Raw genomic sequence first — 72,089 nt, 5'->3', positions numbered from 1 at the left:
CTTCGGAATTGTCTCATTAAATGACTCCTCCTTGAAGTGTTCCACAAAGAGGTGATATTGCTCATCGGTTAACCCTGGTATAGGACTAGGACCCATCTCCATGCAAGCTACCTTCGGCTTAGATTTATCCTTCTTCCCGGGCCACCAGTCCGGATACCCTATCTTCTTGAAACACCCATCCTTATTATGACCTTCTTTCCCACAAAAGGTGCATTTTTCTGCCTTGTCATTACTTTGCTTGAATGTCTTTGGAATGGGCTTGCTAGCTGATTGAGTTCCTTGCCCTCGTGCGTTTTTCTTCCCCATTAAATTCACTTGAAAAGCCGCTGCTTCACCACCAACTCTTCTTGATCCTCCAGAAATTGCTCGTTGTTGCTCATCTTCAGCCACTAGATGGTATATTGCCCCCAAGGATGGAGCTGGCTTCATGGCAAGTATTTGTGTACGGATGATAGAAAAATCATCATCGAGTCCCATGAGAAACTCATAAATCTTCTCCCTTTCTTTAAGTTCACTCAATCTTTTTCCCAATTCACAGTCACATTTGTCACACGTGCAACGGGGCATAGGAAGAACAAGTTGCAGTTCATCCCACACAGCCTTTAGTTTCGTGTAATAAGAAGAGACAGAAGATCCATCTTGTCTAGTGGCATTTAATGACTGTTTCAGCTCATAGGCACGTGGTGCTCCCTCCTTCTCGAATCTTTCTTCAAGGTCCTTCCAGATTTCGGCTGAAGTATTTGCATATCTAACACTGGTTCGAATGTCTTTCTCCATGGCTGTTGTCATCCATCCCTTCACCAGGGCATCGGCTCGCATCCAAGCCATGTATGTAGGTGTTGTTGATTCCGGCTTCTTGACTGATCCATCGACCAGTCCTATCTTATTCTTTGCAAACAGAAAATTAGTCATCTCCTGCTTCCATTCACTGAAATTATTGTCGTTCAATATGTCGTTAACCTGCATCTGTTTCGGGTAGTCAGACGGGTGGATATAGAAGGGTGAATTGGCATCAATGACATCTTCGTCCTTCTTGCTTCCGTTTCCTTTCCCCCCTGTCATGATCTTCGTTAACCTATGACCTAACAGATCACATGCTCTGATACCATAAAAGATCTAATTGAGAATTTGTGCTCTGCACTTTTTATTCATTACGTAACTTGTTGTCAAACAAAAGCCAACAGGATATATATATCCTGAGATCCTAAAATTCAGTAAAAGATAATGAAAAACAAAACAGATAAACGTGAAACATCTATGATTATCTATTCATTGGAATAATCTAGATTCCTTTAGTAAGTAAGACTTCCCTTAAACGGTATATAATAAAATAGAATGACGCAAAAAAGATAAGATTTTAGGTCTTAAAATTAATCAATATAGTGTGTCCTTGATATGTGACCCTTGAAGTGCTCCACATGGTTTGTCGAATTATATATTGTCGGTCTGACTCATTCGTTAGGCCAATAATATTGACTAATAATAAAATGAACAATTGTGTTTGAATTGTTTGGACATTCACATTCTTTTAACAATTATATTTTCAGATGACAAAATCAATAGTTTCACATACAAACAGTTTCATTGCTTAAAATATCATATTTAGAATAATCCATGTCATAAAAAGTGTGCAAGACAATATTTGTACACACCAAAGGCATAATAAGTAACCATCACATACTAATGGCATTCCAAATATCCTTACGAGTTAGGTCCCGTTTGATACGCATCTTTCCAGTTCCAAACAGATCTTTCTAGCTGAATGGACCGGAAAGACTGTTTGATTTGCACAAAAGAGGGGTCTTTCCCGGTAAGATATGTCTTTCCCAGAAAGCCACAAAATCATATCTTTCTGGCTGAATGGGCTGGAAAGACAATTATACATCAAACCCCGCATCTTTCTTTCTTTATTGGATTATTAATTTTTTTAAATAACTTTTTTAAAATTTATTTTTTATTGAATTAATACTTTTTTTCATCATTCAGCACAGTTAATCAGATGTACAATCAAACAACATGGTTTCTTTTCCAGTCAGAAAACTTTTCCAGACAACACTTTACCGGACAGCACTTTCCCAGACAGAAACTATCAAACGGGACCTTACGCTTTAATCCCTCGTAAATGCTCGTAAGTTGTAATCTTAATACACATCCAAATAGTCCATTAAGACTGAAAAGTCGGTGAGTTAAATCAAAAGTCAACCCTTTTAAGACTATGGACTTTAGCTCCGATCCAAGTCTAAGGTCAAGCTCCCGAAAACAGTTGAAAATCTTTGAAATGTTGGTTCGTGACAAATCTAGCTCTTATTAATGCCCCAAATTGAAGGCAAAACTTGAGCAAATAAAGCTTAGTCCATCTGATTTGGTATTATTTGGGATTTTTATGTAAGCTTAAGTCTACAATCGACCTCACATTGTGAACATCACCGATATGCTTGGTCATTATTAATAAAACCTTATATTAAACAATTGAAAATCTTCTGAGAAGTTGTTACGTTACGTACAAATAAAAAAAATACATTGCGCATGCTCACTTATAGAAGACCAAAACTTCTTAAGGTTGTGGGATATTTTAGACTCAAACTTTTGCTAAATGCGAGAATGACTAACTTTGGGGTATATATTCATGTTTTAGGTGGACTTATATATCTTAAACGAGTCATAATGAAGAGCTTAGACCACAAGGTATACCCTCCTTTAACCTTTTATTTTTTCTATGCTATCTCATTTGTCCCTTACTGTCCCTTCACTCTTCAAAACTTGTCATCTTTTACTTGCTCTTATTTTTTATTATATATATATATATATATATATATATATTCTTTTTTGTAAATAATTAAAAATCATAAACTTAATTTTTAGTATATATATATATATATATATATATATATATATATATATATATATATATATATATATATATTAAAAAAACTGAAAAAAAAAGAAAGGAAAAAATGAAAAAAGTTGTTTGTTAGTTAAAGAATGAGAGAAAGTGAGGGGAAGCTACCCCGTGCGGGAAACCCTTCACATACACTGCACCGAGGGTATGATGTTCTTAGGTGTGGTTCCTTGTTGAGTTATTTATCCATACTATGTAGTGAGATATATCTTGGGGCCTTACCACTACCTCGATTATGATGGTCAAACATGCGACATGCTCATGTTCTATGTCATCTTATGTTGATTTCAAAACTTAATAAATGGACTCATAATTATTGACAACATTTCAAGGTTACTAAAGCTTTACTATGATAATAATGATGTTGTTAGATTCATTACAATAATAACTCCATTGTGGTGGATTATATCTCGACACTAAGCATCTACTATTTCGAGAAAGAGCGGAATTTCTTTTTTTGTTTTTTTGTTTTGTTTTTTGTTTTTTTTTATAACCATGGAGTACATTAATACATGTGACAAGTTGGCATACTTACTTATGAAAAGATCACTACCTAATTGAGCATGTATCTGAAGTCTAAACGGAAATCCCGCATAACTCTACAATACAACAAAATTAAGCTCTTAGATATATTTTTTAACAACTTAATGATTTATACCCAAAACTAGCACATAGCTTAGAAAATTACACAACGTTCAAAGGGTTTTGGAGCCAATAAACCTAATACATAAATTTCTTATGATATCTATTTGAAAACCAAAAAGACAAATCAACTAGGGGTGAGCAAAAACCACACCGCAATTAAAATTAACCGCAAAAACCGCATAAACCGCAACCGATAAACCGCAACCGCAATTAAAACCGATGGTGAGGTTTTCTGTTTTTCAAAAACCGCAAATTTGCGGTGCGGTGCGGTTATTAGTTTTCAAAAACCGAAATAAAAAACCGCACCGCACCGCATATGTAAAAAGTATATACAATTTTTTAATTAATTATTAATATATTAAATACTAAAAATAACACAAGTTTCATGGATGAAAGATGAATAAAATACAAGAAGACCAAAGTATTGGTGTTTTGTTATGTTTAACTTTGAAAAATTGTGAAATTCGACAATTTTATGATATTTCTTGTAAATTACTATTGATTTGACGTTTTTAAGATATTAGTTGTTTGTAATATGTTTGAAATTCGACAACTTTATGGTTTTCTTTATTATTACAAGTAATATGTTTGAACTCTTAAAATCGTTTGAGCTCTAAACTGTTGTTAAAAACCACACAAAATAACCGCACCAAATCCATGCGGTTAATAACCGCAACATAGAAAAAACAAAACCGCACCGCAAAAATAACCGCCTAACCGCACCGCAAAAATAACCGCACCATGCGGTTTTCAAAATGGATTAACCGCATTTGCGGTTAGTGGTGAGGTTTAGCTAATAACCGCATCGAACCGCACCGCGCTCACCCCTAAAATCAACATTCGAATAAAAAAATAGGACCTCTTATCTGCATAGAATCTGTAAACACGACCTCATTTATGTTTTTCCAGATCACCCAAGTATTTCTTTATTTGGGAGACTTGCAACGAATCAACCCGCATAATTAAATCCACAATTCCTAATTCCCACGATTATCCATATTTAACCAACGAGCCAAATTCGTCCACGTCTTCAAAGCAATCTAACAATCAGTAAAAACATGAGACACAGATTGTGGATGCATGTTACAAAATATTAGGAATACTGACACCTCTTGTTAACGTATCCCACCAAGAATACGTCAAAAATAACGGAACCGTCAGACTAATTGAGAAAAGACCGGTGTACGCCTAACGCCGGGCCCTCGCTTTCAGCTTCCTCTCGCGATCCCAAACTCATTCCTTGGCACCCAAGCGTCAAAGCCAGTGTCAAGACAAAATAGTATTAGCTGCCTTCCAGAGCGACATATGTACCTATTAGAACGTTGCTCCTGGCAACCCTGCACCAATGGTAAGCAACTACGCATGGAGCACGATCTACCAATCAAGGACCATTTTCCCTTTCCACTCCTGAAAAGGTAAAATATTCTATCAGGAATTTGTTCCCCTGGTCACAGGTATAAAAAGGTTCATTCTCCTCCAAGCGAAGGGACCGTGGAAAAAATCTCCTAACTCTTCCCTTATATCTTCACCTTCTCTCTAAGAAACCAACTGACTTTATCGTCGGAGCTGCGTTCCCGGACTGCCACCCGGGCGAAGACTGACGAGCTTGTTTCCTTTGTTGTGATTCTCAGGCCCTCCATCTTATTCTTCAAAGAGACGGAGTTGAGTCAGAGACTTGTCACAACAGTTGGCGTCATCCGGACGTGGACCCAGTATGACACAACCCGATAAACAACAATATGTGTCTATGACGAAAAACACAAAGCTTGCAGCAACACAAAACAATAGCACCGGTTCTGCCAAGAAAATGCCATCAGCCGACAGACTTTGCTGTCTTGCGCTAAGCGTTAGGCCGACCAACGCCGTCATAGAATTTGCGACGAGTATAAGGTACCCGCCGACTACCTTTATAGTCAACAAAAAGCCGACATCGGAAAAACAGCATCGCCAGCACAGAGTGTTTACGATTAACAAACCATACAAGAAACGCGAGCAACACAAGGCAAACCACAGCGTTAAAGCGCTGACCTGACAGGTCAACGACATCAAATTCTCCACCGAAGACCCAAGACCTCAAGGTTGGAACCCCATGGACCCGCTCCTCATAACCGCGTGCATACGCCATAAACAAATCCATCGAGTCTACATAGATAATGGAAGTAGCACGGATATCCTGTACGAATTTTGGAAATTACCAGAGTCCTGGAAAGCGGAATTGAAGTCCCCAACAGGTGGACCTCTGGTCAGCTTCACGGGACGCAGCCTATGGCCCATCGGAACAATAAACTTCCCACTAACTTTAGTCAGCCATGACGGAAGAGAGAGCAGGACACAATCAATTGAATTATCCATAATACGCCACCCAGCAGAATAAAACATATTGTTAGGGCATCCGACACTCTTCAAGCTGCAAGTTGTGCCGTCAAAAATTTACGATACAGTAAAATTTGGCACACAACTCGGCTCAGCTACCATTGTCGCCGACACCTTGCACAGGCGGACGTGTTACCAAATCATGGCGGCATCAGACCTGATCAACGCCCTTAAGAAATCTAAAGTAGACCACACACTATAAAATCATGTAATACATGGCGAATACCCTGAACAGGCAATAAACATCGGAGCTGACCTATTGGTGGAAACCAAAGTCCAATTAATCGCACTGCTAACACGCTTTGTCGGGGTATTCGCGTGGCAACCTGTAGATATGACTGGAGTAGACTGAAAAATCATCGAACACAGCCTAAATATCATACTGGATAGCGCTCCGATAAAGCAAACAAGCAAGTGATAGAAACAAGGCAATCAATGACGAGGTCTTGAAGCTCGTGAACGTAGGCATCCTTCGGGAAGCAATGTTCCCTACATGGATTACAAACCCGGTAATGGTAAAAAAAACACGAAGGCTCGTGACGAATGTGCATCGATTATTCCGACCTGAATAATGTATGTCCAAAAGACCATTACCCCTTCCCGAAAATAGACCAGAAGGTAGAATCTCTGGAAGGCTTCCAACTCCAATGTTTTCTTGACGCCTACAAAGGCTATTAAAGATGAGGAAAAGACGTCCTTTCACACCGATCGAGGCACGTTCTACTACCAGAAAATACCATTCGACCTTAAAAACGTCGGTGCGACATACCAGCCCCCGATGGATAAAGTCTTTGTAAAGCAGATCGGAAAGAATGTGGAAGTATATGCTGATGACATCGTCATTAAAAGTCACAACGAAAAAACGTTGCTCCAAGACGTCGAGGAGAACCTCCGTACCCCAGCGCGAGCACAAATGAAACTCAACCCGGGAAAATGCACTTTCGGCGTAGAAGAAGGCCAGGTCTTAGGATACCGAATAACTAAAGAATGGATCAAACCAAACCAAGTCAAGATTCAAGAATTTATCGATTCCAAAATCCCACACAACGTAAAAGGGGTCTAGGAAATCAACGGGAGGCTAACCGCGCTAGGCAGGTTCATCACCAAATCGACAGAAAAAATTCTATCACTCTTCCACACCCTGAAAGGGTGTGTCGACAAGAGTCACTTTAAATGGACGAAAGAGGCGGATGCAACTTTCCAATGCCTAAAGGAGGCCATTCTCCAGCTACCAACAATGGAGAGCCCCATCCCAGGAGAAACCTTATAGATATGCCTCACAACAGTCGATGAAGCCATTTCAACGGTACTAACGGTAGAAAGAAACAAGAAGTAGTTACCAATACATTTCGTAACTAGCTCATTGCAAGTCCCCAAAATCAACTACCTAGTCCTGGAAAAACTCGTATTGGCCCTAATTTACACGGCCAGATACCTGCCGCGCTATTTTCAAGCACACAAAATCAAAGTGCTGACCAGCTTCCCAATAAAACAGGTCCTGCTAAGACCCGAAAAGTTTGGACGATTATAGAAATGGGCGATAGAGCTGGGGGGAGCACGACATAGATTACCACCCCCGGACCAGTATCAAGGCGCAAGCACTAGCAAACTTTTTGGTAGTAATACCAGATGCACTCATAAGAACACCAAAGTTCTTACCAGCAGGACCCGCTAGAACCCGAAGCAAGCAAAGAAATATGGGAACTACACACTGACTGTGCAGCAAGTAAGGAGGGCTCAGGCGCAGGCCTAATCCTCAAAAACTCCAAGGGAGATGAAATAACATATGCCTTGAGATTCGACTTTCAAGTTTCGAACAATGAGGCGGAGTACAAAGCACGTCTCGCAGGCCTCTGATGGCCCAAGAAGTCGGCGCGAAACATCTCTGGGCTTTCAGTGATTCGCTGCTGATAACCAACCAGGTCAATGGCACCTATGAAGCCAAAGATCGAAGAATGCAAAAATACCTGGAAAAGACGCGACAGTTGGCGCATTCGTTTAATAGCTTCGAAATCAAACAAATACCCAGGGGGGACAATACAAGAGTTGACGCTCTTAGCAAGCTGGCCTCGAAGTCCTTTGACCACCTAACTAAGAAGGTACTAGTAGAGGTCCTGGGAGAAAGGAGCATCGACAACAAGCAAGTCAATGCCATCGTAGAATCACCGGACTGGACCAGGCCATACCTAGACTATCTGCATCATGGGGTCCTTTTGAACGACCTGGAAGAGGCTAAGTAGATAAAAATCAAGGCCCCCCAATTTGTCGTAAAAGGTATGCAACTGTACAAGAGAGGCTACCTAGCGCCTTCGATTAGATGTATCTCGCACGAGGAAGGCCAAGTCCTTTTAGAGGAGAGCCATTTAGGCGAAGTCAGAGCACATGAGGGGGAACGGGCATTCACGGCCAAGATACTACGTCTAGGGGTATATTGGCCCAACGCATACAAAGGCGTGGCGAGGGTCACAAGGAAATGCCTGGAATGTTAGTCATTCGCTCCATTACAGAATTAGCCTGCAACAACCTTAACCAACATCAGCAGCCCATGGCCTTTCCACCAATAGGGCATCGACATCTTAGGACCATTCCCAATGGCCCTAGGGGGATTGAAGTTTCTACTGGTCACAGTTGACTACTTCACAAAGTGGATCGAAGTAGAACCCCTAACCACGGTCACGGGCAGGCAGATGATCCGATTCATGTGGAAAAACATCCTAATTCGGTTCGGCACCCCCAAGGTCCTAATAAGCGACAATGACACACAGTTCGAGGGAAGCCCCTTCAAGGAATGGTGCGAGGAAAAGCGGATCCATCATCGCTTTACTTCGGTCGCACACCCCCAGACAAACGGCCAGACAGAAGTGTAAAATAGGACCATCATGAACGGGCTTAAGAAACGTCTGATGAAAACAAAAGGGCCCTGGACGGAAGAGCTGCCAACAGTACTATGGTCATACCGCACTACCACAAGGCCAGGGACAAGAGAGACGCCCTTCTGCCTAACATACGATAGAGAACCAATTATCCCACTAGAGATTATGAGTAAATTATTACAGGTAACCAGCTTCAATGAAGGCTTGAATGAGGTAGAGCGACGACAAGACCTGGACATGATATACGAGAAGCGCCATGCTACTCGACTGCGACAAGCAGCCTACAAAGCTCGTACGAAAAACTTTTACAACAAACGGGTGCGGGTAAAGAACTTCAAGGTAGGAGAATGAGTGATGAGGACGAACGAGGCTAGCCACTCGGAGCCACTGGGGAAGATAAGTGTAACATGGGAAGGACCCTACAAAATAGTGGGGGCGCATCGGGATGGAGCATACACGCTGGAAGCACAAGACGGGAGACCGATACCCCGAACATCGAATGCATGCAACCTGCGCCACTTTTATTTGTGAAAACAACCGAAAAATGGCATAACCAAAGGAGGGGGTAGTGACTCTCGGATCTTCGGCCTAAAAGCCACACTTTGGTCAAACTATTGACATGAAGATGCTTAAGTTGTCTTTAGAACTTTCTAATTAATATAGTTTCACAAGATAGTAGACTAACTTTACTAGTCAATATATGCACACACATGTATAAAGCATGAATACAAACGCAAAGAACAAAAGGGGGGGGGGGTGTACGGATTTTCTAGACGACGACACGGGTTGATCACCCACATTGTCTGAGCAAAACGACCCACCAACATGCAACCACAAATCTCAAAAAGAGATGACCCCCTATGTACACGTCGGTTTAAACAAGCAATAAAGCCTCCAGGCTTTCAAACCAAACGTGCCCAAAGGGTTCGAAGGATCATAACCTTCCCATGACAATTTAGCACATATGAGTCCATGAAGCCTCGAGGTGATGATCTCAGCTCACCTTAAGTGACCACAAAAGAGAGGCAATTGGCCACTCATTTAAGAGCCAAAAGCAAGTCCCACAAAATACTCTCTGGGGAGACCTCTCCCCAAACATATAAAAAAAGCTCGCAAGAACGGTAAAACATTAATGATGAAGACCCCGCAAGGTTGAATGCAACAACATTCTACAAAGTACATACAAAAAATGAGAAATAAAACAACAAACATACGATGGAAATTAACCCTGGTGAGGTTGAGTCGAGACAGCGCCCCCAACGCCACCATCTGGCACGTGTTCCTCCTCTTTATAGCACAATTGGCAAAGATCAGCAAGGCCGAGCTCACCCAAACGAAGATAGGATGCGAAATCCGTCTCAGAAAAATCCCTGATGGCAGCATGCATTGCACCAACAGATTGTGCCATAGCATCCGGATCAGATGAGCCAGGGCTATTGCTAGCCGACCATGCTCATGCCACCTGTTTTCCCTTCTCTATACTAGCAGCTACACACGCGGCCTTCATATGACGAATCCCAAGTGCAAACTCACTACTATCAACAACACGGTCCAACACACCGCCACTCCCTTCTGGAGAACCCACGCTAAATCAGCCTCCAATATTTTCCTCCTCGATACCTCAACGATGAACTGATCGTCTCGCAGTGTCAAACGCTCCGCCAATGCTTCTTTCTCCGACACCAAATTTAGGACCTTCTGGTATAAGAGATTAACCTCCCCATCCAGATTCACCACCTGAGCTTCCATAACAGTCTTCTCCCCATACAGCACGAGGTAGCGCTCATTAAACTTGCGTCGCTCCTCTTCAAGAAGACAAACCTTCTCTGTGAGCTCATCACACTTGTATTTAACAGCAGCCAACTCCGCTAAATCAGCCCATATGTAACGAAGACGACCAGCAGTCACCACCAAGTAAGGGGCAACCTGAGCAGCGGCACACTGAAGATCGTTCGCCATGTGAGAATATGAAAGAGCATCGAGAGCCTCCAGGGTAACCAGAGGAAACGCATTTCGACACCACTCATGGGCAGGTCCCTATTCCGACAAAAGGGAATCGGGAGTGAGATTCCAACTAGGGAGATACACACTAGTAGCACCCAAAGACGAAAGACCTGTTGCCGACGGGGCATCGCCTAGAACATAGGGAGGGACGGAGTAAGTGCCCACAACGCCTGGCTCCCCCGGCCGATGCAAATTTGCCGCCTCCACTGCTTGCGGGTCGTTAGTATCAGCAATCACAATAACAACAGGGGACTTAGAAAACGGAGGATCAATGTTGCATTTCCGACGCAAACGTCGGCTAATAGAACTAACACCGACATCTTCCTCAAGGGCGGAATCCACAGCAGCAGACCGACATCAGGAGACGACTTTACCGCTAGCCAAACCTGATCCTCTGACCCCCGCCTCAACAGGCGGGACATCGCCCTTAAAAAAAAGACCAATTCTGGCTGGTGTCGGTAGCATGTCCACTTGAGGGACTTCGTGATACTGTAGATCCATTACAAAATCCCCCCATATCACTTGCTCAAGAGACAAAAACCTCTCGCTACCTACAAATGGAAACAACGCAAAACCCCCTTCTCCCCACCAACAGAAACTAGATACCAAACAAAGAAAGGAAAAAAAAAAGTGGGGGGGGGGGGGGGGGAAGAAGGTAACACTTACCATAATTGACCACAAAAAACTAAGGCATTTTTCCATGTGACCACCAAGCAGCACTCATTCTGGTTGCTGCCAATACACAGTCCGGCCAGTCTTCGCCATTGAAAAAAATTCCTCTTAACGTGCGAGCCACCGACAAACCGACCCCCGACAGTTGGGGTGCCCGATCCGAAGCCATGGGCATGCGATGATAGCTGACCCAACCAAATCACTCTTAACCCACAACCACCGATCTACCAGTTCTTCTGAGGTGCTTTCTGGTTAACTATAAAGGAATGTATGTTATGGCGTTAAGAGAAAGTGTGAACACCTGAATGGTTAGACGAGTTGAAGAAAGACTGGAATGCTTGAAGATGGGGAAGCATCCCCAACGCTCGACACCCTAAATCAAACCCAACTATCTTGTTCATAGCGTTCGGGGTCAAGTCGTGAATAAAGAAACCATATTCTCGCATAACCTCGTCAAAGAAACCAGAAACGAGAAGCCGAAACCTGACCTCGAAAATCGTCATCGGAATACCCACTTTCCGTGCTAGTAGTTGATATATTGTAGACCCTTCCGACGGGAATTGAGCTCCATGCTCGGGCATGAAACCAAATCGGAATTAAAGGGACTCAAACTCCTTGGATGTAGGAGCGACTTTAGATCTAGAAAAGGACATCAAGAATCGGAGAGAAAAAATATGGGTGAAAGAGTAAATGACAATAGAGGATGAGACGGCGGATTATGGAAAGAGGAAATGTATAACTATTTCTAAAGATAGAGAACCCTTAAATAAAAAGAAAAGGGAAGAAAGAGAAGAAGAAAATATGGAACAAAACGACGTTGTCTCGCCAGTATGGCTCTATTACACGTCAAGGACCGTTCCCACCAAACGCGTGCCCAGATCTAAGCTAGAACTACTCAACTACCAAAGGTTTTAGTCCTAATAGTTGAGTAATAGACATGAGGGATGGGATGCACACCAAATGTTTGATAAAAATCCTCATATTTCGTCTGATCATTAATATAGAATTGAAAACTATTTTCCTTATGTTTTACCATTAACAAATAACCTTTGATTATGTTTTACCATTAACAAATAACCTTTGATTGTTGATTTAGGATTATTTTGGGAATAATTCTTTACTCCTCTGTTGAATAAGATTTGAGTAAAGAATTATTACCAAAATAATACTCTTATGGTATTAGAGAGTCTCTATCAAAATTAAGATCATCAATTCAACTTCCTTTATGACGAACGATCAAGGAGTTGGATCCAAAAATGCCGACCAAATCGACTCGAATTCAACCTGCAGTTTGAGTCTTCTTCATCATCACGTCTTCTTCATTGTCATGTACTAATCAAGTCCGTTTTTTCATCATAGGTATATCCGTTTACTGATTTAATTAATTTTGGTTATATGTTTGATTAGTTTTTGCATTTTATTAACTGTAATCTCGTTTTTTTCTTCTCATCCTCTTATAATGGCAACATGTAATCTGTTTTTTATTAAGTGTAATCTGTTTTTTTTTTTCAATTACTTTTGATGGATGATGAGATTGATACCCCATCATGAGAAATAAGTGCTCAATCACCAATAATTGAGTAAGTTCTTGCAATCAAGATGAATGATACTTTATGTGGCCCTTCAATTCCATTAATTTTTCTTTTCATTATGGTTGTCAGGGCAGGGCAGTAATATCGAAATACAAGTTTAAACTGAAATATGGAGGCTTCTTTCGGTTAGCCAGGACTCATGTAGGCAAGTATATTGTTTTGGATCTACAAAATCTCTCTATATATGAACATGTTTGTATGACTTAAATCATCTAGTTGAAGATGTGAAAAACATTATCCATCACAAAGTGATATTGTTTTGTCAATAGTATTTGTTGACAAATACGCAAAAGAGCAATGCTTTATTGAACTTGATAATGACGAGAGCTTCATGGTGATGTTTAGCATGTATAATGAAGAGAAAGAAGTAATAATTTATGTGATGAATTGTGTTAAAAAAAACAATGTTTGAATCAATCAATCATATTTAAATGATAAAGAACACAAAGATGTAAAATATAATTTGTTTGGCTCAAATTTATATCAGGAAATAGTACAAAGGCTTTTGAGTACCAATGAATTGAGAAGTGTTCGAACTGATACTCTAGACCTAAGTACTTACCCTATTTGTAGGGTACATCATACATACAAAAAGACAAGGACTCGGCATCGCATATCAAAACTCTAAGTTACCTTGTAAATAGCTTAGATAACGAAAGTACACAACTTTTGTTATTTACAGACACGAAACGAAAGACACAACTTTCAAATCTCACTACAACTTTCAGCTCTACAATCCCCCCCTTAGTGAGAATACTCGAAACTTCAAGCTATAATCTTCATTGCCTGTAACAGCTCCCTTCAAATCTCCATATACCAAATAATGGTCTTTCTGATTTCTACCTTATATTCATTATCATTCTTTTTGCAGTTATTGATACGAATTAAAAGATTCGTAAAATGAGAGTTTGTGTATTACTCAATGTCATTCAATGGGAACAAAAATTTGGTAAGCTTGCCCTTCTTGTTCTTTCCTTGGAAGACTACGCCAAAAGGTTGATGAATAATCTCACCATTTTCGAATTCATCAATGTTCATCCTTCCCGTCAATAATGATTGATGCACCTTTGAAGTTTTATTGATAGCCAAGGAAAGATCTGTATCTGTAACAACCAAATACTTATAATAGCTATCAAGAAATGCCTTTATATGACCATATCCAATAATGAATGCATCTCTGTTTGCCTTTGCCACTTTCGATACATTAACATTGCTCAAAATCTTTGATACAGTGACGATATCGTTTAAATTAATTAAAGGAAAGTATGCAATTATGAGCTCGAACACCACATTATTTGCCCTTACGACAATATAACGAAAGTTTAGCAACAATCCTTCGAATAACACTTCAGGCATTATCGTCATCACTTTCACTATCTTCACCAATGACCATACTTCATCTTTGCTTTTTCCCAAGACTGCATGAAAGCAGATCTTCAATCTTTTGTATTCATCTTTATCGTTGAAGTTGTCAACTATGTTAAACTTAGAAGTAGTGAATAATATATCTTGTTGTCACGTGGCAACTTGGCTACCTAGAGCTTCCAGTTTCTAGGTATTTTATTGTTTTCTTTGATAAATCGTAACTTTCTCATACGAGTTTCATTTTTTACTTATTTTATATTCACGGTTTAGTAATTCCATGTACTATAACTTTTCTTTAGATCTTAACAGCTAATTAGCAATCTTTTTTATTTTATATTTTTTAAACAAGACTAGCAGGTTGTATCTCTTAAAGATCATAACTTCTTCATATGACATCAAATTTTGGAGCTTTTATACTCACGGGTTTGTATTCATGATAATTACAACTTTCATATAAATTATTTTATTCTATTATAAAATTAATTTAAATGTTATTAATATACAAATAACAGTTATATAAACACATATCATTTTTGAAGAATTCTTATATATTTATTTATAAGAAAATTTATATTATTAACTAAGATAACTTAAGATTCTTCTACAAAATGCTTAACACAAAAACATGGATGCTACATAGATGTTTGACACACATTCTATAAGGTTAGTGAGAGCATCAAATTCCTCCAAAGGGAATCTAGCTTACTAAAGTACTCATATACAACCAACCCACTCTAGGTGACGATTAAATATAACAAAACAATCAGCCTTATGATATGTATCAATACAATTAGTCTCATACTTCAGAAGTTGTTTCTAAAGAGACATAACCTGAATACTTAGACTCAGAAATGGAACACGGAATCCAAGAATAGACAATAACATTAACTCATTCTCACTTACGTTTTTTCAAATAGTTTTTCAGTTGGTTTTGGAAAAAGATTTATCAACAAAGCCTAGTTTACTTTTACCTAATCCAAGTTAAAAATTTTAATCAACCCATGTTAAATTTGAAGAGAGCTTATTTATTTTATACTTTTTAACACACACACACACACACACACACACACACATATATATATATATATATATATATATATATATATATATATATATATATATATATATATATATATATATATATATATATCAGGTAGGAATTCAAAACTTGTAGGAACCGCGAAAATTATTTTCCAGCAATCATTTCGTCAATGGCACAAAAGTCAAACCCATTTACTTGGTCGTGACGCGTTCGCACGCGACACACGGCCATGGAACATAATACGGACTTGAGAGAATAATCATGTACGATTAACGTCCATGGAACATCATTTAAATGAGTTTTTCTTTTTTTTTTTGTTTTTTTAATAAAAAAAAACATTTTTAGCTAATAGTATATTCGGTTTCAATTTTTTTTTCGTTGTATTATATTTTTCGTTATTTTTTTGTTTAATAATGTTTTTAAAAAAATTCATTAATATATACTCACTTTTTTTTTCAGCTTTTTCTATTTTTTTCATTTTTCCTTTTTTGTTTTCTTGTTAATTTTTTTTTCTTTTTATTTTCTTAACTAGATATCGATTCGAGTTTGTAATGTTTAACCACTATAAAAAATGTTTCGAATCATAAAGATATTATGCATCATATATTTTTGGATCATATTATTTTGAATCATAAAATTTTGGATCATATTATCTTGGATCATTGTAATTTAGATCATATTATTTATGAATCATATGATTTGGATCATAATATATTAAATTAAATAAAGCTTTTGTTCAATACAAGATTTGAATCATTATATTTTTTGAATTTTAAATCATAAAATATATAATAATTAAGGATCATAAAATATTTGAAGCAAAATATTTTTAGATCATATAAATTAAGGATCATAAAGATATTGAATCATAATATTTTTTAATCATAAATATTTTGAATCATATTATGTTCAACATTTTTTTAAACTTTTAATCTTTTCAAATTAAGTTTGGTATCTAAAACACCTTATTTTTTTAAAAATTCTCTTTACAAATTCATTAAAATAGTGGGTATAACTATTCTTCAAATTTTTAAAATTTTTAGAGATTTTTTTTTGTTTTTTTATACATATAAATTTTTATTTTTCATTTTTAAAATTTTAATGTTTGTGCTCATTATGTAAAGAATAAAATTTTAAAAATTGTAATTTTTTTTGAAAAAAAAAATATTAGTTAATAACGAAATAAAAAATTAAAAACGAAAATAAAAAAAAATAAAAAAAATAAAAATAAAAAAAAAAAAAAAAAAACCCATCAAGTGTAATGTTGACCCATAGAGAGAGAGTGTGTGTGAATGAGAATTCGACGGAGTACCAACTTTTATCTAATCACCTCCTAATTTTTATATACTTACATAAACAACCCTTCAATTTATATAGGTTAATCATTTTTTTCTCATTAGATATAAAACATCTAATTTAATGAATAAACGTTCGAGATTTTTACTTGTGGTTCTTACCAATTTTTGAGTTCCTACTTGATTTATATATATATATATATATATATATATATATATATATATATATATATATATATATATATATATATATATATATATATATATTAGCTGTAAGACCCATGTATTACATGGGTTAACTAAAAAAATTAAATATAAAAGGGGAAATCTTAATTTTAGTCCTATTATTTTGCCCGCGTTTAAGAAAAAGTCCTAAACTATTAAATGTTAACAGAAAAGCCTGAAATACCAGATAAACGTGCGAATTGACCTAATTTACCCGGTTACCACTCTTGCAACCGGTGACAAACCGATGTGGCACTATTTTGCTTACATGGAAGCTGACTCGATCATACCTCTCTCGCTCTCTTACTTTATTTACCTTAGTTGTTAAGTTATTTAAGAGTCCACAAACCCTAAATCGACCAAATTGCAAGTTTTGAATATGGCCTCCTCCTCCTCCTCCGTCTTCAACAGTAGTGCATATAGGTCAGCCAGGCAAGTTCGAAGAAGGTGCGATTGTGATGAAGCAGTTGGCAGGTTGAAACGACCCAAAAATACGACCCGAAAATTTCAATTTTTATCATAACAAAAACATGAAACCAAGTATCACATGACAAAATCATACGTTGCGTGTTTCAAAAACCATGATAAAATACTGAGAGAAAGAAAACTGTATCACAACTGTATCCAAAACATATCAAGAAACTGAATCAACTCCCACGACAAAAACTGAAGTTGTGGTGTGTGCGATGCCATCATCTCGAGCTCTTCCCTTTGCTTGCGGAAGTACCTGAAACCAAAACTGAAACTGTAAGCACGAAGCTTAGTGAGCTCCCCCAGACTACCACATACCATACAATACATATAAAGCACATACTGGGCCTTGCCCACTGCATCAGACCGAAGTCCGGAACTAGCTGCATCGGACCGAAGTCCGGAACTGGCTGCATCGGACCGAAGTCCGGAACTGACTGCATCAGACCGAAGTCCGGAACTGGCTGCATCGGACCGAAGTCCGGAACTGACTGCATCGGACCGAAGTCCGGAACTGACTGATCATAGCATAGCATAACACATATCAACTAATATAAACACATATACTGCATACTGCATCGGAACAGAGTCCGGAACACATAACACAAACATGCTTGAATCACATAGACATCAAGCACTCTAACTACTGCATCGGACTAAAGTCCGGAACTACTGCTAACTAAACGGGCCGGCATTGTGGCCGTAGACCCGTTCCTACTGGAAGGAAACTCACCTCGTGAACTGGCCGCTGCGTGTATGGCTCTGGAAGCTAACTGTTGCTGCTCCGGTATCTCCCCGGCTACAAATCCATAAACACACTCAATCAAATGCTAATCACTGCACTGGGGTAAAATGACTCTTATACCCTTGGTCAAAGTCAACTCTCCCGGTCAAAGTCAACCCACAGTTGACCTGACTCGCCGAGTTGGGCCGCCAACTCGCCGAGTCTCTAGTCTCACTTCTCAACCCTACTCGTGGCTACTCGTCGAGTATGGCATCGACTCGACGAGTACCCTCTCGATCCAAGAACTCAGACAATCTGCATCCGACTCGCCGAGTCATATGAACAACTCGACGAGTTGTTCTTGAGCTAAGAAGATTGCCTTGGACTCGCCGAGTTGTATGAACAACTCGTCGAGTCCCTCCATTACTGAGTCTGCCCTCCAGCTCACTGAGTCCACTCTACTACTTACAGGCTCCCACTCGACATCACTCAAAAAGGGGAAAAACGGGACTCGCGACTTGACTCGCCGAGTCGTTCTTCCTACTCGCCGAGTCACATCCATGCAGCTACTCTAAACTCGATTCTGCTTGAATCCAGCGTCTAAAACTTATAGATCTGGGCTTCCTTAGTTCGATTAGCACGTAAAGATTCTATCTTTACGTGCCCATAAGCGTCCAAGAAGATAATAAGGCTCAAAAAGCATAATAAAGGCTAGATCTAGGGTTCTTATGCAAAGCATCTTCAAAAAGGCAATAGATCTGGGCTCTACAACTCCTAAATGAACAGATCTAGGGATATCTCGACCTATTAAGGCATCCATACAACTATAAGGTTTGGAAAATACATCAAACTAGCCCTAGAACTGTTCTAATGGAGGTCTAAAGCATAAAACAGAAGGAATCCGAGAAATACCTCATTGAACTCTGATTTTGCCCTTGTATCTTTGCTCTACACCTCTTCTCTTTGTTCCTTTCTTCTTCTTCTTCAAGCCTTCAAAATCCACACAAAAACACTTAAAACAATCAAGGGATGGATTAGGGTTTCTCACAGCTCTCTGAGGGTGAAGGAGGCGAGTTTGGGGCACATAACATTGCTTAAATAGTGAGCAACCCGGGGATTTAGGGTTTCTTCCTGGCAGGCAGACTCGCCGAGTCCCGAATATGGACTCGCCGAGTCGCCGACTAACACGTGCTCGAAATCCCGCCCCTACTCGACGAGTCGGGCTATAGACTCGTCGAGTCCCTCTTGAAAACTTCTAAATAAATGCCACGGAAGCAACATACCAGAGACGGGGCGTTACAATTCTCCCCCACTTGTCTCAGACTTCATCCTCGAAGTCTGCTACGGCTGAATCTACAAATAACTTCGGGTAGTGCTCTCTCATTTCTTCCTCAGCCTCCCACGACCACTCAGACCCCTTCCGGTGCTGCCACTGCACCTTCACTAACTGAATTGCCTTGTTCCTCAAGGTCTTTGTCTTCCGGTCCAGAATCGCGACCGGCTTCTCAATATAATTCAGGCTGCTATCAACCTGAATATCCTCTAAGGGAACAACTGCTGACTCATCCACCAAACACTTCCTCAACTGAGACACATGGAAAGTGTTGTGGATCTGGCTAAGCTCTACAGGAAGATCCAACCGATAAGCAACTCGACCCACTCGGGCCAAAACCTGAAAGGACCAATGAACCTGGGGCCCAGCTTGCCCCTCTTCCGAAACCTGATGACACCCTTCCAGGGTGAGACCTTCAGAAAGACCATATCGCCCACCCGGAACTCCAAGTCTGAACGCCTCCTGTCGGCGTAGCTCTTCTGTCGACTCTGCGCAGTCTGCAGTCTACTACGGACCTGCTGAATCAACTCGGTCGTCTTGAGCACCACCTCTGTGCTCCCAACGACCCGCTGACCGACCTCGCCCCAACAAATCGGGGTCCTACACTTCCTCCCATAAAGCATCTCAAAGGGAGGTCGATCAATGCTCGCATGATAACTGTTGTTATACGAAAATTCCGCTAATGGAAGATACGTATCCCAACTGCCACTGAAGTCTAGAACACATGCCCTGAGCATGTCCTCGAGAGTCTGAATCGTCCTCTCACTCTGTCCGTCCGTCTAAGGGTGGAAAGCGGTGCTGAAATGGAGACGAGTACCCATCTCGTCGTGAAACCGCTTCCAGAATCTGGATGTAAAACGGACGTCTCGGTCTGACACCATCGATACCGGCACTCCATGACATGCCACGATCTCACGCACATAGATATCGGCTAACTTTTCCGCTGATATACTCTCCTGGATCGGGATAAAATGAGCACTCTTCGTCAACCGATCCACTACTACCCATATCGAATCCACTCCTCGCGCGGTCCTAGGAAGCTTGGTGATAAAATCCATGGTGATGTCCTCCCATTTCCACACGGGAATGTCTAACGGCTGCATCCTTCCGTGAGGCCTCTGGTGCTCCGCCTTGACCTTCCGGCAGGTCAGGCATCTCTCGACGTACCAAGCGACGTCCCGCTTCATGCAGGGCCACCAATAATCGGGTCGAAGATCTCGGTACATCTTCGTCGCCCCTGGGTGGACAGAAAACCGAGACTTATGAGCCTCATCCATCAACACCTGCCGTACCCCACCCCAGTACGGTACCCACACTCTCCCATGAAGTGTCAGCAATCCCCGACTGTCATAATCAAACGAAGCGACTCGGCCCACTATCCTCTCACACTTTTGCCTCTCCTCCTTGAGGCCCTCAACCTGAGCCTCCCTGATCCGTTCCAACAACGGAGTAATCACTGTCATCCTCAAACACAAATCTCTGATAGGGGCTACCGACACTTTGTGGCTTAAGGCGTCGGCCACCACGTTGGCCTTCCCTAGATGGTAAAGGATCTCACAATCATAATCCTTTAGCACATCCAACCACCTCCTCTGCCTCATGTTCAGACTCGGCTGATCCATAAGGTACCTCAAACTCTTGTGATCCGTGTAGATAGTACAACGGACCCCATAAAGATAATGTCTCCAAATCTTGAGGGCAAACACAACCGCCCCTAGCTCTAAATCATGGGTAGGATAATTAGCCTCGTGAGGCTTCAACTGCCTCGAGGCGTAAGCTATCACATGGTCTCGCTGCATCAACACTGCTCCCATACCTGTGATTGAGGCATCACAGTAGACTACGAAGTCCTCTACTCCCTCTGGCAAGGTAAGGATCGGAGCCTCGCACAATCTCTGTCTGAGGGTCTCGAACGTTGCCTGCTGCTCAGGCCCCCAACAAAATACCACCGACTTCTTGGTCAGTCGGGTGAGCGGCACTGCTATCTTGGAGAAATCCTGAATGAACCTCCGGTAATACCCTGCCTACCCTAGGAAGCTCCGAATCTCAGATGGAGACTTCGGGACCTCCCACTGCATCACGGCCTCTATCTTGGCCGGATCCACCAAAATACCCTTATGGTTGACGAGGTGACCAAGGAACTGCACCTCGCGTAACCAGAACTCACACTTGGAGAACTTTGCGAAAAGTCTCTCCCTCCTCAAAACTTCCAGCACCTCCCTCAGGTGCTCCTCGTGCTGCTCCTGCATCTTGGAATACACCAAGATATCATCTATGAATACTATCACTGACCGATCCAGCATTGGCCTGCACACGCGATTCATGAGATCCATGAACGCGGCTGGAGCATTGGTGAGCCCAAATGGCATCACCACAAACTCATAATGACCATACCTGGTCCTGAAAGCAGTCTTCTGCACATCCTCATCCCTAACCCGCATCTGATGATACCCGGAGCTTAGTTCGATCTTGGAGAACCTATACGCTCCCTGAAGCTGATCAAACAAATCATCTATCCTCGGAATTGGGTAACGATTTTTCACCATTACCTTATTCAACTCCCGGTAATCTATACACATACGATGTGACCCATCCTTCTTCCTCACAAACAGGATCGGCGCTCCCCAAGGCGAACTGCTCGGCCGAATGAAACCCTTGTCTAGCAGCTCCTGCAGCTGCGTAGACAACTCCTGCATCTCCAGGGGAGCTAGACGGTACGGTGCCTTGGCTATCGGAGCCGCACCAGGAATCAGGTCGATCCTGAATTCAACCTGCCTCTCAGGAGGTATTCCCAGTAAATGCTCGGGAAATACATCCGGGAAGTCTCGCACTATCGGAACATCATCAACTGTCGTCTTGCCCTTCTCCCGGGCATCCAAGACATAAGCTACATAACCAGCGCAACCTTGCTGAAAATAACGCCTCGCCCTTGCGGCGGAACAAAAGGTCGGTCCGCGCTGTGGCCTCTCGCCCTGAATCACTAACTCTCCCCCACTGGGAGTGCGAACCCTCACTAGCTGCAGCTCACAATCAATCACCGCCCCATTGGGGCTCAGCCAATCCATGCCTATAATAACCTTATTCCCTCGCAGGGGAATAGGAACCAGGTCCACCGAAAACTGCTCGTCAAATAACTGAAGAGAACACCCTCTATGCACTCTGGCGACCCTCACGGTCCTGTCATCTGCTATCTCAACCTCTAGTGGAAAATCCAGCTCCCCTGGAGCTCTACTAAATCTCTTGCTAAGCGTAAGCGATACAAATGATCGGGTAGCCCCGAACGAATAATACCATAGCAAAAATTCCGTTCACAGAGAACGACCCTATATAAAACATATAATCATCAGCAACAATCAATCAATAATAATATAGAGATGAAGGGAAGATACATACCCGTCACCACATCAGGAGTCGCTCGCGCCTCCTCTGCTGTCATCTGAAACGCCCTACTCTTCGCCACTGGCGCCTCGGCTCGGCCCTGCCGGCCATCTGTAATCCTCAAAGTAGCAGGGGCAGGTGCAGCCACCTTCCCTACTGCAGCTGAACTCGGACACTGGGACTTTTTATGTCCCCTCTGATTGCACTGAAAGCAAATCAGATCTGATGCTGCAATGGCAGTAGCAGGGGCCGTACAATCCCTGCTCAAATGCCCAGTCCGACCGCACTTGTAGCAGCCAGAACTCCCTGCCTTGCACACCCCATCGTGCAATCTCCCACACTTGCCACATCGACCGTGGCTCTGCTGACTCCTGGATCTGTGATCAGCAACCTTGGGCTTTTTTCCCGAACTGCCTGTACCCGAAACCGCCTCCGGTTTCCTCTTCTTCTCCTTCTCGAGATCAATCTCCCTCTCCCGAGCCCTAGCAATCATGTCGTCCAACGTCTTACAGCTGAACCGGCTCACAAACTGGCGGATATCGCTCCGCAACATCTCATGATAACGGGCCTTCTTCATCTCCTCACCGGCTGCATACTGAGGAACAAGAAGAGCCCTCTCCCTGAACTTGGCGGTGATCTCCGCCACGGTCTCTGTAGTCTGGGTGAGGTCCTGAAACTCTCTAGCTAACTGCTGCACCTCAATAACTGGTGCAAACTCCGCCCTGAACCTGGTAGAGAAATCAGCCCAGGTCATGGCATCCAACGCTGCATCATCTCCAATGGTATGTCCGACCTCCTCCCACCAATCTTGTGCTCTGTCCTTCAGAAGACAGGACGCTAATCTAACCTTGTCCCCCTCGGGACACCTGCTCGTGCGGAACGTGTTGGCCATATCCGCCAACCATCTAGTACTCGCTATGGGGTCCCGCGCCCCGTGATAGTCTGGAGCTCCACATGCCCTGAACTCCCTGAATGTAAGTGTACGCGACCCCATCATGGCCGCCACCTCAGCACGGAAGGTGCCCAATCTCTCATCCATCAGCTCTAGGATACCCTCCTTGATCGAACCGAAGATCACAGGAGTCTGCTCTAAAATGATACGAGTAATCTCGGAAGAAAGAAACTCTCTGGTCTGCTCATCCATGCGCTCGTTCCCCGAGCCTGATCCTGATCCCTCCCCGGCACCTCCACTGCCGGCGGCTGGCCTCGAACGCAAAACCACCATTCTGAAACACATCATAGCAACATCAAAAAACTGAAATATCTCAAGGGATCATTGATACTACTACTAGCTTCCTGGTCTTGTCTCGGCCTTCCTTGATTTGAGTACGAATCCTCTGCTTTTAGTAGTACGGGCCCATACTACCTTCCACATCTATCCGTACTTTCCTCAAGAACTGCCTTGACTCCACCAAGTTACTTCTACTACTACTAATCTCTGCTACTCTCATCCTAGGCTTGCCCTAGGGAAATCTCTGACTCCACTCAAACCAGTCCTCAGCTGCTGAAGGCCTCCTTGTAATGCTAATTAGCCATCACCTGAATACCATCACATGTGATGAGGCTCGGATAATCCTTCGAGTAAAAGGCTCGTCCCTACAACGGTTAGACTCAAACAAGAGCTACGCAATAGGGCCAAATCCAATACTCTGAGATTATTCAACCCTGATCACATGTGACGTGGCGTATTCATCTAACGGCTAACTCTCATCACCAAGAGTTCTACAAAGCACGAAGCAAGCAGCATTCGGACACCGGAAACTACTCAAGCAAATCTACTCTCATAACGAGAAACTATACTAGCATACAATGCTAAGCTCGCGCTACCAGGCATAACCTAAACATGCTATCCTACTGCTGTCTACTCAATACTAGCATGCAATTCTCATAAAGTTGTAACACATATAGCAGGCACATAAGGCATCCTCCTAGATCCTTAGTCCTATACTAGCATGCTGTTCTACTGAAACTGGAACAATTAATCATAATAATAAAACTTGTATGGGTAATTTGGGAGTACTTACTTGAGCTCGGCTGATCGCATGCACCACACCCTTATCTGGTTTAAAAATTCTTTTCTTTCTAAGTGCTTTTCAAAATTTCATTCGAAAACATTTTTCTATTTTGAAAATCTTTTTATCTTTCCCTTAGTTTGAGTTCAGATGCAGCCGTAGGTGTATCTGAATCCCTCAAACCAGGGATCTGATACCAACTTGAAACGACCCAAAAATACGACCCGAAAATTTCAATTTTTATCATAACAAAAACATGAAACCAAGTATCACATGAAAAAATCATACGTTGCGTGTTTCAAAAACCATGATAAAATACTGAGAGAAAGAAAACTGTATCACAACTGTATCCAAAACATATCAAGAAACTGAATCAACTCCCAGGACAAAAACTGAAGCTGTGGTGTGTGCGATGCCATCATCCCGAGCTCTTCCCTTTGCTTGCGGAAGTACCTGAAACCAAAACTGAAACTGTAAGCTCGAAGCTTAGTGAGCTCCCCCAGACTACCACATACCCTACAATACATATAAATCACATACTGGGCCTCGCCCACTGCATCAGACCGAAGTCCGGAACTAGCTGCATCGGACCGAAGTCCGGAACTGACTGCATCGAACCGAAGTCCGGAACTGGCTGGATCGGACCGAAGTCCGGAACTGACTGCATCGGACCGAAGTCCGGAACTGACTGCATCGGACCGAAGTCCGGAACTGGCTACATCGGACCGAAGTCCGGAACTGACTGATCATAGCATAGCATAACACATATCAACTAATATAAACACATATACTGCATACTGCATCGGAACAGAGTCCGGAACACATAACACAAACATGCTTGAATCACATAGACATCAAGCACTCTAACTACTGCATCGGACTAAAGTCCGGAACTACTGCTAACTAAATGGGCCGGCATTGTGGTCGTAGACCCGTTCCTACTGGAAGGAAACTCACCTCGTGAACTGGCCGCTGCGTGTATGGCTCTGGAAGCTAACTGCTGCTGCTCCGGTATCTCCCCGGCTACAAATCCATAAACACACTCAATCAAATGCTAATCACTGCACTGGGGTAAAATGACTCTTATACCCTTGGTCAAAGTCAACTCTCCCGGTCAAAGTCAACCCACGGTTGACCTGACTCGCCGAGTTGGGCCGCCAACTCGCCGAGTCTCTAGTCTCACTTCTCAACCCTACTCGTGGCTACTCGTCGAGTATGGCATCGACTCGACGAGTACCCTCTCGATCCAAGAACTCAGACAATCTGCATCCGACTCGCCGAGTCATATGAACAACTCGACGAGTTGTTCTTGAGCTAAGAAGATTGCCTTGGACTCGCCGAGTTGTATGAACAACTCGTCGAGTCCCTCCATTACTGAGTCTGCCCTCCAGCTCACTGAGTCCACTCTACTACTTACAGGCTCCCACTCGACATCACTCAAAAAGGGGAAAAACGGGACTCGCGACTTGACTCGCCGAGTCGTTCTTCCGACTCGCCGAGTCACATCCATGCAGCTACTCTAAACTCGATTCTTCTTGAATCCAGCATCTAAAACTTATAGATCTGGGCTTCCTTAGTTCGATTAGCACGTAAAGATTTTATCTTTACGTGCCCATAAGCGTCCAAGAAGATAATAAGGCTCAAAAAGCATAATAAAGGCTAGATCTAGGGTTCTTATGCAAAGCATCTTCAAAAAGGCAATAGATCCGGGCTCTACAACTCCTAAATGAACAGATCTAGGGATATCTCGACCTATTAAGGCATCCATACAACTATAAGGTTTGGAAAATACATCAAACTAGCCCTAGAAGTGTTCTAATGGAGGTCTAAAGCATAAAACATAAGGAATCCGAGAAATACCTCAATGAACTCTGATTTTGCCCTTGGATCTTTGCTCTACACCTCTTCTCTTTGTTCCTTTCTTCTTCTTCTTCTTCAAGCCTTCAAAATCCACACAAAAACACTTAAAACAATCAAGGGATGGATTAGGGTTTCTCACAGCTCTCTGAGGGTGAAGGAGGCGAGTTTGGGGCACATAACATTGCTTAAATAGTGAGCAACCCGGGGATTTATGGTTTCTTCCTGGCAGGCAGACTCGCCGAGTCCCGAATATGGACTCGCCGAGTCGCCGACTAACACGTGCTCGAAATCCCGCCCCTACTCGACGATTCGGGCTATAGACTCGTCGAGTCCCTCTTGAAAACTTCTAAATAAATGCCACGGAAGCAACATACCAGAGACGGGGCGTTACACAGGTGAACTTCATGGAAACCGAAGAACCCTGGAAGAAGATTCATTGGTTGCCCCAATTACAAGGTGAGTGTCTTCGAGTCTTTGAATGTGAGGTTTTTATCTTCATGGAAACCGAAGAACCTTATATCAGTTAAATGTGAGGTTTTTATCTTCATATCTTTGAAATTTCCCTTAAACACCATAGTTGTTACACTATGCAAAATGTCGTCCAATGTAGGATAAGGAGAAGGATTGCAAATTCTTTGAATGGATAGATCCTCCATTACCAAACAACGGTTACAAACAGATGATATATGATTTTCACAACCAAGGAATTCATGGAGTCAATGATGAAGAATTTGAAGACTTTATGGAAGAAGATGTGGAAGAAGTAGTGCAACAGATTCCTCTACAAGTGGAAGGTGGAATAGTTGTTGAGGGATGGAAGATTTGGTGTTTGGTTGGTTTAATTGCAATTGTTTGGCTAATGTTCATGTAATTTTAGGATGCTTACTTATGTTTCTATGTAATGTGACATTTCCCTGTTTCTTTTGGAATGTAATGGTATGAATTGTGGAAAAATTGATCTTTCAATGTGATGGTATCTGAGTATGAAATGCATATTTGGTTTGATTGCAATTATTTGGATTATGGTTGTAATTTTAGGATACCAAATAACTATAGGAAACTGCATTACAAAATAAGTATAGGAAACTGCATTACAAACCATACAAAAGTACATACCAAACTGCATTACCAAATAACCATACCAAACGACATACGAAAGTATGTCATAGTGTTTGACTTTCCAAAAAATTTACAAAAAGGGAAATTTTTACCCAAAGAGTTATATAAGGCCAACACAATGACTTAATTACAAAAAAAGAGCTACCATTGACCTGTTCTAAATTAAGTGCTTTGCTTCCAGTCATCCCAAATTTGTTGACCACCTGCTTCTTCAACTTCAACTCAGTTATCCTCTCTGATGGCTTCCTCCTCCTGATTCGTTGGGTGTTCCTCATCCTACGTTATTGGGTGTTCCTCCTCATGATTTCTTGGATATCCTCATCATTCTGAATATCTTCTTGAACATTGATCTCCTATTCTTGAACATTGACCTCTTCTTCCTGAACATTGACCACTTCTTCATTGACATCTTCTTCCTAAACATTAACCTCTTCTTCCTGAACATTGACCTCTTCTTGAACATTGGTTTCCTGAATAACAAAACCAATAATTTCAAAAATTGGCTTTGATTTGTAGTTCCCTTAAAAAGAAACACTCACCACATTTAAAGATCCAAACTCCTTCGATTGTGTGACATCCCCAAAATCTCGGCCAGAAAAGACCGATTTTTCATTTATGCTTTTAAAATAATTTCAGAGTAAATCCTTTTGATTTGAAAGAGTTGTGGAATTTGTTCCCAAAAACAAAGTAAGATAAAATAATATTTATCAAAGCATTTCATAAAGAAATGTATTTTCATTATATAACCAAAACTCGGGATGTCATGTTCCGATACAGACCATAAAGCATAAACGATAACATTACAAGTCATTCAACAAATATATACATATACAGACTTGTAAACAAAACAACTTGATGATTATCCATCTTATGCCCTTGCGCCACTTCCTGTAATACAAATGAAACTGAGTGGGTCAGGCTTGGGAGCCTGGTGAGCATATAGGGTTTTCAACCCACGCGTAGGTGAGACTACGCTCTACAACTTTCGTTTAGACTCTGTCGGCTAATTTCGACTTTATTTTTATTACTTATTTTGGTAGGCCCGGACAGGAAAACTTCGTTATAAATTCATAACTTCTTCGTCCGACGTCCGTTCTCGCCTAACTTTTCATCGTTTCGCTACTATCAACAAGATCTTCGATTCTCGTTTAGATTGTTTCGGCTAAAAACCGCTCGATCTCAAATCGAGTATTCGGGTTGCATACAGCCAAGTCGAAACTTCAGAAAATCATAACTTCCTCATACGAAGTCAGATTTGGGCGTTCCTTTTATGCACGCTCTCGGTTTAACGAACTCTACGAATTTCATTTAGATCACTAAGGCTAAATATCGCTCTAACGTAAATTTCACTTTTTACGTCATTCAGCGTTGCCGGTTCTGTCGCGAAACTTCGACAGGTCATAACTTCTTCGTTATAACTCGGATTTCGGCATTCTTATATCTTCGGAATCCTTGTTTCGACCACTACATCTTTTTGCAAAGATATCGGGCTTATCTCACACTTTAATTTTGACGCTTATTTTATTCTTAATTAATCAAATCACATAATTAAGCAATTAAGCACACAAATACACATAATTCACATAATACTCAAATATTTCATCATTAATACTCCAAAAAGAGTTACAAGGGTTAACCTAGACTATTACATCAATGATAATGCCTAGCCTGGAAACGCGGGCGTTACAATTCTCTCCCCCTTAGGATGATTCCGTCCTCGGAATCACACATCAACAAAAAAATGCAGATAGCGACTCAACATGTCACTCTCCGTTTCCCAAGTGAGATTTGGCTCATTCGAATGTTTCCAACGGACAATCACTAATTCGACCATCTTGCGTCGAAGCTTCTTAGTCTTTCGGTCAACAATTGACTCTGGTTTTTCAATTAACCTCTTGTTTTCATCAATTCTCAATTCAGAAATTGGAATTATATTTGGAACTTCTCCCGTGAACTTCCTCAAATAACACACATGAAAAGTGTTGTGAATTCCATTCAGTTCTTCGGGTAATTCGAGCTTGTAAGCTTGGTTCCCAACCCTCTGAAGAACTTTAAACGGTCCAATAAACCTTGGACTCAACTTTCCCCTTTTACCAAATCTTATAAGTCCTTTCCACGGCGAGACTTTAAGCAAAACCGAATCTCCAACTTCAAAAGTCATCGGTCTTCGTTTCTTGTCAGCATAGCTCTTTTGACGATCCTGAGCTGCTAACATTCTTTCTCTAATTATTTTCAACTTTTCAGCGGTTTGATGGACCATCTCGGGACCCATAAACTGCTTTTCCCCATCCTCAAGTCAACAAGACGGCGTACGACACTTTTGTCCGTACAAAGCTTGATAAGGTGCTATCTTTATGCTCGAGTGGAAACTATTATTGTAGGAAAATTCTACCAAAGGTAAATGTTCATCCCAGTTACCTAGGAATTCCAGGGTACATGCTCTCAGCATATCTTCAAGTGTTTGTATTGTTCTTTCACTCTGACCATCAGTCTGCAGATGGTAAGCTGTGCTTAAACACAACTTGGTACCCATTTCCTCTTGTAGACTTTTCCAAAACCTTGAGGTGAAACGGCTATCACGATCCGATACAATCGTTAACGGAACATCGTGAAGCCTCATAATTTCTTTCACGTAAGAATTCGCAAGCTTTTCCATAGACCATTTCTCCTTGGCTGCTATGAAATGCGCACTCTTAGTGAATCGATCAACGACCACCCAAATCATGTCGTGACCACTCTTTGTTCTGGGTAGTTTAGTGACAAAATCCATCGTAATGTCTTCCCATTTGCCCATAGGCACAGGTAAAGGTTCTAAACTCCCATATGGTTTCTGATGTTGCGTCTTGACTCTCGCACAAGTCACACACTCGACCACATACTTTGCAACATCAAGCTTCATCGTCGGCCACCAGTAGTAGGGTTTCAGGTCCCTATACATTTTAGTGCTGCCAGGATGAATTGAGTACATGGTTTTGTGAGCTTCTTCCATCAGAAGATCTCTTATTCCTCCTGACTTAGGTACCCAAATACGATCTTGGAATACCTTCAGTCCATGACCGTTTATACCGAAAACCAACGTTTTGCCCAAACGTTCTTCTTTTCGATCATTCTTCACAGAAGCTTCCTCTTGGGCTTTCTTTATACTCTCCACAATTGTCGAGACAACTTCTATTCTCAACGCTCTTGGCCTTTTTCTCTCAACACTGACTTTCCGACTAAGAGCATCAGCAACAACATTAGTTTTACCGGGATGGTAAAGTATCTCACAGTCGTAGTCCTTGAGTAACTCTAGCCAGCGTCGTTGCCTCATATTTAGCTCTTTCTGATTAAAGAGATATTGGAGACTCTTATGATCAGTGAAAAGCTTGCACTTTGTGCCATAGAGGTAATGCCTCCATATTTTCAGAGCAAAGACTACCGCTGCCAACTCCAAATCATGAGTCGGGTAATTCTTTTCATGCACCTTCAGCTGTCGAGACGCATACACAATCACCTAATCTCTTTGGGTCAAAACGCAACCCAATCCAACACCAGACGCATCGCTATAAACAGTGAAGTCTTCAACTCCATCGGGTAGAGAAAGAATCGGTGCCTCACATAGCTTCTTCTTTAGTTTCTCGAATGCTTCTTTATGCTTATCACTCCAAGCATAAGTAGCTCCTTTGTGGGTCAAAGCTGTCAATGGACTAGCGATTGAAGAAAAGCCTTGGATAAACCTTCGGTAATATCCGGCTAATCCTAAAAAGCTTCGGATCTCCGTGGGACTTTTTGGTTGTTCCTACTTCATTACAGCTTCAATCTTTGCCGGATCAACCATTATTCCTTCTTGGTTGACCACATGACCCAAGAATTGGACTTCTCGAATCCAAAAATCACATTTGGAGAACTTCGCATACAGCTTCTCCTTCTTCAAGACTTCTAACACTTCCCGCAAGTGTCTGCCATGCTCCTCTTGGCTTTTCGAGTAAATCAGAATGTCTTCTATGAACACTATCACAGATTTATCAAGGAACGGATTACAAAACCTATTCATTAAATCCATGAACGTTGTTGGAGCATTGGTTAGTCCAAACGACATAACCAAAAACTCGTAGTGTCCATATCGTGTTCTGAATGCAGTCTTCTCTATATCTTGCTCTCTTACTTTTAGCTGATGATATCCTGACCTAAGATCGATCTTCGAGAAATAGCTCGAACCTGGCAATTGATCAAACAGGTCATCAATCCTCGGAAACAGATATCTATTCTTTATTTTTGCCTTGTTCAGCTCTCTGTAATCGATGCACATTCTCATACTTCCATCTTTCTTCTTCACGAATAACACCGGAGCTCCCCAGGGTGATGAACTAGGTCTAATGAAACCTTTTTTTAATAACTCCTGAAGTTGCATCATCAACTCCTTCATCTCCGTCGGTGCCAATCGGTAAGGTGCTTTTGCTATTGGCGTGGTTGATGGTAACAAGTCAATACGAAATTCCACTTGTCGATCAGGCGGTAATCCAGGAAGATCTTCGGGAAATACCTCCGGATAATCACACACCACTGGTATACTCTGCATCACCTTCTTTTCCTTCTTAGCAACGATCACGAATGCTAAATATGATGTACACCCCTTGGTCAAACACTTTCTGGCTTTCATTAGGGAAATGATTCCAGAATTTACTCGGCGTTTGTCCCCATACACCATAAACGAATCTTTCCCAGGCGGGTTTACTTTTACTATCTTCTTTCTGCACAATATCTCGGCGTCATTGGCGCTAAGCCAATCCATTCCCAGAACGATGTCGAAACCATTAAGTTCGATAGGCAATAATTCCACGTGAAACTTATTCCCATTAAGGTCGATTAAGATGTTTTTCATACGATGGCTAACAGGTACAAACTTGCCACTAGCAACTTCGACTAATAAATCATTATCTAGTCTATCAACAGGCAAAGCTAGTTTCCTACCAAACTCATGCGAAATAAAGGAGTGGTTGGCTCCAGAATCAAACAAAATTTGAGTAGGTAATTCGTTTACTAGAAAGGTACCTGAAGCGACATCATCTTCATCTTTCGCAGCCTCAAGTGTCATCTGGAAGGCTCTCGCCTTCGGCTTTGGTGGAATGTTGAGCTTAGCTGCCTCCTTCTTCTTCGGACAGTCTTTCAAAATGTGCCCCTCTTCATTACAACCAAAACACATCCTTTTGTTGTTCGGACACTCATTGGCAAAATGCCCAATTTTTCAACACTTGTAGCAGGTTACTTCCTCACTACATTTTCCAAAGTGCTTTTTCTTACACTTATCACACCACTTCGCTTCTCCTCCTTTTCCTCCACCAAACTTTTTCGAATCAGATTTCGAAAATTTGCTTTTCTTACCGGAACCAGATGTTCCCTCAAACTTTCTCTTCTCACCAACCTCAACCTTGTTGGTGGTTCTCCCCTTAATCATGTTCTCAACAGACTTGGCAGCCCAGATAGCTGCCTCTAGAGTATGTGCCTGACGTACTGGCACCTCGTACTCCCATGGGAGTCCCTTCGCATACCGGTCCACCTTTGTCAGCTTATCTGGGACGATACGCAAGGCAAACTCCATCTTATCGGTGAAGGCGTTTGTGTAATCGTCGACTGACATGCTGCCTTTTGTCAACGTCAGAAACTTGCTCTCCAACTCCAACAGATTTTGAGCTGAGCAGAACTTGCGCTTGAACTGCACCAAGAACTCTGCCCAAGTCAACTGCAATGACTCATTAGGGCTTAAAGTTTTCCCTCGAGTGTTCCACCAACGAACGGCTCCACCTCGGAATTGACGCACTGCATAGGTAGTCTGCAACTTGCCTCTGCAGCCACAAGTCATGAAGGCTAACTCCATTTCGGAGATCCAATCCATCACTCCGATCGGGTCCTCCTTTCTAGTGAAGGTCGATGGTTTTCAAGTTAGAAAGTCCTTGTACTTGCATCCCATTCCATCATTCCTTCCGTCATGGTTGTTTTGCCTAATTATCGGTGGGTTGGCTTGACCAACAGACCCACTGAAGTTTCCACCTTCCGAGTGCCCTTCATTTAATTCGGGCTCTTCCACATGAATTGACAGTTCTTCACGATTATGTTGAAGCAACCGCCTAGTCTCCTCCATTTGACGATCCAACATTGTTTGAATCATCATTTGTACACCAGCCATTGTTATCGGCTCAGGTGCTGTTGCTACAACAGGTATTTGCTCAATCACTGGTAGTTGATTCCTGTTTTCATCAGCATTTCCAACTCCACTTCTTGTTCTCACCATTTTTCATCTATACACCGAATAAGGTGAAATTAGATCCTCATTCACGATAGATATTCAAATCATCCTTATCACTCCGAAACGTTTACATGCTAGTTCTAAATTCGTAGACGTACGCTTAGAATCCTACACACATAAGGTTTCCAGATCCGGTCGGCAACAGACCATAGATCCGAACAAATAATATCATATATGGCAACATATAACATTTAGCACATAAAAGCATTGTAGGCAATTTTCCTAAAATAAACTAGTGCTCTTGTCTAAAATATAACAGACACACATCTCAAAATTTAACTTAGCATTCTAAGTTTAAGTCTAGAAATCCTACAAATTCCTAGTTCGTTCAAAGTAATGCTCTGATACCAATTGTGACATCCCCAAAATCTCGGCCAGAAAAGACCGATTTTTCATTTATGCTTTTAAAAAAATTTCAGGTAAATCCTTTTGATTTGAAAGAGTTGCGGAATTTGTTCCCAAAAACAAAGTATGATAAAATAATATTTACCAAAGCATTTCATAAAGAAATGTATTTTAATTATATAACCAAAAATCGGGATGTCATGTTCCGATACAGACCATAAAGCATAAAAGATAACATTACAAGTCATTCAACAAATATATACATATACAGACTTGTAAACAAAACAACTTGATGATTATCCATCTTATGCCCTTGCGCCACTTCCTGTAATACAAATAAAACTGAGTGGGTCAGGCTTGGGAGCCTGGTGAGCATATAGGGTTTTCAACCCACAATAAATAATTAGATTTAATTCCACTAACCAACAATAACCCAATTACCCATTCCCGTTATTCTCACTTTACGTCCCTAAGACAACTAACATAAGGGACCTAGTCTAAGAATATTTCATCGGGGCGACAACACATGCTTTGGGGGTTCCTCAGTAATATAAGTCAAATAAGGCAACTATGAGGGGGATGGAGTACAGCGAATGAACACCCAAGTTCATTAACACCTACAGGTTATGAGCCTGGTAGCGTTCCACTAGACTGTCTAGAATAGTCTGTGGTCCTCATCTAAACTCCGCTAGATGACTGAATCAAAAACAACATTGAGGCCTCTCATCTGTTTATTACACACCAACTATCTACCCATGTTCTACCCAACATATTAGTAGATAAAAGTATACATTTTTATACATAGTTTAAAACCTGTATAGCATGCTTTAATCAATACATATTCCACATAACAAATGAGGCACACACACATAACATGTATTTCATAGAGACTAAATCAGATCTATGAGATAGAAGAGAGTGAATATACTTTCATACATATAACAACAAAATATACACATAACACGTATTTTATATAAAATACTTCATATCTATGCGTTAGAAGAAAGTAACCACACACTCACTTGATCAGAAGATGATTGGACAGCACTACGACTTGCAGAAGTAGTATTCTTCGCTAGATCTAGAAGATCTTCACAAAAATCGAACTTCTCGCGGGCAGAGCTTCGGCTCGGGAATCGCACCTCTCGGGATCTCGGGAGCGTAAAACTTCCTTCTTAACTTGGATATAAGATCCGGGGTGTCGGGATGGATTCAAGGGTTTACCCGCAGAGCTTCGACACGAAAAAGAGAGGAACTGAGCAAATATGCCCGGAACCCTCGCATCCTATTTATAGGAGGCTGAAGCCTCGCAGTACGCTAGGCGTACAGCCATACGCGGGGCGTACGCGTCCGAATTCGTCACTGCATGCGTCATCCGAAGAACTTGAGTGCGAGGCGTGTCATGCTTCGCTGTACGCTGGGCGTACGCCAGTACGCTAGGCATACTTCGTGTAAGTCCGATGACTCCCCTTCGGATAATACCAGATTTATTAATTAAATTTAAATATTAATTATTTAATAAACTTCGGAAATTCATATCTTCTTCATTCGAACTCCGTTTTCGACGTTCTTTATATCCACGCATAGGTGAGACTACGCTCTACAACTTTCGTTTAGACTATGTCGGCTAATTTTGAATTTATTTTTATTATTTATTTTTAGTAGGCCCGGACAGGAAAACTTCATTATAAATCCATAACTTCTTCGTCCGACGTCCGTTCTCGCCTAACTTTTCATCGTTTCGCTACTATCAACGAGATCTTCGATTCTCGTTTAGATTGTTTCGGCTAAAAACCGCTCGATCTCAAATCGAGTATTCGGGCTGCATACAGCCAAGTCGAAACTTCAGAAAATCATAACTTCCTCATACGAAGTCGAATTTGGGCGTTCCTTTTATGCACGCTCTCGGTTTAACGAACTCTACGAATTTCATTTAGATCACTAAGGCTAAATATCGCTCTAACGTAAATTTCACTTTTTACATCATTTAGCGTTGCCGGTTCTGTCGCGAAACTTCGACAGGTCATAACTTCTTCGTTATAACTCGGATTTCGGCATTCTTTATATCTTCAGAATCCTTGTTTCGACCACTACATCTTTTTGCAAAGATATCGGGCTTATCTCATACTTTAATTTTGACGCTTATTTTATTCTTAATTAATCAAATCACATAATTAAGCAATTAAGCATACTAATACACATAATTCACGTAATACTCAAATATTTCATCATTAATACTCCAAAAAGAGTTACAAGGGTTAACCTAGACTATTACATCAATGATAATGCCTAGCCTGGAAACGCGGGCGTTACAGATTGAGATTCATTAATTCCAAGAGTATACATTATTTCAGCATCACTATAGTTTGATGACCTCAAATTTATAATGGAACTTACTATTGTATTTATATTTGATATATCAATTCCATCCCTCTCATCCACAACATCAGGTTCAACCTCAATATCAGGTTTAACCTCATACTCGGGTTTAACCTCAACATCAGGTTTAACCTCATACTCGGTTTTAACCTCAAACTGTGGTCCATTTATACTTTCCCCCATCTCACATCTACCACCTCTACCACCTCCTCTTCCACATCTTCCTCCCCTTCCACCTCTTCTCTAATGAGGAAGATTAAGATCCAACTTAGGCCTTCCCATTTTCTTCTTTGGTTTTGGTTCAGGGATCACCTTGGGATTTTTGCAAGAGACTTTATTGTGACCCTTTTGCTGGCAGTTTGTACATTAGACAGTTCTGTCCTTAGATGATACTTGTGAAAACTTGTCCTCATGTTCAGAAACATGCCTCTTTCTCTTGATGACTAGCCTTCCTGGTATCCTTCTTTCAATAGGTGGGAGGGGCTTTGGATAAGGAGATTTCACCCACATATTGCTACCATTGATTGGTAGTATGTTACAACCATATGTTAACATATATTTCTCTTTACTAAACCAACTACTAATGTAGCTCATAGGATCTTGTTGTGTATACATAATGGCAGCTTGGGCATGTACACAAGGTATCCCTGATACAGCCTACAAATTACAAGTACAAGTATACTCTTGTAAGTCAACACCATAAGAGTAAAAACCATTCCTCACTTCAAAAGTAGTTACACCGCTAGGATGAACATACCAGGTCCTGTAATTAAGAGTACATCAGCATATGAAAGATAATATTAGTGAATTAAATTTTAGGATAACTTACTTTAAAGTTTCACTAAATGCTTCCATCTTCTTAATTGTTGCTGGACATATTTCATTATCCCATTTCTATCCTTCTTCCTTCAGATTATAGAATCTTTCCATCATGTATGGTCGTATTTCCTCAAGCATGGCCAGTAGGGGCTTTTTTCTAGCATCCACGATAATTGCATTAAAACATTCAGCCATTCCATTTTCTACTGCCTCACATGCCAATCCTCCACCATAAAAGGCCCTGCACCATGAATTGGGATCCCTTTCCATTAGATTTTCATAAGCAGATGGACTAATATCCCGAATCTTTTGCATGTTCATGTTGAACTCCCCTTCAACAGTTGATTTTGCAGCAACCCAGAACATATTTTTAAACTCCACACCACTATACACCTTTATGAAGTTGGCATATATATGCCTGGCACATTGTCTGTGTTGTGCAAGTGGTAGTACTTCCTTTGTAGCCTCAAGAAGCCCTTATTTATAACAAAAAAAACAATTACATCAAATAACAAAAACAATTACATCAAATAAACTAAGTATGAAGTATATAGTAAAGAAATAGTAAAGTTTTTGTGAAGTACCTTGTGTTGATCGGAAATTACTGCCATACCCCTTCCACCATCCAATTCTAAATCATTTGTTATCAATTCCAAGAACCATTTCCAGTTTAAATTGTTCTCTATGTCATCTACAGCCCATGCAATGGGTTACACTTGATTATTTGCATCTCTCCCAATAGCAGTTAACAATTCTCCCTTACATTGACCTTTTAAAAAAGACCCATCTAGTCCAATAACCCTACGACAACCAACCTTCCATCCTTCTTTTATTGCCTTAAAACAGATATATATTCTTTGGAAAGTAGTTGTGTTATCCTGGTTTTGACTCATAGTAATTTTAATTGAACTACCTGGATTTGATCTCAACAGCTCACCACCATAATCCTATAGTTTAGCATAGTGGTCACTCAATCTCCCTTCTATCAAAGACATGGCCCTACACTTTGCTCTATAGCACTTTGACCAGGACACATTGCAGTGGAATCTGCGTTGGATAATTACCTGCATTTCCTTACACTTCAACTTGGGCTTCCTAATCAGTTCTTTCAGAAACTGGTTTCCTAACCATGTTGGACCCATAAGGTTGGTATTTCTGTAATTCCTAACACACCTATGTTTGTCAACAAGTTTCTTAATTTGAAACGACCTATCTGTGTTCATCCACGAAGCCCTAACATTAATGGACATTGAATTTTTTGTGGATCACTAGCACATACAACAACTAGCCTAACACTGTCACATTTCTTGAACTTTATCTTATAACCAGTATAAATAGCATGGTTAGTTAAACATAACTTCAGTTGATGGGGTGATTCATACCTCTCTCCCAGAAGTGGTCTCATCTTGTTCCATTTAACCTTTGGATTGTGGGTGCTATACTCAAACTCAAGCTTAGAATCATGGTCACTTTCACTTGATACTTCTTCATCATACCCATATACTTCATCAGACCACTTCCTTCTCGCATTGAGTCAAAATGATCTTCATTCTCTACGACATCATCTTCATTTAAGTCAACCTCGTCGTCGATATGTTTAATTTCAGGGATGGCAAAGTCATCACCTTCTTCACCAGCTATGTCGGGACACAAGCTGTTCAAGAACGCATCATAGCATCTCTTGGTTTGCTTCTTCAAATCCTTGTCTACTTCAACATCAATAGTATCAAAATCCTAGATGTCTTCCATTTGCAAAGCTTGGAAGACTCGAACTCGTGCCCACAGTTGTCGTCTTCTTCGCACGTAAAAAGCCCTAATTTCTTACCATAATTGTGTGTGATCTACCGTTGAAGGAATGGGTGTGTGAATTGGTCGACTCACCTTCCACCTAATCTCATTTAATGGCACATCGGTTTGTCACCGGTTGCAAGAGTGGTAACCGGGTAAATTGGGTCAATTCATCGGTTTATTCGATATTTTAGGCTTTTCCGTTAACATTTAATAGTTTAGGACTTTATCGTAAACGCGGGCAAAATAATAGGACTAAAATGGAGATTTCCCATATAAAAATCTAAATATTTAAAAACTTTGGATTTAAAAGAAAATAAAAAATAATGAATTATTAAAATTGATTTTTCTTTTAAATTTCAATAAATAAACAAAATAAACTAATAAGTTTTAATTTAAGAATTTTGAAATAAAAACGTAAGTCCATTAATGAAATTGATATTCACTTATTACTACGTAATTATTGCATTAAAGTATTATATGAAATTTATTAAAATAGAAAAACTCATAAAATGACACGTGGAAAAAAATTAATTCAAAATAACCAAAAAATGACATTTGACAAATTGAATGAGAGTGTGACATGTGGCAAAAAAATCTTCATTTATTAGAGTATATATATATATATATATATATATATATATATATATATATGATTATGTTATTCTATTTAAAGTAATTATTGTGTTATTGTATGCATAAATGTGGGCCAATCAATTTTACTTATTTTAAATAAGTGGTTATTACATATTATTGAATTAAATATAATTCAAAAATATCATCTATTCTAACTAGAAGGGTATTTTAGTCAATTAATATAGATTTAATAAAGGAAATTTGCATATTTTAAGGAAAATTGCATATTTTAAGGGAAAATAGATTCTATTAATTTTAAAAATCTGATTGTATGGACGATAATTTCCTAATTCGTAACATTCTAACGGAATATGTTTATCAATATACTGAAAAATAACAAATATGATTGAACCATACAAGAATACACATTCTGACATAATATATATTTTGATTTAATGAACTTCTTGAAGAATAACAAAATTTTGGATACAAGTTAAAAAAAATTCATTACATTCTTAGAAAAGAAAAAAATGTATATACTGTTGTATGAGAATGTTATACTTATTAATAACAAAGAAATATAATATATAAATCATTTTACCAGAATATACTATTACATATATTTTTTTTCATTATATTGTATATTATTCTGCTGGAATAATCCATTCTTTTTGGAAGATTGGAGGTCATTGTTCATCTTCATCCCATACAATGTTCATCTTCAAGATTCTATTCTGACAGAATCGAAATTCAAGATTCTATTCCAGTAGAATGTTGTAAGTTTCATATGTACCATGGTTTGCTTTAATATCTCTCGTTTCGTTCCCAGCCAAGAAAACAAGAACATTCTTGATCTTGATTTCATGTGTACCTGCAAATGAGAAATACAACCACATAGTAATTTCAATTACATAGTAATATTTTTTACCACTCATTGTTATTGCTTAATCTTCTTTCCAAGGAAATTTCAAGCAATAATCCTAGGGTTAAATGATCGACCTAACAGTATATCTACGCCTCATCCCTCACCATCATCTAACAGTGATGTATCGATTAAGTCATGTATCATAATCTCCATCTACATAGCTCACTAGAGGTCCATCTACAATTGATCAACATATTACAACATTTAGTATACCTTTTACATAACCAATCTCCCCTTTTCAATTCAACTTGATCCCGATTGTCTCCTGATAAGTAATGGAGAAATTTGAAAACGATACTATCATTCAAGAGGTGGAGAAGTTTCACAAAGGATTATTGTCAAACAGGTGGTGTGCTTCAGCTCAGAAGCATCGTAAATTAGAAACCCAATGAAGAACAACGTTATATACCTCATGAGATCAGGCCGATCACGGGCAAAGTTAAGACAAACATATTTATGGGTGATGATTTTAGGGTTTGACATAGATGCTTAAGCATCTTAACCTGATTCAGAAGTCTGTGATTCAATCCAGAACAATTGGCAGTGAGAGTTGACGACTATGCCTCCGAGACACACCCATTGCCACCACAACAATGTGGCAGGTAGTCGACGATGGCAGCCATGGCCGGCGGCCATGGCACCCGGCGGTGATGGTGATTTAAAGACGAGGACCAAAAGAAAAGAGAATGAATGAGGAAAACCATTACCTTGGAACCGTAACTACAAGACAAACACCTCTAAATTGACCTCACCTTCTCTAGATTAGTACAGTTCCTCGATCACAACTTCACCTTTCGTCCCTTCCCCCTTGTTATTCTCTATTAAAGTCGCACCCACCAAAATCGGTTGTAGTTTAAAGGTCGACATCTACCGGTAGGGTTTTAAATTAATTTTCCTAAATTAAAGGAAATAATAATTTAATTATTAAATTACCAAAATTAATTAATAGGTAAGATTATAATTTTACCCCTATCTAGGTTTTTGAAATGATTGGCCCACAATTATGCATACAATAACACAATAATTAGTTATAATACCTGAACCTATCCCTCTCTCTCTCTCTCTCTCTCTCTCTCTCTCTATATATATATATATATATATATATATATATATATATATATATATATATATATATATATATATATATATATATATATATATATATATATATATATGTAGAGAGAGAGTGTGTGTAAATTACACAAATGGTCCCTATGGTTTAGGGAAATTTGCGCGTTTGATCCCTAACTTATTTTTTTTAATTCAAAAGGTCCTTACTGTTTGTTTTTGTTACACGCTTGGTCTCTGTCTTACCTAAAAAGACTATTTTGCCCTTGAGTTTTTAATTTTTTTAAATAAACACACCCCAACCCCACCCCCTCACCTTACCTTACCTATCCCACTATTTTCCCCTATTTAAATAATAGTCTTTTTAGGTAAGACAGGGACCAAGTACGTAACAAAAACAAATAGTAGGGACCAAGCGTGTAACAAAAACAAACAATAGGGAGCTTCCGAGTTAAAAAAATAAGTTAGGGACCAAATGCGCAAATTACCCCAAACAATAGGGACCATCCGTGTAATTTACTTATATATATATATATCAAAGTATAGGAGATATTTTTCCTATGACAAAACTGCACAAATGGTCCCTGTGGTTTGTCGAAAAATGCCACTTTGGTCCAAAAAGGTTTGGACTAGAACCGGTGGTACAAAACTTTCATTTTGTTGTGTCTTTGGTCCAATATGTTTTGATTATTTTCAAAATGACGGATCTACCCCTATTAATATGATTTTTTTTCTTATTTTTTTCTGATTTAAAAAAAAACAAATAAATAAAAATAAATATAAATATCTCTCTCTCTCTAAAACAAGAAAATAAAAGTAAATCTCTCTCTCTCTCTCGTTTTCTGTTAGACTGAAGCAAGAAAAACCAGTAATGGGCTACCACCCACTGCCGACGGAAAACACCACCACTGAGGGTGGCTAAGAAGCACCGATAGTGAGGCCACCGGAAAGCCACCAGGTACCACGAGAACATCACCGCTGCCACCACCCACAACCCTTTCCTTCCCTCTCGTCAAACCCGTCAGAACAGGATTCACCTGTCACCCACTCCGCCCTCCCCTGTCATGACCCATTGCCATCAAACACCCCAACGTCTCTGTCTCTCTCCCTTCTCTCTCTCTCTCTCTATCTATCTCTCTCTTTCAAGAAACGACTAATCCATATGAAATCCTAGATTTTCTTTACTTCACCCCCATTGAAACACACCACCTCTATATTGTCACTACTAGAATCAACTCATACACATCACCAACAATGATTAGAGTAAAATGCAAATCCAGTAATCAAATATGGTGATTGTTTCAGATCCGACTGAAGTGCGGTGGATCTTCCTGTGCTTCTCCTCCGACAAACCACCGCCACCACCTTACTCTTCTTCAGAAAGATGACCCAAATAGGTAGATTGGAAGTCAGATCTATGAAAACCCTAGCCCTCAAAAATGTAGATTAGAACCAGCAACGAATGAAGAAGGTTGGCATCAGTGGTGCTTTATGGAGACAATGAAAGACGGATGGTACTGCTAATGGTGGTTTCTGAAACATTTTGCCCTTTGTTGGAGAATTGTGATGGCTATGGAGTTTTCAAGAATCGATGTTTTAAATCGAGTGAAGAGGCAAAAGTTAGTTCGTCTTGAACAAGATGTGCATATGGGTCTTCGATTATCAGGAGTAGAGAGAGTCACCATTGCTAGGGTTAGGGTTTGAGAAAGATTGATGATGACGGGTAGCGGTTTCTGTGGAGATTTGAATATGGAGAAGAAAGGGTTGCTTCTGGTTCATAAGCAGATCCAAATCCCAAATTAGCAAACATTTCATTCGCATTTACTATTCTAATGAAAATGGATTCAGTTTGGGAACAAGGATAATGGTAACAGGGATGAAGAACATAACACACACACAGAGAGAGATTTTTTTTAGTTTTTTATAAAAAAATTATAAAAATAACATAGAAAATACAAATTTTCTTTTTTATTTTTTCTTTTAATAAAAAAATATTTAAACACTAAAAAACCGAAAAAGAAAAAAATAAGGGCAAAATAGTCATTATGAAAAAGTTAATAGAAATCTGGACCAAACTCGCAACAAAATGAAAAGTTTGGGCCTTTGGTGCAAGTCCGAATCTTTTTGGACCAAAGTAGCAATTTTCAGCTAACCACAGGGACCATTTGTGCAGTTTTGTCTTTTCCTATCACCTCATTCATTTGAAATTCCCACGCTTTTTCACCTTCAAAGTAATTAATCACACATCATGAAAGGTTTTATAACTTATATAATATGTTTAATAAACAATTAATAGATAGTCTAATAAAAACGTCATTCTCTTTGAGTGAAACACAAATACAAATCACATACAAAATTCACAAAGAAAACAAGTTTAAAGGTTTTGTGTTGGTTTGAGGGCTTTGGATCATTTTTTGAACCATGTTATTATGTTAAAGTTTTTAATTTGTAAGTTTGTTATATACTAATTCTTTTTTTTCTTGGTTTAAGTATTCTTTTAAAACAATCATTACATGTTGTGGTTGAAAATTTAAGTTAAATTAGATTAGATTCATGTTGTCGATCATATGTTATGAAAAGTGATATAAATAATATTTAATTAAATATTATATATATGTTTGTATGTTTGTGTTGCTTCAAAGTAATAATTAATAAAAAAATCATGGATATGCAATACTATCCATAGTATCTATGTGAGTCTCTTTAAAATACAAATTGTCTATCTTATCACTTTATATTTTAGTATATGTTTAACATTTTAATTATAATAACAAATGTCTTTTAAAAGTTTCTTTTGCTTATTAATAATAATAAATGGTTTTAAAACTGATGAACCATAATTATAAATAATAAAATCAAATTATAAAAATCATGGATATGTCATATTATCCATGCAAGTCTCTTTTGAAATGCAAATTGTCTTTTTATTGTTTAGTGTATGTTTCACATTTTAATAGTAATATTAATTTTTTCTTAAAAGTCTTCTTTTAACTTATTAATAATAATAAGTGGTTTGAAACTAAAGAACAATCATTTTAAATGATAATAACATCAATTTATAACTCACATAACGTTAACAACAAATAAATTGTATTTTTAATGAACAACATTATTGAAATTAAAAATTAATTACATAAGTAAAATTTTAATTAATAAATCATAACAATTGTTAAAAGTAATATTAAATAGATAATTATATTTAATTTTATTAATGAGGAAAATGGATTGATGTCAATGAATAATATTGTTCAAAATATTATGTCAAAGTTAATGTCAATAACATAACCATTTTAAACATATATTTTTCAACATTTTAAGAATATATATATTTTTAACCTACGTTGTGCAACGCGTGGTATATCATATAAAACAAGCATTTTTCCTTTGAACCTTATGCATTTGAAACTCCCAAGACTATTCAACTTATATAATTTAATTTATTATTAATTGAAATGTTGTGATTTGTAACTTCCAAAACTCTTCAAATCATGTTATTTAAGTGATGGGTTAAATAAAATATTTAGCCTACATAAGAACATTGTAGCTTGCATATTGCATGTATGTCAACAAAAAATGCTATATTATATTGGTAGAGTTTGAAGAGTTATGCGAGTGGTTCCATGGATGTAAGAGAGCAATTGCAACTTTTCCAACTATAAATGCAAGTAAATGCAAATTTTGTGCATGTAAAGTTTAATATATTAACCAAGCCTCAAATTTGGGTATGTGTGTAAAGGTATACTTGAGACAATTTGTTTAATTTTCTGTGTTATGGATCTTTTTATAATCACAAGACGATAAAGTGAGACTTTATGAGCTTTTGGTAAATCAATATTTAAGTTATTTATCAATTAGAGTAATTAACGTTGTTAACATGTATATATCTTTATGTCGTTTTTCTCTTTTATGTTAAGACAATTTATTTTCCTGTCAAAGAGAACATTATTCAACATGTATTTTATGTTATTAGTTAATTTTAATTTCTATCTTTTATTTTGTTGTAAATAACATCGATGAAACTTTTGATAATTGATTTTGATAAAAATGAGTTTACAATTATCATTACAAATTGTTGGTGATAATGACGAATTAGAACGAATGATTTTAAATAAGTTATGACTTTATTGTTGAAAACCAATGATTATTTATGTTATAAAATACATTAATTATGTTCTCGCAAAATTTATATGTATGTATCCATTTTTTAAATGTTTTTATAGTAATAAAAATAAGTACTCTATTATATTTTATTACATTAGTCAATTTCCTTTTTCCTATTCGTTCTTCACCGTAAAGTTAAAGTAAAAATAAATAAAATATTAATACTTTTATAAAAAAAATATAAGTGATAAAAATATACTTAACATGTAGCACTCTCCACTCCCTAACCTAACGATTACTACAGTTTTCTATTTTACTCTCTTCCAATATTTCATAACTTTAAAGACAAAAATAAAATTACAATACTATAGTACCATAAATTTTTTTTAAATATAATAATGAAATTTTTTCAAAGAAGTAGTTTTTAATTAAGTAAAAAAAATAATAGCTTAAAATAACGTAAAACTACCAAATAGATTATACTATATTAAAAAATATTGTTAATTGAAATAATAATAATAATAATAATAATAATAAATGAAATAAAAATATTAAAATAAATAATTTCAAAATCATTTAACATTACCTATAATTATTATTAAATTAGAAACTTTATTCGATTCATATCAAACACAACTTATTAACTTAAAATAATTATAAAATTAGTTACAACTTAGTGTAAAATCATTATCTCAATGATAAATTCCAATAATATTGTTATTATAACATATAATTATCAATATTTATATTACATTATTGCATACAACTCAAGAGTTCGAAACTTCTATTACAACTCAAGAGTTTTCTATTTTAAATGTAGTTATGATTCCAAATTTAATGTAATTAGTCATGCCTTCTTATTTTCCACAACATTTATAAGGTTTTTTTTTTTTTTTTTTTAATTTATGATTATTAATGTCAGATGCTTTTTTATTTTCCACTTATTTATACACACTATAGCTATATTTTTACTATATAAATAAGTTTTGATCAAAATATGTTTGAAAATATTTGTTATTTAAATATGAAAATATTTGGAAACAAATTAGTTTCGTCGCATCAATGGTTATTTCAACGCGATTTTTTTATAACAATGTTTCTATATATCAGATGTATGTTGATTTCTAAATATTTCTTTTGAATGATTTATAAGCGTTTAATATGTTTTGTTTGATGTAAATATTATACTAAATGTTGTAATGTTTTTATGTTGTTAAAAGTTGTATTTTTCCATAATATTTGTTTATTTGTTTTATATACAAATCAACATATGTTTTATATATAATTGCACAACTTAAAATGGTTTATAAAATCATCAAAAGTTATAGTATTTATTTTATCATACTACTTTGTTATTTGATATATATATATATATATATATATATATATATATATATATATATATATATATATATATATATATATAGAGAGAGAGAGAGAGAGAGAGAAATCAATATACGTTTGGTATACAATTTAGACAACATAAAATGGTCTATAAAATCATCAATTAATAGTAGAAATAACCAATGATATAGATTTGTTACAGTTAACAAAACTAATATGTTAACTATATGTTTTATTTTGCTACCGACATTGGTTTTTTCATGTATAAATACTAAATCACAATATGTAAAAGTTTATTATTTTAATTAAATAATTATATTCGTACGCAACGCGCGATGATTCGTCTAGTCATATCATACTAGCATAGTATACTTATAAATGAGACATTTTTCCTATCACCTCATGCATTTGAAACCCCATACAAATTTCCAAGCACCTCATGCATTTGAAACCCCCACACATTTTCACCTTTAAAGTAATTAATCACATAACATGAAAGGTTTTATAACTTATATATATATATATATATATATATATATATATATATATATATATATATATATATATATATAATCAATTAATGGATAATCTACTATAAAAAAGTCATTTTCTTTGAGTAGACACACAAATGCAAATCACATACAAAATTCACAAAGAAAACAAGTTTAAAGGTTTTGTGTTGGTTTGAGGGCTTGGACCATTTTTCGATTCATTTATTATGTTAAAGTTTTTAATTTGTAAGTTTGTTATATACTAATTCTTTTTTTATTTTTATTTTTCTTGGTTGAAGTATTCTTTTTAGACAATCATTTTATGTTGTGGTTGAAACTTTAATGTCAATCAGATTAGATTCATGTTATCGATCATATGTTAAGGAAAGTCATATAGATAATATTTAATTAAATATTATATATATGTTTGTATGTTTGTGTTGCTTCAAAGTAATAATTAATTAAAAATCATGGATATGCAATATTATCCATAGTATCCATGTAAGTCTCTTTTAAAATGAAATTTGTCTATCTTATCACTTTATATTTTAATATATGTTTAACATTTTAATTATAATAATAAATGTATTTTAAAAGTTTTCTTTCCTTTATTATTAATAATAGGTGGTTTTAAAACTAGTGAACAATAATTATAAATAATAAAATCAAATTATAAAAATTATGGATATGTCGTATTATACATGTAAGTCTTTTTTGAAATGCAAATTGTCTATCTTATTAGTTTATTATTTAGTGTATGTCTCAAATTTTAATAGTAATATTAAGTGTTTCTTAAAAGTATTCTTTAACTTATTAATAATAATAAGTGGTTTAAAACTAAAGAACAATAATTTTAAATGGTAATAACATCAATTTATAAATTGCATGACGTTAACAACAAATAAATTCTATTTTAAATGAACATCATTATTGAAATTGGAAAATAATTGCATAAGTAAAAGTTTTAAATTAATCAATCATAACAATTGTTAAAAATAATATTAAATAGATAATTACATTTAATTTTATTAATGAAGAATGTGGGTTGATATCAATGAATAATATTGTTCAAAATATTATGTCAAAGTTAATGTCAATTACATAACAAATTTAAACATATATTTTCAATATTGTAACAATAGATTTTTAACCTACACTGCGCAACACATGAGAATTCGTTTAGTATATTTTATAAATGAGGTCATCCAAATCAATATGGTTCAAGATAAATCATATGTTTTGAACCATATTCATTTGAAACTCCCACCTTTTCAACTTATGTTAATTAATTGAAATATTTCTCCTATATAAGAAGATTATTTAATTCTTCATTACTCACATTGAAAGAAAAGGTTTGAATGATGAAATATGTTTGGGATAACTAAAGGCGGATATGATAGAAAACTTTTGAAATTCTAAAAGGTATTTGAGTGATTTTCTTAGTTTCATATTATATTTACATATTTTTAGTTCTACTTTCTTTAAATTTCAAGAAAATATTTATGATTGTTAAATTGGAGTAAAAAAATTATTACAAATAGTTGAAGATGCATGTTATTAGTTTGCAAAATCCTATATTTTTTTATTAGGTTCCATCGTCGGTTATGTAACTAATATAATTAGAAAATGATAATTATATTATTGATGAATATTTTACTCGAATATATATATATATGTTTCATCCCAATACAATCGAGAAATTCTTTAATAGTAAGATGAAAAATATAAAATTATGTTTAGTGATGTTTATTATTATATATTTCTATGGAATAAAAACATGGCTAGAAATGATTAGGCCTCTAAATATGAGTAATTGATGTAGCAACCCTAAAGAGAATGCTATTTTGTCTGTAATATTCTAGCGTCTCACTAGTTTGCTTTAATAAATTTGATTTGAATTTCAACTAATTTTTCTACGTTGTTTCACCTGTTTCAAACATTTTCACACACTTATCAATTACTTTGGCATACCTACAAATTATACATAAAAATGAATAACCAAGGTTGACTCAACTGGCCTTCATAATCATTAGAAAATTTTGACAACATGATGATGTGTTTAATTTTAGTGTAAAAAATGAAAAAATAAAATAAAAGAGATTTTAAATATAAAATTATCCTTATTAGTTTGTCTTTTCTGATATGTCCTAAGCATTTCTTAATATGTTTTTTTGAATAACAAATAACTATATATCTCCTATGGGATTGAACCCAGGATCCCTAGCTAGTAGTTAGATTAGAACCTCCATGTTAACCAAGTGGGCTAGCCCCAACTTGTACTTGTTAATAATTGACGATACACCCATATGTTGATGGTGACTTTCATGTAAATGGGGAAAAATGCAAGTTGGCTACAATGTTAAAACCATATAACAAAAAAACAAATAACAATATCTTCAACTTAAAGAATAGTATACTACAAAATAACATAATCGATGCATATGTATAACAACTTACAATTATGAAATTGTGGCAACTAATAAGAACTCATTTATATTTCTTAAGTATATTTATATATTTATAATCTTTATATTTATAAATCTTATAATAGAGGTCATCCAAGTTAATATTATTCAAGATAAGTCATCTATCTTGAACAATAATTATTGAAACTCTTAACTCTTCAACTTCCTACTAATTAACCAAAACATTAATACATTTTAATACCAAAACTCTTCGATTGTTAACTAATTAACCACTACAACTCAAAAGTTTTTTAACTTATGGAATTTAATTGGTAATTAATTATACTCTATTTACTTAACAACAAATTTTATATTTTATCCATTTATCATCCCCAAATGTAAGCTAACTTTATTTTACATCATGAATGATATATGTGTATTTGACTTAGTAAAACAATATATTATACGTTTGGTTTCATTAATTTTTTAAGAATTACAATCATTGAAATTAGTATTATCATTAATTTTTTAAGAATTGCAATCATTGGAATTAGTATTATCAATGAGTCGAGAGTTTATAGTTAATATGCAACTATGTACATCATATATAATGTTTTACATATATACATATAAAAAATGATTTTATGTTGTGTTATTAAACATTCGAAGGTTGTTTGGTTTGTAGAATCTTTTTAAGATTAACCATTATCTTATAAGAAAATTAATATAAAAGTTGTGACAAAATTGTTAAGTTAGTAGTTGAACATTTAAAATTTATATTTTTGTTTTTGCATAAATACAACATAAATTAAAACATCTTAACAAAATTCAGATGCTACAATTTAATAAAATTGAAACTTGATTATCATTAAATTATAATGGTTATTAAAAATAGTATAAACATTGACAAAAAAAACATCTTAAAAGTCTACACCAATACATTTCTTATAGATACCTTTTGTGTTATTATTAGTAGTTTTATTTTCTTTTATTTTTAAATTTTGAGATTATATATCTAATGTGTTTATTTATATTTTTCATGATGGACTATTTATATATACTTAACTTCAAAAGGTTATTATGTTATTTAATTCGAGTTTTGGATGACAATTCATTATTAATACATAATATATGTTGTGAGTTGTGATGATTGGTTCATATTTCTTTCTATAATTTGATTACATTTAAAGTTTTTATGTTTATATATGATTTGTTAACATTTTTATCATGCTATTTTGCTCCTGCATAGCACGCGGGTATACACCAAGTTTATCCTATAAAGGAGACCATTCAAATGAATATGGTTCAAGATAGATATCTTGAACCATATTCATTTGAAACTCTCAAACTTTTTAACTTATGTCACTTAAATGATAATACAAGTCAAGAGTTTTTTAGCTTATGATACTTAATTGGTACTTATGACACATGATTGGTTATTAGATACATAGTTCATATATGTAGATGATCATTTTGATAGGGTTTAGAGAATGAATATAGAGAGAGAAATATTATTTGATTACACACATAGATCTATTTGTGGTGCATGTATTTATATTGAAAAAGAAAGAGGTAGGCACGACTTTTGAATACGTCAATTTGTATAAGTTAAGTCATTTGTTTATAGTTTTCGTTATGTTCCTGTCGGTATTCTTAAAAGCTATTGTATATTTTTACATTAAAAATGATATGATGAAGATGTTGAGTGTAAGTAATAGGAGTTTCATCATTTCTTTTATTGTGTATATGTATTTTGTAGTTCCTATATATTGTTTCTTGAGAAAAAAATATAGAACTTATATTTGTTTTTTTCTTCTTTCATAGATAATCCCTTTATATTCAACTATGTTAATTTGAGTTTAAATTTAATGGCGAGGTTGATGACATGAGCGGACATATTGTTGGTATTCAAAAGCCACCACCCAATGAACTAGAGACCGACCTCAATAAGGGATTGGTGTTGGATGCTTAGCTCCTTGATCTTGTGTTTAATCTACCTATCACCACAATCAAAAGCATCCATCATAACTGTCGTATGGCGTTCTCTCAGTCTTTGAAAGCAGCCCTTTCCAAGGTAGCTGCTCATCCTGGATCCATTGAAGCGTGGGTTACATTGTTAGTTCTTCCTAGGTGTACTCTTCAGGTGTCCAGGCCCAAGAAAAGGCTAGAAAGTAGGTCTGAGAACAGGAAGTCCTTGCAACATCGTCACATCCTTAGTGCATTAGCTACTTGGGGTACAAAAGACGGTATATCCAAGCTTGTTAAAAACATGGTTAAGAATGCAAGGCTGGAGCAACAAGACGAAAAAGAAGAGTACACTCGGGAGGATAGAACAAGGGGCGACACCAATGCCAGGCAATGTCTATGTAAGGTTGCATATGGGCATTTCACTGCAGCAATGAAAGTGTTATGTTCCTCGGGGGTTTCTCCATACGGGGATGCTACCACGAAGGCATTGGAGGATAAGCATCCACACAAGCCACCACCATACATACCGAGTACCATATGTTCAGTACTTTCCCTTGTAATGTATATTAACAATGTCCTTTGGGGCATTAAATCATTCCCTAAAGGAACCTCATGTGGGAGAGATGGGTTGAGAGCTCAACACATTTTAGATGCTTATTGTGGAGAAGGTTCAGCTATAGCCAAAGACCTCCTACGTGCTATTACATGTGTTGTTAATCTATGGCTAGGGGAAGATTCCCTTCAAGTTTGGAAGAATTTGTTGCATCTGCTCCTCTTACACCGCTCTTAAAACCTGACAAGGGAATGTGACCTATTATAGTAGGCACTATATGGAGACATTTGATTTCCAAGCTGGCTATGAAAGGTGTTAGTAACAAAATGGCCAAGTATCTCAATGATTTTTAGTTTGTGGTCGGGGTGTCGGCTGGCGCTGAAGCCATATTACATAGCACCAACAGGGTGTTGAGTGAGCACCACAATGACGGGTCTCTTTCCATGCTTACCGTGGACTTCTCAAATGCCTTTAACCTTATTGACATATCCACATTACTTCATGAGGTCAGATTGAGGTGCCCTTCTATATCCTTGTGGGTAGAATTCATATATGGTCAAGCAAGAAGGTTGTATCTAGGAGACACACATATTTGGTCTACTATTAGAGTTCATCAAGGAGACCCCATGAGACCACTTCTTTTTGCCCTTGTGTTGCACCCGCTCTTGCATAATATTAGAGACAATTTCATGTTTCTTCTCCATGCATGGTTCCTTGATGATGGAACACTTATTGGAGATTCTGAGGAGGTGGCCAAAGTGTTAGATATTATTAAGGTTATTAGCCGAAAACTGAGACTTCAATTGAATATCAAGAAAACTGATCCCTTTGGGAACTCATGTGATGGTAGGAAGTTGCATGAGGGGCTATTCCCGGTTGACATCGGAAGGTCGCCATTGGGGGTCAAACATCTCGGGGGAGCTATTAGTAGAGATGCTAGTTTCATTAGCATCTTTGCCATAAAGAGAGCTGAAAACGTTGTGAATTTGATGCGCCTTCTTCCACAATTGTTTGACTCGCAGAGTGATATCCTTCTTCTTCGGTCTTGTTTGGGTATTGCTAAACTTCTCTTTAGGCTGAGGACATGCCAACCCGTTCACTTGGAGGAGGCAACGTTTTTCTTCGATAATGGGTTGTGCGAGGCGATTGAGGACATTGTGGTTTGTGGTGTCCCTTTCTTTGGCGACATACAGTGGCGACTTGCTTCCCTACCCATTCTGTTTGGTGTTTTGGGTTTATACTCGGCAATAAAGGCTACCCCATATGTTTTTGTTGCCTCAAGGGCCCAGTCTTGGGTATTGCAAGACTACATCTTATGGGGTAGCGACATTTTTGGTATGGATTCTGATTATGCTTGTGCCTTAGCTTCTCTTCGTAACAAGCTTTCAGATATTGACCTTAGTAGTTTCAATACTAAGGACACCCCCCCATAAATCCAAGAATACACAGGCGAGTGCCCTTTTTAGTAAAATTGTCCAAGATATGGAAGTGCATTTCAACATGACGGCTTGGCAGAAAGCAGTTTTCTAGTGTTTACGTGCACCACATGCTCAATATTTTCTTCTAGTTATCCCTATAGACGGGCTTTGCCAACATATGTCTCCTATGGAGTATCGTACCATCCTCAAATATCGAGTCTTGATTCCAATATTCCCAGCCGATGAGATATGTCTGGTGTGCCGCAATACATGTTTGGACTCTTTTGGAGAGCATGAAATTCATTACAAAGAACTCTCGAGGTTCAAATACAGGCACAATATGGTTAGGGATGTTTTGGTCGACATATTTAAGCATGTTGGGGTTTCCGCCAAGAACGAGGCTCCTGTAAATTTCCTGACTAACCCGACAGAAGGAAGGTCAACCCTTAGACCAACTAATGTTTTGATTTTTGGATGGATTGGAGGGAAACATGCATGTGTGGACCTTACAGGGGTATCCCCTCTCGTATGCTTGAGGGTCAAGGGTTTCACGGCGGGACATGCTGCATTAAAAGTTGCTACATGCAAGGTTACCAAACATGAGAAATTGTGCGTGGAAAATCAACACGTGTTCATACGTTTTTCATTTGATACGTTTGGTTTCCTTGCGTCGGATACAGTGGAGCTTGTTAGTAGAGTACAACAGATCATGCATAGCAATGTTATATCTCCTAGATCTATGGATGTAGTCTTCAAAATAACTGAATAATTGGCTTTACCATACAAAAAGGCTTAGCGGCGCAACTGGTTGCCCGTTTGCCTTCTCATTCGTTGTACGATGATAACTAAGATTTTGTAATTAAAATTTTGATTATGATTATATATATATATATATATATATATATATATATATATATATATATATATATGTGGAACGACCTTTCGTCGGAAATTATGGTTAAGGAATCTGCCTGAAAAGGGTATTAGTTGGATGGTTCAGGATCAAAAGGATGTTTCTCAGTTAAGATTTGCAGTAATAGGTCCTCTTGATTGTCTTTCTGAATGGTTCTACCTGCATGGAGGTCAGCCAAGTTATGGGGCTTCAGAATTATAGCAGTAAGGTGTGGGTTTGTCTGATAAAGGATCAGTGATTTGTTCATTTAGAGTTTTTGGTCGGAGCATTTGGTTTCCAAGAGGGCGGTAAGTAGTGATTTCGAGGAAGAAATCTAATTTAAGCGGGGAAGAGTTGTAACACCCTGTTCTGAATCGTTTCCTAATTCGCGGCATGACCTGAAGATCGGTTATCATAAGGATTATGACCTTTGGGAAAGAGAGAATTATACCTCCTTTGGGTGTAGAAAATGTAGGTTGGATGACCAGAGAGTTCATTTTGTGTTTTTAAGCCCAAGGGTATATCGATAAAGTGATAATTCGGGCCTTTTATGGATTTTGGATTTAAGTTCGGAAGGTTTAAGGCAAGAATAAGTTGATAATAGTGTAGAGCTTCTCATTACCTTTTCGTGGATATAAGGATCAACGAAATCAGATTTAAAACGAAGAAGTTATGGCTTTCGAAAGTTTAGTGGCTTTAAGGCTAAGCTAAGTACGTTGGGCATACTAGGCAGGTTGATTGCGGGTGCCCATTGGAGTATGTTGGGCGTACTCCAACAATATGTAAACCCTAATTTAGGGTCTTGGACTCTATTTAATGACCTTAACTCAACTCCGAACCCTCTTATCTTCAACCTCCATCCCATTAAACCCTAGATTCGAAACCCTAGCCAACATTTGAGCATTCTTGAGGTTTTTGGTGTGATTTCATGCATTCTGGTGCTCATTAAAGAAGAAGGATCTTATTGGAGAAGTGTTGGATTGGTTGAAGCTTGTGGATCCAGACTTTGTGCATCTTGATCTACCTTCTGGAGGTATAAAGCTTCAAACTTTATGGTTCTCTAGTATAGATCTAGTCTTGGGTGGTATTCTATCATGTTTTGGTCCCAAGGTTGTTGTTCTTGTGAGTAGAAGCTACTCCAGGACCTTTGAGCCTCATATTTGGTCCTTATTGAGTTGTTAAGTCATAAAAATGTCATCTTGAGGGTTTTTGTTGATGTATGCATGAATTGGTGTTCTTAGTATGGATAAAAACAAGGATTGGGCCCCATTAAGTCATGGAAAGGAGTAAAGTTTGCAACTTTATGGTTTAAGACCTCATCTAGAGGTTAGATCTAAGTTTGGACGTTGGTCTTAAGCATTAAGTGCTTAATGAGAAGTTGGGCGTACGTAGGAGTACACTCAGCGTAATGCATGGATCAAGAAGGACTTGTACATTGTGCTTCGACAGTCAGTATGTAGGGCGTACATTTCTAGTACGCAGGGCGTGCTCCTCAGGGATTCCATTTTGGGCCTTGAGCCTTTTGGGAGTTGGGCCATCAGCTGTTGGACCAGTTTTAGGAAGGGTAAAATGGTCTTTTACCATTTAGTATGATAGATTATTGTTTGGGTCCTAGGACTCTCTAATTAGGTTGGGTCATTAGTGGGCCTAGTTTGGGCTTGGGCCATTATTGGGCCTCATGTCTTATGAGTTTGACCTTAAGAATGTAATGTGGATTGGTATTGATTGTGTTCAGAGTGAGGAGCCATTGTGCAACAGGTTTGGGCGCGAGATTTGCTATCTTCTGATTGAGGTGAGTCTCCTCACAGTACCCATGGTTCGAAGACACCAATGTCGGCCCACTAGGATCTGTTATGCTAGTTGTTTTTGTGACTCTTGCATGGTATGTTGGGCTAGGCCTATTTGTATGTTAGGCTAGGCCCATTGTATGATGGGTAGGCCCATTTGTATGTTGGGATAGGCCTATGGATCAGGAAGGGCTCAGACCATTGTATGTTATACAGGGTGCTAGCTGTCTCTATGACTCTTGTATCTGTATGTTGGGCTGGCCCCATTGGTTTGGCAGGGCTAGGCCTATTACGGTGGGTTGGGCCCAATATAAGGGCTAGGCCTAATGGTATGTATGGTATGTGGTATTTTAGAGAACTCACTAAGCTTTGTGCTTACGGTTTTATGGTTATGATTTTAGGTACTTCCAATTTGAAAGGGAAGGGCCCGACTTGATCACAGCGCATTCACCAATGTTTTCGCATTACGATGATTTTGAGATTGTAGTCTGATGATTGTTTATTTACGATATACTTTTTAATGTTTTAAATTAAAGGATAATTGGTGATTTGGTCGAATTAAAAATTAATTTACCAAATGATTTTTGGATGTTACATTGTATGCAAGAGAGGAGAAGAGAGTATTCAATCTCATGTCTCAGAATGAGAAGGCAAGGTCATCAAACATTAAATGCATCAGTTACACAAATTATATCAGAGAGCAAAACTGTAAAGTTCTGTAGAGACATGAGTTCATTGAATTTTGTCTACTAAAATTATATTCAGAGTTGCATTCGTGTCCGCTAGTTGCCCCCACACACAAGTTCGCTGAATTTTATCTACAAAATCCATGATTCGCACCCCTTGCGTGCGCATAGGTGTTAGAGTAAAACCATGTATATAAGCTTGTAAACATATTACCCATCTATGCTTATAAACCCACTCAGGCTGAAAGGAGTGGGCATGTGATAACCTTCACCAAAGGTGCGCTAGAGACGATGCACGCCATCCCTTTCAAAATTGCTAGACGCACTACCAAGGAAGCTCGCTATAGGCACAACAAGATGATAGAGGAGAGAGAGTTGGCTTTGATTGGCTTTCATTGATTGATCCTTCTTTCCTTTCCTTTTATTTATTTTTTTCTAAAATAAAACCTATGAAACTAAGACACTACCATTCCCGATATTTTTACAACTTGGATGCTAACACTCTTATCAGCTTATGTTCAAAAAAAAAAAAAATCTGAAATTGCATAAATAAATCCGACGTTGTGGCATGATAAACATGTTGTCACTCCCTTCAGCCCAAGGGTTTACACTTTTCCTATGTGGGACATATTCCCACAACCACTCTATTTGATAACTTTTTTTTTTCAAATACTCATATTTCAGTATCGATACCTCATTCATATATTTTCCGTTATGGACACAACAAATATCTTTTTGAAGCTTTCATGGAGGAGAACATGACCCACTAATGATTAATAAAATATACAATATATATTTATATTTAAATGTGTCCAAAGTTTAATAAAAATACATAATTTTTATTAAAATTTTGCAACACACTCTACTAGTCGATACAAGTCATACAACCGCACATGCATTGTGCTATGTTTGAGTGTTTGTTTTATGTTCTAGACTTCCTTCAAATCTTCAATCAATGTGTTTCACTATTTTTAGCTTTTTGTTTTAACTTTTTGATGTAGAAAGTTTGAATTTAGAAGTATACTACTACTACAATGTGAATGATTTCATTGTGATTTAGAAGTACACTAGATTTTTGTCTTAATCATGGATATGTAAACATTTCATTTTGTATTATCAAGATTCAAGATCTTACGTACGTTTATATAATTATAAAAAAAAAAAAAAAAAAAAAAAAAAAAAAAAAAAAAAAACATAACTTTTCCAACAATTTAAACCTCGTGAAATTACCAACAAATGCTTTTGCTCAAATAATTACTTTTAGTTAAAGTTTTCATTACTTACAATCATACATTACAAGAATTTGGTAAATATAACTTTGTTTATACTTCATCAATTTAATATTGGTTTAAAGGGATTGTTAAAATTATTTTTGTACGAGATTATTAATGTCATAGGCATGTCATTTAAATATTTTTAATATATTTCATTTATCTTCGTTTTGTATATAATTCATTATTTATCTTCGTTTTTGGATAACCTGCCCAAATGAGTGAGTTGTTTGTTGTTAGGGGCATCCTCAAAACTACACTAAAAAGCCATTTTTAGAAAATATAATCAAGCTTTTTTTTTTTTAAATTATATCAACACACTTTATGATTTCCATTTTTATAGCAATATATTCTCTTTGTTTTTAATTTTTTATAAGATTTCTTTTTCTTTCATTTTTTTTGTAATGGTTAAACGATATTAACTAAAAACCAGAAACGTTAACCAACTAAAACAACTAGTAACTGATACCTAATGCCTAATGACTAACAAAATACATTGATAAATTGTAATGATTATGGTTCAACATTTATAATTGTCTCATACTTTTATTAACTGATTACTAGTTTTATATAAAATAATTCAATTTCTTCGACAAAATTTAAAGTGTTTTGTTTTAAGTAATAACGTTTATATCACATTTTCCGTTGTTTGTTGTTTTCTTAACTTCAGTATGAACAATTTATAAATTGGTTTAATCAATAACTTAAAAAAGTTTCACAAGTAGTATATTCAAATCACGTTTACAACCAAAATGGAGACTGAATCATCTTCTTTTTTCATTCAACATTTTTTGTATAAAGGATTTTAGCTAATATTTAATAAATGAAGATACATAGCTTACCTTATTATAGGAGGGAGTCATATCCTTCCAACCCATTCAACGCACTGTCACATTAATTTTTCTCTTTCATCTTTCTTCATCTTTTTCAACCCACAATACACGGAAACTCTATCTTTTTCAACATATTTAATTAAAAAAAAATACAAAACAATCAAGATAAAATCTTAATTAGCATTCGAGTTACCGCTGGTACCTCGAAGATACAACTTCCTCTTCAACGGGTTGTTTAATTGGTTTCACTAACCCACTTCTTCCTCTCTCTCTCTCTCTACTTTCTCTCTCCCATTTTCTCTTGTATCATGTGTTTTAAGATTTGTACCTTAGTTGTTTTGTATTTTTTTTAATTGAATGAGTTGAGAAAGATAAGATTTTCGTATATTGTGGGCTGAAAAAGATGAAAAAAGAGAGACAAAACTGATATAACAGTGGATTCACTGAGTTGGAAGGGAATGACCCCTCCTTCCTAACAAACATATATACATAGTTTTCAAACTGAAACTATTAAGTAAAACCAAAATCATAACCTACCAAATAAAAAATAGAAATTTTTAGCAGAGATAAACCGTATGGTACATATGTTAAAAGGTACCACTATAACTCTTAAGGTACCAATACAAGTCGTCTTTATAGGAGTTTATTTTATTTTATTTTATTATTATTATTTTTGATACAGATAAACCATATCTTTTTAAGAGTTTTCATCAATGGTCATTATGTCTAACTTCGTTTATTTTTATCGTTTAGCCTACATATATGCCACTCGTGTGAGGCATGGGCGGTCCTAGAGTGGGGGCAGTGGGGACAATTGCCCCCACAACAAAAAAAAATTCATTAAAAAATAGGTTTTTTTTCAAAAAAATATATTTTAACACTTCAAAATTATATATTTTGACTCATAAAAAAAATTGCCCCCAATAAAAATGTTATAAAAAAAATTGTCCCTCTTCGGAAAATTCTTGGGTCCGCCCCAAGTGCCAGGGTCGTTTAATTTTTATCTTTAAACTCGCATCTAATCATAATTGAATATGACGACATGCGTAGGGAGATTGCCGAAAGTAAGAGTCCAACGCCCATAAATGATGGCCGGAAATGACGGAAAAAAATTATGGTTATTACAAAAGTGTATGGACAAAATGCATAACTCAAATGAACGCATGACCCAAATGGATCGACTATTTGAACCTAATTATATAATAGACCCTCACATTTTAATATATATATATATATATATATATATATATATATATATATATATATATATATATATATATATATATATATATATATATATATATATATATATATATAGTTAGGTTCATGTGAGACGGTCTAATTTTGCGAGATCGTGAGACGCATTTTTTTATTTATTTTTTATTTTTTTAGTTAATTCAAGTTCCGAAAATAATATTTAAAAAAAGAATTTTTTGATTTTTCCATTTATTTTGCATTTTAAAATTATTTTTTAGAATATGTACAGTGTAATATTCTATTTAGAATATTTCACGTATTTTTCAAAAAAATGGGATTTTATTTATTTATTTATTTTTTTTTTAGGTAATTCAAGTTCCGAAAATAATATTTAAAAAAAGAATTTTTAGATTTTCCATTTATTTTGCATTTTAAAATTATTTTTTAGAATATGTTAGTGTAATATTCTATTTAGAATATTTCACGTGTTTTTTTAAAAAAAAATGGGATTTTTTTTTTTATTTTTTTAGTTAATTCAAGTTCCGAAAATAATATTTAAAAAAGAATTTTTAGATTTTTCCATTTATTTTGCATTTTAAAATTATTTTTATATTTAGTCTTACGGTCTCACAAAATTAGAATGGTCTCAAATGAACCTGAACATATATATATATATATATATATATATATATATATATATATACACACACACACACATGTTGATGAGAATGTAGTATATGTGTATATCATAATATCCTAAGCTAAAAGATTATCATGATTCAAATTGGTAAACAGATTCTTCATGTAATTCAGCTGCATGTAATTATATCTTATAAATAGCCAAGGTTTTTAGTCCACAATTATGAGATAAGAAACCTTAATACCCTTCTTTGAGCATTGATTGTTCTCTTTCGCCGGAAACTGACTTTACCATCAGAGTGTCATCTCTGGTCCCCACCCAAGATTGTTTCAGGTATCATCGGAGTCAAGGCTAAACGAATGTTAGAGCGAAGATCGTGGCATGTTTCCTTGTTTTAACCGTCTGTGAACCCATGTATTCATTATTGGTGCCATCCGTGGGACCTTGAAGAAAAACCACAAAAGCAAATATGGCTTTTAGAACAGGGGACTCCTCTCATAGTCTTATCACATCGTTTCCCAAATTGGGAGAACGAATGGTCGTAACCAACACCACTTCTGGGGAAATTGGCTTCTTCTCGTCTTGGATAATTGAATCATCAATTGTAACACCTAACACACCGATCATGACCTCCACAATATCGATCGTAATGCCCACACTCACGACGGTGCCCCCCAGAAGTGGGCCGAGACCATATCTTGGAACAACCTAAGATATGATGACCCCTGGAGCACAACATGTCGTATCCTTGAACACAACAAACAGGATCCAAGGTATGAGCGCACCAACTCCGTTCCGATTCCAACCGACATTCCATTCATATGGCACCCTAACTCCTATGGCATTCTTCACACCACACATGTCTGCTCCGGTAACTATGCCACTCTCAATGAGCGGAAGTGCAATCCAAATATCGAACCAGCCTCCTATGTATGGTATAAACTTCACGTTGCCAAGTATGAACTTTCTTATAGTTATGCCCAATATGGTGACGAGCTAACCACAACCCATATCCTATCCCTACCATGTCAGTCGCTTCGGAGGGGCGCCATACTTTACTAACTTCCCGATCCAGAATATACCCTCAGGTTAATTCGGCCAATCAGAGATAACTACCTTCCCAAGTCAAGCACAATGTATGGGTTCCTCCTACCTCACTCATCCCCAATACTAGTAGTACGCCACGCCTCAACCTCCTTAATTGTATCCTCAATCGGGGCACCCATACCAACCCTTTCATCATCCCTACCCAGACATGGATTATACCAACCAACAATACTACCAATATCAATACAAAAGAGCCTCACCCCCCCCCCCCCCCCATTTGTGGCTAAAATCGAGCAGTATCAATTACCCGCTGGTACCTATTTTCCAACCATGAAATCATAAGAAAATTCTATAGACCCTGGCGATCACATCGAGAACTATAAATGGATGATGAAAGATCATTACATTGACATGCATTTTTGTTGCACATACTTCATCACCACATTATCCAGGCCCGCGAGATCTTGGCTTAAAAGTCTGTCCCCGAGAATGAGCACCTAGAGGAAGAATATCTGGCTAATTTTATTCAACAACGAAAGCTCATTTACAACCCCCATACCTTCCTTAGGTGCCGACAGTATACAAATGAAACAACGGAGGCATACTTTAAATTTTTTAACAAAGCCATGTTGCAGGCCTTGGCAGAGCTAGCAACATGACCGTGGCGACATTTACTTATAGTATCAAAATAGGGTCCTCTATTCTAAAAATGGTAGGAAAACCGTCAAGTACAAGAAAAAAGCTGATGGAAAGAGAAATTAGATATCCGAGACAAGAAGAAACTATGTTTGAAAAATCCCGGATAGAAAATAGGGCCAAGAACATTAGACCCAACAGGATGGAGAAGTCATACACAAAGTGGTAGCAGGCGAAAACACCTTAATAAGGGTCGTGTACCCAATCACATATTCCAATCCTTCAGCAAAGATAAACATTGTGAAGAAAAAAACAAATTGCTAGAGATCACCTATGGGAAAGACACATCAGAAGAAAATGTATCATAGAAATATCCTCCCAAACACAATAACAAGTTCTGCGTGTATCACTTGAGTCGTGGCCATGATACAACAGATTACAACGTTTTGAAGAAAGTAATTAAACGTCACCTGAAGTTTGAACAATTGAATAGTTACATTAGGGATTTGAAAAAGAAGATTTATAAAGATAAACGCTCACGAGACAAAGAAGAAACCAACAAACATAATGAAAAAGAGATTTTATCAATCTGATCAAGAAAGTCTAAAGGAAGAGTTGGTCCTAGTCATCCAAGCGGGGGGGGGGGGGGGTGACATTATGTTTACTAAAGATGACCCTATCCCTAAAGACCATAGGGGGGACGATCCCCTCCTTATTCAAGGAGCAGTAGTCAGAGTTCAGGTCCACAAGACATATGTTGATGGGGCAGTTCGTCGAAGGTAATATCTGAACATTTTTTCCAACATTTCCCAACAAATACAAAAGCAAAACTCAAAGACCGTTCATCTCCTCTCATTAGCTTTGACTAGGGGTGTTATAAAAAACCAAATCGAATAACCAAACCGAACCAAATGATGTTTGGTTTAATTGCTTCGGGTTATTTGGTTTTTGGTTAATTCGATTTGGTTAAGCGAATAAGGTTACCTTATTTGGTTTGGTTTTGGTTAAACCGAATAAATTATCTATACATACATATATATATATATATATATATATATATATATATATATATATATATATATGAATTAACATTTTGTATATAAATTTATAGATTAGTTACTAAGATTTTTATAACTTGTTATTTAGTTATTAACCATTATAAATTTATAATTGTTTCATATTTAGTATTAAAAATCAAAAACTAATTAACCAAATGCCAATTAACTTTTAGTCATTTATCTTATTTCCATATATGAATAAAGTTATATTAACGTATCTCTATAACTTGTGTTTGGTTCTTCAAGACAACACATCATTAAAGATTTAATATATATGTTATATACTAGTGTATTTTCTTTATTTGGTAAGAGTTTAATAAGTGTTTTTTCTTTTAGTTTAATATTTATTTTTAAGTGCAAAATTTAATTTTGTTTAACCGGTTAACCAAACTCAATAAACCATAATCGGATAAACCGAAATCAATCAAAACCGAATGTTATTTAGTTTGGTTATGGTTAGATTTAAAATAAAAAAAACTCATTTAACAGAAAACTGAAAAATCGAACTGAATAAACCCCTAGCTTCGACGGACACATACTTTGGCCCCTAGGAACCATTACTCTCCCCTTCACGGTGGAGGAGTATAAGGGAGACATAAGTAAAACAATTGATGTTGAATTTGTTATGCTCTGGGTACCTTCTCCACACAACATCATCCTCTGTCGAGCATGACTAAGGAAGCTTAAGGTTGTTCCTTCTACGTTACATGGGTTAGTTAAATTTTCCACACCTAAAAGGGTTGGGATCATGGTCTGCGACCCATTGAGCACACCGCGTTGAAACCAAATAATTGACTCTGAACAACTTGACTTCGAACATAAACGGAAACAAGAACATGATGACGAAGAAGTCATACATAAGAAGTACCTTGATCAACCAATAAAGATATGAGTTTTTATTCCCCCATCACTTAAGAAGGAACCCTAAAAACTCCTTCAAAAAAACATGGATATTTTTGCTTGGATACCTTTTGATATGGAGAGAATATCCCAAAACTTGGTTGAACACAAGCTTAGCCTTATCTTGGAGGCTCGTCCCATCAATAAAAAGAGAAGCATGTTGGAAAGTGAAAGGAGCAAGGCAGTGAATGACAAGGTCGGAAAATTGGTCAAGGCAAAGATTTTATGAGGATCCATATTCTTCGTATGGATATCTAAATCGACCTTGGTTACGAAAGGAGAAGGATCATGGCGTATGTGTGCGGACTAAAAAAGTCTCAATAATTCTTTTCCTAAGGATTGATACCCCCTCCCCGAAGTCAACCAAAAGGTTGAATCTCTATAAGGCTTTTGATGGAAGAGTTTCCTAAATGCATACAAGGGAAACCATAAAATTCAAATGGCAAAATACAATGAAGATAAAACATATTTCAATACAGATTGAGGCACCTTTTGCTACACCAAAATGTCATGGTTATAAAAAGAAAGGGGGGCGAAACCTTTATTAGCAACATCAATGAAACATTATGTAGACTAGTATTTTGAAAAAGTGAGTATCAACATTTAAGTTGGTGAGCTCATAAGTATTTATGTTTAGAAGCTTGTTATTTGTTTCTTGAAATAGTAATCATGTTTATTGTTCCAGAAAATCCAATATTTTCTAATATAACTGAAAAGTAGTTTTAATACCATAAAATCGTTCTGTGTAGTTGTTGTTGTACTATAAAGTAGTGTAACATAGTTTCCGTTCACAATAAAACTATAAAAATAAATGTTTTCTGTATTGTTTATGTTTCTCTTTGTTGTAACTAGTATGTTGTAATTGTATTCTTTGAAAACCCTGTAATTGTGAGTGTACCTGGTTCCACCGGATGTAAATGTAAGCCGTAGTATTATATTGTAAATCGTGTTATTGTAAAACCAGTGCGTTGTATTTGTACTCTTTAGTTTAATTATTCATAGACTAATCGTATTGTTCATATCTTTTTGTGAGTTATTATAAACATACTAAGACTAGTAAGCCTGATACAACACTTTACGGGCGTTAGAACTGTAATGACATTTGTCACTCATAGGCATACAGCCTAACTGTAGCGAACAGTGTGAGTGCGGGATTATGAATCCCGTATAGATCTATACACATTTGTATCGCTCTCTGTTGGCAGATTCTGGTTATAATTATCAGGTCTTTAATAGTATTGATTAATTAATTAAGTGAGTGAACTTTGTCTCACAAAAACCATATTGACAATTACGTGTATAATAATGATGAAAAGTCATTCGGAAATAAATGAACTGATAGTATGTTCCTTTTCTAGTATTCTTGAAGTGTAAAGTGTTTGTAAAGTAATTTGAACGTGAGTATATAGCTAAACCTTGTATATTTGACTAGTGTAAATAGTGTGAGAGTTCCATAAATTATACATATTATAATTTATATGTGTATTCTGTTTGATGTGAATTATTCGTGAAAGGACCCCTTTTGCTCGACATGTTACAAAAGGGTAATCAATATGATTGAAGTAACTTTTTATATTCATATTCATATATATATATATATATATATATATATATATATATATATATATATATATATATATATATATATATATATATATATATATATATAGCATATATAATTAAAATTGAAACGACATTCGGACAAATAATGCTACCCTAAGCCCACATCCAAACAAGGAAAAGGAAATAAAGTGAATTATTAGTCCTAAGCCCTTTAAATCTTATATATATATATATATATATATATATATATATATATATATATATATATATATATATATGATTTTGACAATATATAAGTTTAAAAGAGTTTTTATGACATTTAAAGGAGTTTGAATTATTTAAAACTGTTTCAGCAACTTGTAATCATTTTAGAAATATTTAGAAATCATATAATTGTAAACACAATTTCCTTGTGTTTAGACTTGTATCCCCCCTAAAACAGTGAATAATAGTAAAAACACAGGGGTATGAACTCACCTTATGTGAATATTCTAGTTAAGATCCGAAAGGGTAGAGTTAATTCCACAAGTAAGATCTCGTAACAAAACCGAGTCCTAATGGCATTTTCACGCAATATATATGAATATAATTAGCGAGTGTAGTGATAGATATGTTTATGGAATAGCCTAAGATGTAAGAATCACTTACAAAAAGGAGTGTTTAGAAGTAAACCATGAGGCTGTTTGGAGTTTTCGGCCAACCTTTGCGTTTTCGGTCAAATGATCCAAGTGTGTGCTTGGTGTTCTTGGTGAAACCAAGAAGATGTGAGTGTTTTCGGTCAAAAATAAGGAAATTGGATGATGATTGCTTGATGGAACGAAGAACACGTGAAGAACTTGGTATGATCCTATGAAGATTCAAGTGATCTTCGGATGATACTTGAGAGAGAATGGAGAGTTTTCGGATTGTGTTATTGAGAGAAAAATGTGAGTTTCTGGTTTGGAAGGTGTAGAATGAAGTTATGAACTTATGATTTCGGTTCCCCATATGTATAAAGCTGAAATCGTGATGGGACAACTTGGTTGGAAAGTGTGAAGTGGATAGAATTTGGATGTTTTCGGCCGAGAACCGTTTGCTGCCTTTGGGTGTTTGCGGTCCGAGGTGGGTTTATGGTCCGAAGTGGTAGTTTCGCAGGTTTGCTATCCGAAGGGTTTTTGGTGGGCAGGCTCCTATGCGAGACTTCTCGGTTTGAGTGCCTTTTAAACTTAAATATTTACAACACTTAAAAAGGTTTTTGCATAACAAAACTTATTAATTTAACTTAATAAATTAACAAAACAACAGGTTTGACTTTTGTTGACTTTGGTTGACTTTGTTTGACTTTTACAACATTTGAAAATAACGGGTTGTCACAGTATAAATCTTTGATCTTGCCATCTTATTCGTTAGATCTAGCTAGGGTTTTCTATTTGGTCCCTTTAGTTGGTTTCGGACCTTCTCTTGAGAGTTGAGCAACTCCAGAGGTTGAAATGGTTAGATCTAAACTTTGTGAGCATGCTAGATGCATAAAGGTGCTAGCTTGAAGAGTATCTAGACTCCATGCATGAGTTTGAAGCTTTATATGAAGTTCTAATGTGAAGAATGAAGCTTTTAAGTCCCATATAGCATGCAAGGGCATAAAGTTACCAACTTTATGCCCTAGGACGTCTTAATGATATGATATTGGACGTTAGAAAATCGAGTATTAAGCACTTAATGGAAGAAAGTGCTTAATCTATTTGTACGTTGGGCATAAGTTAGATTACGTCGCACGTACAGCTCAGGGACTCAGTACGTTGCGCGTACCAGGGTGGTACGCAAGGCATACGCACCTCAGATGGGCTCGGACTTGTTTTGGGCTTGTAAGCTTTTGGGCCTTAATTAATCATTGGGTTTGGTTACGTTTTCAGTTAGTGGGCCACTTTATCTGCATTGGGCCATGGATACTATGATTGGGCTTTATTAGGCCATGAGGCCTATTAGTGATTTTGGACATGGATTTTGGGCCCATTAGCAAAGGAAGACTTTTTGGGTCATTGTGAAAGGACTTGGGATTTGGGTACTTCAATTGGATTGTGTTCAGTCCTAATCTTAGGTAATGGTATTATTGTTCAGCACGGGTGGTTACGGACTGTTAGGATAGCAGCTTTCGGATTCAACAGACAAAGGCGAGTCTTCTCACCATACCAATGGGTCTAAGGCACCAAGGCCGACCCATTTTATGATATGTGGATAGTCGATTGATTATGCATTATGTTAGTATGACATTTTCATGGAAGACCTCGGGGGGTTCCTGTACCAGTAGACTGAGACCACATGAGGGTTCCCGTGGCATTTGGTATAAGACCTCGGAGGGTTTCCATGGCATCCTAGTATATTTCCATGGTTAGTTTGTATGATATTTGCTTGGTAGTGAAGACCATGTGGGGGTTCCCATGGCAAGAAAACCATGTGGGGATTCCCATGGCAGGTAGTTAAGACCATGTGGGGGTTCCAGTGGCACTAGGTGTAAGACCCTGGAGGGTTTCCATGGCTTCTTTATATGTTGCATGCATGGCTTATGTGATATATGTAGCTTTTATAGCTAATATGATATGTGTTATAAGGATTGTGTGTGGGGTATGCTCTGGGGGACTCACTAAGCATTAGCTTACAATTTGTGGATTTGTTTCAGGTACATCTGAGCCCAAGGGCAAGGGCAAGGCTTGATGGCACGGCGTGTACTCTCTCCTAGGCGTTTTTATGGGACACTCTGATGATTTGAAATAAAATTGTATTTGATATGAATTTTGAAAACAATTGTATTTGGGATTTCATGGTTTGTGGAAAGTATTTTGATTAATCAAAAATGAAAAAAAAATCTTTTGAAAATTAGGTCGTTACACATCGGGTACGACCCGACATCGAACCGTAGTCCGGACACACATATAAACATTCATCGGCGACCGCCCGACATCGGACCTTAGTTCGGAAAAGCATACATATAAACATTCCTCGGTCACCGCCCGACATCGGACCGTAATCCTGAAACATACAAATACCAACACATGAAAGAATCATTAAGACCTCAAGCATAACGAACATTCTTTGGGCATCGCCCGACATCAGATCGTAATTCAGATATATATATATATATATATATATATATATATATATATATATATACGGGCCGACATTTGGTGCCTTCGACCCGTTCAAACAGGAGGAAACTCACCTCGCAATGCTGAAGTCCCCCGGATAATCCTCTGGCTGCTAACTGGCAAATCCCCGAACTGCTGCTCCTTGGACTCCCCGAGCTATCAGTACCAAAATAACACTTAGTCAAGACTCAATAATCCTTATTAGGGTAAAATGACCTTTTTACCCCTGTTCTAATTTGGTCCATTCCTAAAGCCCAAAACCATAACCCGAAAGGCCCAATACTAGGTAGACTTCCCAAGCCCACTAAAGGCCCACCAATGGCCCAATTTTATAAATTGGACCCCACCCCAACTCCTTAGGCCCAAACTGGGAAATTCAATCACATTAGTTCACACATGGCCCAAAACAAAAGGCCCAACCCCAAAACCAAGTCTAAGACCAAAAGCCCAAAAGTCCTCTGGTGACACAAACGTTGGGCGTTCCCTTATGGAACGTTAGGCGTTCATCACCGGACCATCCGTCAGGACACCAGGCCAGAATACTCGGCGTTCCCCATGCTGACGGACAATGTTCCCGTTCGGAAACCAATAATCACATTTATGTCTTAATACTTTTAAGTCCAAAGCTCAAATCTTCAAAATAGCTTCCTATCAGAGTCTTAATACATAAAGTCCTTGACTTGGCACCTTTACATGGCCTAAAAGGACCCAAACATCATTAAAGCTTCCAATACATAAACCAAGATCCAAAACCTTTGCATGGTTGGTCCTCAACCATCAAGTTACCATTTTTATGACTCTAACAACTCAGAAACATGAGGATCTTCAATCCTAGGCTCTTGGAGTGGCTTAAACTCCCAAAGAGCATCCACATGATCTTAAGAAAACCAAACCAAGCCCTAATCTAGATCTTAAGCTATAATATAGCGAGATAGAAACTTTATACCTTCTGAGACTTGCAAATGAGTTGGAGAACCTGGATCCAAAAGCTCTTCCTTGATCAGTGAGACTCCAAGGTGATCACTCTTCTTCAAGAACACCAAAATACACTCAATGATGGTCTTCTAAGCTCACTCACTCACAATTAGGGTTATGGTTTCGAAAAGAGGCTTAAGGGGCAGCAGAGGTTGAGAGAATGAAGAGCCTTGGGTTTTAAGTAGTTTAAATAGTGCACACTTAGGGTTTTTGAGTGCAGACAGCGAACGCGTTGCGTTCCTCCCTGGAAATCGTCGCGTTCGTCTTGGCCTCCGCGTTCGAGCCTTGCCTCCAAAACCAATCTAGCAATTAAATACTTAGGCTTGAAGAGCATCTATACTTAAATCGGTCCAAGCTTATGCATGCAATATCAATCGTATAATTTTCGAGATGTTACAGGTTCTCCAATCTGAAAGGAAAGGAGAGTACTTTAGTTCCGTGTTTTATGATCATCTTAATGATTATGGAACTATTTCATAATTGATACTCGAAGAACATCTTAGTGAAATTATTTGACTAAGAAGACGAATCAGATAATTGTGAAATGGTTCAAGATGATTCATACTTCGTATCCAATTAGAATTTTAGAGTCATACTCTAGTAACTACAAATCATATCTTGAAGCTGATTTCGTACTAAGTAGGTTTATAACACCTCATGAAAAGTGGAGTAATAATATCTTCTTACTCTAGCACATTTGGAATTAGATTTTATGATACTTTGTTTAAAACAAAGGATAAACTAAGACCAACTCCATGAAGTGTTTTCTTGTCGAGAATCCACACTAACTTTTGAATATTTGTTTTTGATCGTCAAGGAATGTTCCTTGAGAGAGAAACTTATATGTCAAGAATTCAGTAGGAGTCTTAATGTTCTTGAAGAGTTTCAGGAGTCAATCAAGAATAAACTGTTGGATTAGTGTCTAAGTCCATAACTATTTTTGTATGTACTTGGCCCGATGGTGCATGGTCCTTTTGGGTTGCCTTCACCAAAGCAACTTGATAGGATGAATTATGGAGAGAAAGGATTAAATATGATTTATTAATATATTATGGGAATAATATATCAAAGGATAAATCATATTGTTTAATTAATATTAGTCAATAATTAATTGGTAATTAGTTTTGTGACTAAAAGAGA

The sequence above is a fragment of the Lactuca sativa genome, chromosome 7, assembly GCF_002870075.4.
Source record: "Lactuca sativa cultivar Salinas chromosome 7, Lsat_Salinas_v11, whole genome shotgun sequence".
NCBI classification, from domain to species: Eukaryota; Viridiplantae; Streptophyta; class Magnoliopsida; order Asterales; family Asteraceae; genus Lactuca; species Lactuca sativa.
This window is presented reverse-complemented; position numbering follows the sequence as displayed.